Raw genomic sequence first — 72,089 nt, 5'->3', positions numbered from 1 at the left:
GGGCGGACTGCATAACTGCTCTATATTTTAAAAATTGTTTGTGTACTGTAATGCTTTTAAGAAATGATAAATATTTCGAAATAAAGCTTTTCCAACACCTCGAGGGTTTTTCAGAGGTGATAAAAAAAAAAAACCTGTAAGTACTCTGTGAGAATCCATGTAACAAAATACTTCCCTTTAGACTATACCAAAGTGTAATTACAATTCATTCTTAAATTTGTGTTAGCTTTAACATATGCCTTAAACAATACATGCCTGTTTCCGGTCCAGGGAAGATATGGCTTGGCAGTTCGGGCTGGACTGTTCCCATTGGGCACAGGTCCGAAACTGATTTGCATAAGTCTGGGTTCAAACTGGAATGGCATAGTGAGCAAACAAATGATGGATTTAGGCCCAGATCTTTGTACTGGGGTGAATGTATGACATTGTTCTGCATTCTGTCCATAAACTGTTCTTTTTGCATTTGTCACCCCGAGTGGGACGGGTATGCCCAGACGTGGGTCCTGTGCTCTCCATGCCACCGAAGTCAAGCTATCCTGACTAATAAGGGGTGAAACCCCAAAACCAGTCCTAGGATGCTTGTTTCCAGTCCAGGGAGGACCTGGCCTGGCAGTTCAGGCCAGACTGTTCCCATTGGGCACAGGTCCAAAACTGATTTGCATATGTCTGGGTTCAAACTGGAATGGCATGGTGGCCAAACAACCTATGGATTTAGGCCCAGATATTTGTACTGGGGAGAATGTATAACATTGTTCGGCATCCTGTCAATCAATTGCTGTTTTTTCATTTTACACAATACATATGTCAGACCTCCTTGCTAGATGTGCAGCATAGGTCAATACCCCTGAGTATAGTGCCTGCAGTCTCTCAGGAACATAAAGGGTCAGATGGACAAACATTAGGAATACTGAATTCCTAATTGCAAATCTCTCCAATTAGGGAATAAGTATTTCTAATGTATAAAACTAATTGAGTTTCATTTAGGGATTCTTTGTGGGTCGTAAACCGACCTAGCATGTCAATATTAAAGAGGTAGTTCACAGTTTGCGACCCATTAGGAATCACAGCCATCACAGGGATGGTGGCATGTTGAAGTCAGGAGACCACCATGTCCGAGATTGCTTTGCAATTGTTATAGGTCTCGCCTAGGCAGCACTTGCGCTGGCTCTTCGAGACATGCTGTATTCAGGTATGGACATTAAGCTCCTCCCATTTCCGCCCCAGCCTTTACAATTGGATCCTCTTTTCTCTTCTGTAAATGATGGCTTTTGATTTGTGAAGAGGCTTAATAGTCCCTCCTTAGCACCTCCCTCTCTTCTGTTGTTACCTCCCATTAAGACAGCCCCTCTTGCCCCTCTTGCATGTGTCCTTACATGCTTTCATTAGCAGTTAGGGAGCACTATTTACTTAATTCATGTCTTGCTGAAGCAGTCACGACTGAGCACATGGCAATGGCACCACTGCTTATTTGTATTTGCAGCAATCCATGCACGCTTACACTTTAACGGTGGCTACTCCCCAGACAACTCTCGCAGGATGCTGGCTTTGACAATTTCAGACGCTTCTTGTTGTATTTGCTTTGCGCTTTGCGCGCTTTCACTTTAAGAATGGGTGCCACCACACTGTACTACGGGACGCTGGCTTTGGCAATGGCGCCCACTTCCTGTTGTTAAAGCTTGCAGGCACGACAGCTTGGACCCATGAAAGCAAGGCACTTCCCTGCCCATATGTTTTTTAATTTTTTTTTATTTTGTATATGCGGTGGCTTTTCTTTTGACCCGGGGTGACACGCTATCCGGCTTCCTGGATCGGAATGAATTCTCTTTTGCTATGGCTGAGATGCACTTGCCCTGTCAAGCATCTCTGTTCAATCTGTACTGGGTGCCACGCCACAGGCTTTCAGCTGGCTCTTCTATGTGGTAGTTAAAGTTTTACAGCAGAGCATTATGCTACCATGCACAAAGTAAACAAAATAGTTTTATCCGTCCACCTTCCCCTGCGTCGCTCCCCTGCTCGAACATGGATACAAAGGGGCTCGGGCTGCCAGACTGTGTAGTTAGAGGTAAGGGTGGTGGCAGCAGCTCTTTTTCTCGTCCCCTTGCTCCCCCAGGCATGTAAATGTTACTAATTTCTAAGCTTTTAAAGAATGCATGGGTGTGGTGCAGTGTTTTCTTTGTTTCAACCCAGGGCATACTTTGTGCGTGGTGCTTTGTGTGACGTGCTTCTGTTTGTTATTCTTCATCTCCATCCTACATTCACTCTCCTCCTCTTCTTTCATTATCTTCTACATACACATCCCCAGCCTCCTCATACATCCATAACATTCTCTCCCCTTCTGTCTCTTTCTCACATATTATTTATACCATGTTGTCTACAGTTCATTCACCATTTCATACACAAGTTACCTATCCCTCTCATTTTTACGTTGTATCTATTTTATCCAGCTCTCATCCCCATCTATTTACCATACCACATATTCTCTCCACAGAAATACACTACATACCACAGAATTCAATCACATACAAATCCACAACTAAAAATTTGAATGAAAACCCACAAAAAACCCCTACAAACAACATACATCCAATTCACTGTAGACAACTAAAAATGAGTAAATAAAATCATTATCAATGCCAAAAGCTCAAACTTTCACAAATGTGAGACCGATTGCATTGCAAATACTTGTTTTTTAAGGCAGCCCGTTTTCCTTAATGGAAAGAAGGATGCTCTCTCATCAGCTGGGCTTTCGGGCAAGTAGATAGCCGCTCTGCTCCCAACCACCGTATGTTTGCTTAAGGCAACGTTGGTATATTTATACCTAAAAGGTGCTGGGTTTGACATAAGGTTGGACATAAGACGTCACTAAGAACTAACAGTTCTTTCTGGACTCCAGGAGTTCTTGTGCAAAACAAAAGCAGGGGGAATTCCCGGGCTGCTGGAGGCTTGGTTTGTTTAAAGAACACGATAGTTCACACCCGGCCGGACTGCTCTCGGAAATGCTGGCAGTTAAGAGAGGGCATGCCTTCGTCATCCAATACCTCAAATGTTTCGGAAGTGCCTTTTTTAGAAAGCGGTTTACAAGAAACCGAAGACTCAGGAGGGGAAAAAGAAGGACCACACACAAGAAGTGTGACCTCCAAGGAGAAAGAGAAAGTGATCACCAAGGAGAAGGAAAAGAAAAAACAAATGACCAGAATCAACTAGTCATTAATATTTCAAACTACAGGCTAAAAGAGGAAGAACTGAAATTACTCCAAAAAGGAACATCTTTTGTTCCCACGACCAGGACCAACCCTTTAGAACTGTGGATTAGTTTTTTTAAACTAATGCGTAAATTAAGACTGCGACATTTCTTCAATAGCACGTCTACAAATCCTATGACACAAGAACCAGACCAACTCAGAGGTTTAAGACCAAGAAGTACCTTTATTGCACCGACAAGCCATAAGACACTTGATCTTTTTGAAACACTGGTCAGACAGGACTTGCTGAAAATCAATTGCCAAACAAAACGTCAAAATAATGTTACCATGAAGGATCTCGGTATTCTCAAAAGGCTATCAACAAATAAAGACATTGTTTGCACCAAAGCCGATAAGGGGGGTGGACTAGTTGTCATGAACTCCACCATGTACAAACAAAAAGTACAAGAACATATCAGCGATAACAATACTTATGCACTTCTCAAGTGCAATCTTACCTACGAGTATTCAATGATACTTACAGACCTTATCAATAAAGCCAAGGACGAGGGTACAATCAATGAAAGAACGAGCAGATTTCTAAAAACTACAAGTCCTGCATTTTACATGATGCCAAAAGTTCATAAAAACGTATTTGACCCTCCACTACGTCCAATTGTATCAACAAGAAACAGCTTGCACGAACCAATCGGCCAGTTCATTGACCGGCTAATGCAACCCACGGTACAAAATATGGTCACATATATCCGTGACACCACGGATTTTTTATGAAAGTTGAATGCTCTAGAATTGAATGATCAAGAACAACTGACACTATGCACCGCAGATGTTAAGTCTTTATGTACGTCGATCCCGCATGGATTGGGGATTGAAGCTATGGAAGAGGCTATACTTACCACCGACTATGATCCAAAACTACAAGCTTTCCTCATGGAATTGACCATCTTTACGCTGTACCATAGTTACTTCAAACATGACAACACCTGGTATCAACAATTGATTGGGACAAGCATGGGCAATAGCGCAGCACCGGTATATGCGAATCTATTCATGAAATCATATGAAACGCAACATATTCTAAATGACTCATGCTGGACAGAGAACTTGAAGATGTTCGTACGTTACATAGATGACATTTTTATCCTATGGAAGAACTCGACTGAGACATTAGAACAGGCACTAATGGAACTGAACAAAAAAGAAGAAAGGATACAATTCACGTGGGAAATCTCCACAGAGTCTATCACCTTCTTAGATGTACGAGTGAATCTAGTTGAAAGGCAAAATTGAAACTGAAATGTTCCGAAAAGACACTGACAGGAATAATACCCTTCATTACCATAGTTTCCACCAAGAATCTTTAAAAAGACATCTACCATTATCTCAGATGATGCGGGCAAAACGTATTACATCAAACCCAGTAAAAGCAAAGATCACCATCAAAGAGATGGGTAAAAGATTTCACACAAGGGGATATCCAGAGACTTTAATCAATGAAGCAGAACGAAAAGTAGAAAACCTCCGTAGAACAGATCTATTGACGGTCAGTCAGAAACCTCAGCTGGACAGAATGATAGTAGTGTCTAAATACTCCACTGTGAGTTTCAACTTCAAAATAATCATTAAGAACCACTGGAAGATACTCAAAGCAGAACGGGATTTTAAACAGGCTTTTGGTAATCCTCCGATCTTTTCTTTTACCAGAAATAGAAATTTTGGAGAAATGTTGAAACCCATCACAACAGATTCCAAACTTTATCGTGGAACCCGCCCCTGTCTGCAATGTGGCAATTGCAACAACATTATGAGAGGAAACCAAATTGTACATCCAATGAAGGGCCACAAAATCAAATTGAAAGTCAACGCGACCTGTGACACGTCTAACTTGATATACATGTTGAAATGCCCTTGTGGCAAAGTATACGTCGGCAAGACCGAACGTAAAATAAAAATCAGACTCAACGAACATAAGTCGAACATAAGAACAAAAAACTTGAAATCAACAGTAGCGACTCATTTTTCGGAAGCTAACCACAACATCTCTCAACTCCAGTATGTGGTCCTTGAAAATATCGAAAAGATAGAAGGCAGAGATAACAACCTCTTTCTTCTTCAAAGAGAGAATCAGTGGATTTATTTATTGAACTCCAGTAAGCCGAACGGTCTCAATGACCGCATCGAATTTGCATGCTATCTATAACATTGACTCATACTCATCAATCTTCATAACCTTATTTCTTTTTGTTGGAATTTAATGGTGACTGATCTGTATTTCCCATTACATTTTATTAATCATATGTTTGTCCTATAATTTAGTATATAGTGTACTTTAATGCATACCCTCAGCTGTCTTTCACCTTTGCAAGATAACCCACACACACGTTTATTATGTTTTTGCGAAGCTTACCACTGATTGGGGGATTCCAGATCACATGATCGGAACTTCGCCCAATCACGTTGCGTTTTTCTTTAAACAGAAAGCTCACAGATGTCTTATACCCGATGTGAATGGCAAACACCTTTCAAACAGCTTCGCGTTAGACGCGTTTGAGAATTCGCTCGATACATACAGGAGACGCTAATGCGTACATGAAGTAAGTTAACAGAATCAGTGTAGTTAAATCCTTGGTTAAAAACGTTCGGTTCACAGAGCATATTCATGTATCTTCCTGTTTAAACTCTAGTGCCTTTCATGAAGTTCGAGTGAGATAGAATACGAACAACACGTGAGTTCATAATGGTTCTGTTGAAGTTTTTGCATGCTCGCACACTGGGGGAGAGCACTGCGTTTATGGGCACAGTGTGGATTTTTTCGATAGACATGATATGAAATGTAAATGTTTTGAGAAATGCTTGATATCTACAGTGTTTTGAATAGCATTTTTTGTCTTGCTTCTAGTCGTTGTCCCAGAAGAAGGGCAAGTAGCCCGAAATGCATCGGACTTGAAATTGTGTTGTTTTTGACCTTGAAAGTTACCTAATGAACTGTACAACTGAATGAGAAATACTTCATAAGTTGAACCTATGAACATAAAATATGATTTCATCTAATCAAAACGTTGAATGAACTTTTCTTTGAATTAATTTGAATTAACCTGAGAGTGGAGCGCCAGGGGATGCTTCTAATTTTCATTGGTAGCACAAGCTCACGGCAGTTAAGAATAGGCAGCCTTTGGGCAGATCTGGAGCAGCGCTTTAACAGCGGGCTAAGCCAGAATAGTTCAGGAGGTGAACCAGGATGGCTTCCGGATGGTCCGTAGGTCGGTCTGTGGTTTGAAAACCTGTGTGGCTATCTCTAGGTAGTCTGAGGATATGACTACTTGACTTTGGGTTTCTTTTTGTTCTCCATAAGCAGGAGTCGATGGGCTCTGCTTTTTGTTTGGTGAAGACATGTCGCTTTGAACAGTTTTTTTCCATCTTTTATGTTGTCACGAGATTGTTGTATGTTCATTGTATGTGAACAGTTGAAGTTGCTAGGACATGGCCATTTGTATAAGAGTGTTGTAATTAACTATCTTTTCATTCCAAATAGAGAAATTAGACTCTAAAAAGAATGCCGTGCTTCAGTAAGCTCTGTTTCGGCTGTATTTGCAGGGAAGGCACGAGATTGGATGAGAGTCAGCCAGCCCCTCCCGAAGGGAGCCCTAGTCATGATATGTTTTGTAAGCATGGGATAACCCCGCTCCTGTTTAATACCTTATGGCACAAATATACGAAGGACAATGTAGAACTACAATTGCCATTGACAGGGTCTTTTGATGAGAAAAAGCTTCAGTATTTACAAGATCGTATCTTTTCTAAACGAAGCAGACAATCCATGTTTGACATCCTTAATATGTGACAGAAAGAGGCAAAGCGCAGGCGCATCAGGGCAGAAAAATTAGTTAAGATAAAAGCTGGACAGACTGTCACCCAGAAAGCTGTTGCTTACGATAAAAATCAGACTGAGCAGAATATTGATTGTTTAAATAGACAATTTAGGTTACAGACAGACAAGAGTTATGTTACTCGAAATGAAGCCCAAGACGTAATAGAGGATTTATTGGATGTTCGACCTATCCCACCGTATGCGCCGCAGCGCGTGTATCCCGCTGTTCCCCTCGAGGTGCCCACTGCACCCCTTGCACCAGCCCCTGTCGTAGCCTTATCTCTAGCTACTGCTGGTACTTCAAGGGCCACACCTACCTCACGAAGAGATACAGCCACCCAGATTCCCGGTATACAGCAACCCATAGGAAGTTCTCGTGTAATTTTAGCGTCCCCGAGTCCTATATGGACTTCTCAGTTGGCTGGTGCAACACCTGAGGTAAGGGAACAGACTCCGTTAGGGAACGCAAGTGGACTAAACGCTAGGTGACTGTTCACTAGGGCAGCAGTCGGATATAGCGAAAAAGAAGCAATAACAGAGCAGGCAGTCAAGTGGATGCGGAACAATATGTACACTGTTACTGACTTATGGAGCACCATAAGGGATCTTGAACCCGTCATGCAACAGCATGTATTAGATCAAATGTCCCTTTACCTTATTGAAATTTGGGAACAGTGTTTTCGAGATGGGTTGGCACCTCAGATATTGTATGACATTATGGATCGAACTCATAAGTTTGATCTAAGCCCAGAGGAGGTATACAGGAATGTAGAGACGTTGGTGAAATACCGAAGGAGAATATTTTTTAAATGCCCCAATTGGGATTCTCAACATCCCATGAGAGAAGTGCATCTCATTTTTCATCCAGAAATACCCGAGCTACGTAATGACCAGAATGCAGTAGCGAGAAATAGAGTAGAGGCCCGGTTTCAGGAGCAATGGGTATACACTCCATGGAAGAGAAGTGAAGTTTTGGCCCTAAAATCACAGCTCCCCGATCCCCGTAAGAATCCCACCGCCTATTATAAAGAATTGACAGAAGCTGCGACTTCAGCAGTAATGACTTTAGCAGATGTTGAATTGTTTTTCGGGCTGTTGGTTCCTGTGGATATATGGCGACAGGTACACGACACTGATCAGGTGGCAGAATTGGGAGGAACATGGGAACAGTTGAAAGAGTGGGATAAGGACCGCAAGCCAGGGGACAAGCCGAAGAATGAAATTATTACCCTCCCTGCCAAAATTATTGCTTACATGCATTCCTTGATTCCCCCTCGCAAGGTTGATTGGGACAAATTGACAGCCTGTAAGCAAACGAAAGACGAAAGTGTTTCGGATTTCTTCACCAGATTTGAGGGCACATTCATTGATTTTAGCGGTCAAGACCTTGCCACTGAGGGTGGGATCCGGTTATTTGTAAATCGTTTTGTGACCAACTAATTACCAGAAATCTCTGCCAGGCTGCAAGCCGCCGAGAGCACTTAGACTACATCTACCCCTTCAGTTATATTAAGTATGGCCCTATACTATGAACATTGGGAAAACGAGAGTAAAGACAAAATAGAAAAGAAGGCTAAGGATCTCAAGACTCGGGTGTTATTACAGCAAGTCGTCCGAGGACGAGGAGGAGGAAGAGGCGGCAGAAGGCCCGTGTCCAGATGGGTGGGGACAGGAAGGGGTGGAGGGCCAGCCCCGTCTTTGGGAATTAATCAATGCGCATACTGTAAACAGGAAGGACATTGGAAGGCCCAGTGCCCGTTGTTGTTAGCACAGAACGGAGCTGTCCAAGGGCGGGGACGTGGTCGAGGTGGTCCGGACCGAAGTGATATGCATAGAGAGGAAGCGGCGCAGGGACATTCTGAGCGAAACCATTTTGACAATACGCAAGGTAGGCAGTACTTATACGAAGACTACGAGTTTAGGGACCAAGATGGGTACGCCTATACATAGGACAGAGTGGGGGCCAAGTGTCTATACCCGTCAATCAACAAGGACCTTATGTAAAGGGGAAATTGATGGGGACTTCTGAAAATTTTCTGATTGACACAGGAGCAATGAACAGTTCTGTTGCTTGATCATTGGTCCCAGGGGCTGCTCTGTCCGGGCAAAATAATGTTTCTGTTGGATTTTCAGGAGTTCCAGTGGTAAGCCCCATCTCCAGGCCACTCCCATTCACTATCGGTCCAGTTACCATTGACTCCCCCTTTTTCTTGACCTCGCATTGTGGCGAAAATTTACTGGGTCTGGATATGTTAAAGAAATTGAATGCAAAAATTCACTGCTCTCCGGACGGTGTTTATTTGACAATACAACCCCCCAATCTAGATACAAAACAGTATTTTGCTAAAAATTAACCCCTTCCCCCTGAATTGACCACTGTACCCCCTACGCTGTGGGCTACGGGGGATGCAGATGTCGGTAGTTTAGACATCCCACCTGTACATGTGACATTGAAACCTGGTGTAAAGTTACCACGGATATCTCAATATAAGATTTTGCCCGCTGGTGAGCAAGCCTTACATTCCATTATACAGGATTTGGTTGATAAAGGTGTAGTAGAGGAAACAGCTGCTAATATTTGTAATAGTCCCATTCTCCCGATTTTGAAGAAGGCTCACGACACTGGGAATTCAGAAAACATCGATACCTATCGTTTTGTGATTGACCTACGAGAGGTTAATAAATTGTAGTACTGCAGTATCCAGTGGTGTCTGATATAACTACCATACTTACCATGATTCCCCCAGCCGCAAAGTATTTTTCTGTGATTGACCTCAAGAATGCTTTCTTTAGCATTCCAATTCACCTCAATGAGGTCGACGGTTGCTCGCTTTCAGTGTTAACACAAGGATTTAGTGGTAAGCAAAGACCTTGTGCTTACTTTTCGGCCACATTGGATAATGTTGCCAGAGCGCTTCCAAGCTGTCTGAGGCCACTGCGGCTGTTGCGGTGGCCATCCGACAGTCGGAGGGGCTCCTTCTAAATTCTACCCTAACGGTATTGGTACCTAATGCTGTGGATGCCTTGTTAAATAAAACGAAAACACAGCATCTTACGAGTGCACGCCTTACTGGTTATGAATTAACTCTGTTTGCCCGGCATATCATGATTAAAGGATGTGCTACTTTGAATCCTGCCACATTGCTACCTCTCCCTTCAGATGAAACTAAAAACGATGTGCATGATTGTATATTTCGGACAGAAGAAGAAACTAAGGGAAGAGTTGACCTCACAGACATTCCTCTATGTAAATGTAAATGTAAATGTAGTTGAGCTTATATAGCGCACAGCTACCCGCAGTGGGTTTCCCGGCGCTTGCTTAAGGAACCCTTCCTGGTATTCCCCTGTGAGATAGCAGGGTATCCACAAGGTGAAAGTCAGGCATCCCGCCGCGAGGGGCCGTTGTGGAGATTAAGCAAGCTATTGCCCAGAGTCGCAGAGTGTGAACCCGTGAGTCGAGGAGGCACCGGGGCGAGAATTATCGAGTCCGTGGAATTTTTTAGCCCAAGACCCCGCCAAGGCGGGAAATTGAACCCTGGTCCAGGACCGATCTCAGCTTCCGGGTCTGCTGCCTCTAACCCCTGAGCCACTATGTGGACGGTTCTTGTTTCAAACTAGAAGATAGTACCACAACAGCTGAGTATGCAATCACAACGCTAAAAACAGTAGTTGAGTCTTCTCAAGTGCCCTATCGATCAGCCCAGGCTGCTGAACTAGTGGCATTATTACGAGCTTGCAAATTGAGCGAGGGGATGGAGGTTAACATTTATACTGACAGCCAATATGCCTTTGGCGTGGCCCATAGTTTCGGGCGGCTGTGGAAGGAGAGGGGTTTCCTTACCTCTCATGGTCAGAAAATACAGAATGGTCCCCTAGTGTTTCGATTGCTCACTGCTTTGACATTACCCAAAAAGAGTAGCAATAATAAAATGCAGTGCGCATAAGGCAATAGTGGATGATATTGGGGAAGGGAATGCCTTTGCTGACCAAATCGCTAAACAAACAGCCCCGTTCAAGTTCACCTCTATGTTTGTAACTTCCTCTGCAAGGTGGGTGGAAGAATCTGATTTGTTTAACAATACCATAGAAAGTGTGCAAGAAATACAGAAAGAAGCTACCCCGGTTGAGTTGGCTCGATGGGAACTGGAGATAGGGAGGTTGGATGAAAATAACTGCTGGGTTGATTTGACTGAAAGACAACGATGGTTATTGCCCAATGCCCTGGTACAGGCTGTTGTAACTATGGCTCATGGCCCAGTTCATATTGGGACAAAAGGCATTTGTGCCCAATTGGACCCGGTATGGAATAACCCTAATATTCAGAAAACGGCTGTCCATTTAGTCCAATATTGTATGATTTGTTTGCAACTCAACCCGGGACAAGGGGAACCTGTTCTGAGCGGGAACTTTGCACCCCCGACTTTATCTTTTGAAGTGATCCAGATGGATTATATCCATATGGAACGAGTCAACAACTTGAAATACGTCCTAGTGGTGGTTTGTGCCTTCAGCAAATGGGTTGAGGCCTACCCGACAAAAGAAAACACTGCTTTGGCAACAGCAAAGGCTCTTCTCAAGGAGTTTTTCTCCAGATTTGGGGTACCCCGTTTGATCTGGTCAGACAACGGGTGACACTTTAATGGGGCCCTGGTAAAGCATATCTGTAACAGACTGCAAGTAAGACAGAAATTCCATGCAGCTCGACATCCCCAGTCAGCGGGATTGGTTGAGAAATATAACGGAATCTTAAAACTAAAAATGGCAAAAATTCAAGAGAGTACTAGTCTAAAATGGCCTGACACCCTGCCCCTGGCCCTGATGTAATTACGAGTTACCCCTCTGTCCTGTTCTGGCCTGTCGCCCTATGAAGTGGTTTTTGGACGACCGGCTAATGTGTGGGGGGTGCCTAGACCGAAATCATTTAGAGATGTTGAATATCCCATGTTGATGGACTATCTGTACACTCTGACTAAAGATCTCCGTTCTATTCATCAGCAGGTAGCATCAGTGTTGCAGCCCCTGCCAGAGGGCCCCGGACATCGTTTGGAGCCTGGCCAATGGGTGCTAGTCAAGAAGTTTCAGCGAGACACCAGCCTGGCTCCGAGATGGTCTGAGCCACGTCAGATTCTCCTGGCGACACGGACGGCAGTGAAGGTGGAAGGAAAGAGACACTGGATTCATGTGTCCCACCTGAAGAAACTGCCCCTTCCACTTCCTTATGATCGGCAGCATCCGGATGGAATTCTGACGCAGGAAAGTGAGAGAGCCACCAGATTTGTTCCTTTTTTCGATGCCTTTGAAGTTGAGCAGAGGCTAGAAGAAGGAGTGACGGGATCGGGTGAGGCAGCACCAGTGGAATCCGCGATTGCCCCTGATCCTGTCATTGTCACTTCGTGCAAAGTCAGTAGTGGCTCTGATGAAGGAAACACACCTTCTCCTGTGTTATTTGCTGATCAGGAAGTCCCAGGTCATGTCCGTTACAACCTGCGGCCAAGAAAACATTACGGTACCTCAGATGAAACGGTTAGGAGATAAGGAAAGATTTGAGTAAATAGGGTTTGATAGAATTCTTCTCTGAGGTACTGAGCGAGACACTGGACTGAACCCGTTGAGAGCTGGAACTTTGATATTTGCTCTGTTCAGAAAGAAAGACTTTTGCACCCAGGGCCCAGGTTGTATTTTTGCTTTCCCTCTGCATCAAGAATTGCCACACCATTCAATTGTTTCCTTTGAAATTAACGATAGGAGTCTCTCTGTGAGGCTCTAGACGGACACAGGGAAGAAGAACCCTCTGGCAGGAAGGTCTGCTTTGGCCCAGTGTAGTTAAAGACTTTTAGCTAGGAATGTACCCTTTTGGTCGTATTGTGCCTGAAGAAGAACACCCTATTGCTCTGCGTCATTTACCATTTTATGTACCCATGTTTTCTGCTTGGACCATGCGTGTGAAAATAGCATTTGTAATAACGATAGCAGTTATATTAGTAATCTTTATGCGTGTGTTCATATATTTAGAATACCAGTATCCGATGCAGACAATGATGAAAACCACTGTTGCCCGTTCAGAACATTTGTTGTTTTCGTTAGCTCCCCATAAGGAAAGACATCGTCAGACATACGCTAATAATGTATTGGTAGAAATGCTCCATCAAACTCATAGTACCACTAATGTTACAGACTGTTGGGTTTGTGGCCTTTTGCCATCAGTCATGCACAAACATGACTTGTTCCTCTCTTTGTCCTTGTCCTATTTAGGTAGTTGTGAAGCATGGTTTCAGATGCTATCAGCTATGTATACTCATTACGTGGAAAACCCAAAACATTATACAGAAAAGGATTATGACATGATTCTAGCATACATCGAGACACATCAGGGTTTTGATCCGACAGGAAATAATGGGGAGGGTCCCTTAGATCCGAACGCCTGTATGAACTTGTACACTACTCATGAAAACAGTACTTGGTCAAAAAATGAACTTTTGGATTTTGCTAACTTCAATCACACTCAGTATTTTCAGCAGTTTATTACCAGAAATGTTACTAGCGATCGAATTATGCCTGTGCCCATTCTGAATGCTTCCTCTGCTTTCTGTGTACAGGGTATGGGACATGTACAGGTCGGAAATAGTCTATGTAACTATACTTATAGAATGAAGATTTTCAGCAGCCCGCCGTTATTGACCCCTCCAAATGTTTACTTTGTATGTGGAGAAAATGCCTATACTTGGTTGCCTCGAGGATGGGCAGGTAGATGTTATTTGTCTTTCTTGTACCCCCCAGTGTATATAGCCCCTTCCAACTACCACAAGACTCACCAATTATATGATTCTGACACAGTTCCTAGTATGAGCAGGAGGCAACTTAAGATGTCCGAAGTTGATCAGACTGATACTTCATTGCAACAGTTTTATGATGTAGCCAAGAGACTATTTCCAATCTGGGGTCCGATATTCACTAGTAGAGAAGTTTGACGATTGTCCAGGGTGGTGGAGAGAGTCATCAACATAACTACAGATATTATGACCAATATAACAGAAGAACTTCAGGCCACAAGACTTGTTTCGCTTCAAAACCAAATGGTTTTGGACGTTATCTTGGCTGATCGCGGAGGAGCATGCCGCGTGATCGGCAGTTCCTGCTGCGTTTATATTCCAGACTCCGCCCCCACAGTTCATTTAGCAATCCAGAAGTTACATCGCTTAGCTTCAGAGATACATACAGATAATGGGTCCTGGTCACTTTCTAGTTGGTTCTGGGGACTGTTGACAACCTGGGGATGGAAAGTATTAATGATAGTGGCCGGAGCTGCAGGCATCTCATTTACTTGCTGTCTTTGTATGCAATGCCGTTCTGCCTGGTGCTCTTATTGTGCCACTAAACTTACGGCTCTGATACTCCCTCACCTGTCTCTCCCAAAACTCAGATGATTCAACAGGAGATTCGTGAGCTGATGGCCATTGATGAAGAGGTTTTTCAGGATTAGTATCTGATTAGTTAGCTACACCATGCTAAAAGGGTGGTTTGAGGAACTGAAGTCTAAATTAGTCCTTATGACATTTCGTAGGGACACGGTCACCTTAGAAGATTAGCGTGATGTATCTATTTAATTCAGTATAAGCACTAACACACTGATAGGTCTCACATAATTCGATATTTAGTTTCTACTGCTCTTGCTGTTTGAGTTTCTGCCTTTTTACGAGCATTATAACTTAACCCGACCAGCGCCATTTTGTGGCCTAGCCTGACTCTAGCACTAGCATAACCCATTACGCGTTAGTTAGTAAGGTTTGCTCTTTCAAGCAATAGCATCTCAGCCGTAACAAACTGCTGCTTCTGCATGTTAGGCCTGTTAAGGATATAGGTGGGGGTAGGTCGGATAAGCACATTCCAGGAGACGCTGTGAGAGCCCTCCTGAATGATAGGCAGAAGGGAGTCACCCCCATCGACCTTGCTATAACGAGCTGAGCCAAACAAGCTGCCTTTGTTTGCCATATATGGTTCTTCCTTGTCTGCAACCTGTACCAACTTGTATTTTTCCTTCTTGGGTAACGGTTTCGAAATGTAACAGTATATATGTGCCCTCTTGATAAGCCCAGCTACAGCCTTTACCATCACAGACGCACATTTGCTCTTTCGCGAAATATATCCCCAGATGAAGGCATAATGGAAATGCCGAAATGCATTGGGATGGTATGAGTGCAAAATGTTAATGGAACAGGAACAGCAGCAAACGCTTGTGAACATAACAAGCTATGAACACATGTGAATAAAACATTCAGACTACAACTTTTGGAGTAGAGTCATAATCTTTTTGTGAAACCTTGATTCAAGGACTTTTTGGATCCTAGAGGACATCTCTCAGTGTTGAGAGTGCAGCCCTTACTTCAGTACATTACGCCTCCAGACAGAAGGCGATACTCTGGAGATCCATACAACCTTAAAAACTTTTTTAAAAAAACGCTGTGCGCCCGGCAAATAACCCTTCTCTTGATAATGTGCCAGCAGTCTTCTCGGCGGACCTCCAGGGGTTAGGTCGCGGGAAGCTCCTCTGGCAGAGTCTTTGTATAATGAATGATCAAACCTTCTTCACTGTCAACTGACTGGTTATTGGTAATTGGTATTGGGGGCTATCAGTAAGTATAGCTCTATATGGTATTATTTATTTTCGGTACATCACCACCTCAAAAGTTTGGGATTTTTACCCTTCATTTGTTCAAGTTATAGGAGAGGTTTGTGGTCTGTCTGAACAATGAAGTGAGTGCCAAACAGGTATGGCGTTAGCTTCTTCAATGCCCAGACCACAGCAAACGCTTCCTTCTTAATGGATGACCAACGTTTCTTCCTGGAGGGCAACCTTCTGCTGATGAAAGCTACTGGTTGATCCTGGACCTCTGCATTGAGTTGAGATAACACAGCCCCTACCCCTATCTCAGATGCATCTGTCTAGACAATGAAAGTTTTAGAGTAGTCAGGACTTTGAAGGATGGGAGTAGTGCACTTGGCCTGCTTCAGGTCATCAAATGCCTTCTGACAGCTTACTGTCCACTGAACTTTCTTTGGCATTTTCCTTGATGTAAGATCATTTGAGGGAGTCACAATGGACCCATATCTCTTGACAAATCTTCTGTAGTACCCAGTCAGGCCCAAGAAAGCCCTTGGCCTGAGTCTGGGCAGTGGAAACAACCCAGCCCAAAATGGTCTGGAGTTTCCTCTCCAATGGTTAAACTTGACCTCCACCTACTATGTGACCCAAGTACACAACCTTGCTCTACCCTATGTGGCATTTAGTGGCCTTGATAGTGAGGCCTGCCTATTGCAGGAACTCCAGAACATTTCTGAGGTGGACCAGATGATCCTCCCAGGTGGGGCTAAAGACAGCAATATCATCTAGATGTGCTGAACTAAAGGCTTCCCTACCTGTCAAGACTTTGTTCAACAGCCTCTGAAATGTGGCAGGTGCATTCTTCAGACCAAAGGGCATCACAATAAATTAATAATGCCCACTAGGGGTTGATAATGGTGTTTTTGGCTAGGCATCCTCAGTTAGTCTGATTTGCCAATAGCCAGCTGACACGTCAAATGTGCTACAAAATGTGGGTGAGGCCAAAGTATCTACAAACTCATCTGCCCTGGGAATTGGATGAGCATAATTCCTAGTGACTGCATTGAGGCCGCTGTAGTCTACACACAACCTCATTTCATTTTTTCCACCCTGGGTGTCAGGTTTTGGCACAAGGACTCCTGGACTAGCCAAAGGGCTATCTTAAGGCTCAATGACCCCCAATTCTGGAATCTTTTGGACCTCTGTCCTTATGCAGTCTCTGACATGATCAGGCTGTTTGTAGAGTTTACTCTTAACAGGCTCTGTCACCTGTGTCCACCTCATGAGTCACCAGGTGGTTTTACTCTGTGTCAGGGAAACATATGTCTATACTGTTGAAGGACTTCCTTACAATCATTTTGCTGTTGGTCCGTGAGGTTACCACCTAAGGCTACTCCATCTACTGATCCATCTTCAGGGTTCTGAGAGAGGGTCACTCTCTTCCCCCTGTCCCTCATCAGTTGCCATGATCAAGCCCATGTCAGCCAAGCAAGACCCCAGTATATCTGATTTCTCCCTAAACTGTTATGTTATCTACGGTGCACAGACATAATATCGACTCCAAAATATCGACTGGAAAGAATATCGAGTTTTAAATATCGTTTGGAGAAAATATCGACTAGACAGAATATCGACAGTCAAAATATCGTTTTTAAGGTAAGTGAAGTAATATCGACTGTAAATAATATAGACAGTGAAAATATCCAAGTATATAATCTAGATAGTAAAAAATATAGTTTTTTCAATAATATTTAATTATTTATAGTGTTTTTATGTTATAATATATGTGAAAAGTGTCATTTTTTTTAATAATTATTTTTAATTAATAATTTTTTTTAATTATTGTGTAATTTTATTCTGTAGCGGGTTGTGGGTTTATAGGGGAATAGGGTGGGAAGTAATTTAATTATAATAAATTAAATATGTAAATTTATTAATTGGTAGTAATAATTAATTAATTGGTAATTAAATAATATATGTTAATTATTTACAATTTAATTGGTAATTAATTTAATTTAATTGATTAATTGCTAATTATGTTAAATTAAAGGGGTATTTTTAGGGTTCAGGGTCAGTTTTCAGTTTTTGGGCAAAGGGGTATTTTTAGGGTTCAGGGTCAGTTTTCAGTTTTTGGGTAAAGGGGTATTTTTAGAGTTCAGGGTCAGTTTTCAGTTTTTGGGCAAAGGGGTATTTTTAGGGTTCAGGGTCAGTTTTCAGTTTTTGGGTAAAGGGGTATTTTTAGGGTTCAGGGTCAGTTTTCAGTTTTTGGGTAAAGGGGTATTTTTAGGGTTCAGGGTCAGTTTTCAGTTTTTGGGTAAAGGGGTATTTTTAGGGTTCAGGGTCAGTTTTCAGTTTTTGGGTAAAGGGGTATTTTTAGGGTTCAGGGTCAGTTTTTGGGTAAAGGGGTATTTTTAGGGTTCAGGGTCAGTTTTCAGTTTTTGGGCAAAGGGGTATTTTTAGGGTTCAGGGTCAGTTTTCAGTTTTTGGGTAAAGGGGTATTTTTAGGGTTCAGGGTCAGTTTTCAGTTTTTGGGTAAAGGGGTATTTTTAGGGTTCAGGGTCAGTTTGGGGTACATATACAATATTGCCTAATATTTAATTAAATTTTGTTACTATATATATATGTTTTAAGAAATATGATGAAAAAAAAATATTTTTTTACTTTCATTAATTATTTAATTATTAAAAGTTATTTTAAGTATTGTTAATTATATTTTAGTAATTAATTTTTTATATTAATGTAATTAAACATTGTTTTTAGTAAAGTCGATATTTTTAACAACGATATTTTTGTAAACGATATTTTGTACTCGATATTTTTGTACTTACCTGTTTGTAGATAGAAACTCGATATTTTGTACTCGATATTTTCTCAACGATATTTTGGGTAGTCGATATTCTTTCAGTCGATATTCTTTCAGTGATCCGTTATCTACTTAGGTACACTCCAGATTGGATACAGGGATACCCTTGTCAGTCCCTCGTATATGGTACCCAAGTACCCAGGGCATAGGTACCCCAGAGGTCTCCCATGGGCTAAAGCATCCATGAGAAGCTTTGTAAAACGGACCTACAGTCATGCCATTGCTTTATCGCTGCTTCATTGCTGCCTTGCACAGCTCTGTAAAACAATGCTGCCAAAGCTCCTTCAAGATGCCGAATTGCAGCCTGAGGGTGCCCTCGACCCCCTCTGGATCTTGCTTTGCCGAACCTGCACAGAGTGAGCTGAGTGCGACCTATCCTCTGTCCTGGCTAGTGGTGACAGTAAGCAGGCCAGAAGCAGAGAAGCAGAGTGACCCTGCGCTCGTCAGTTGGGCTGTTTTACTGCTTTACTGCTTTCCCGATTTACTGTGAAAATTGCAGATTTTTTGGGGGAGCAACGCTGGAATATGGAGTAAGGAGCCTGAAGTCTGGTGCAGTCTGGTGCAGTTCCACCGGTCCACGTCCGTGAAGCCCGTATAACTACTGAGCCGCTACAGTTTGGCCTGAACCTGAACCGACTCCCACTCCCTGACCATTCTCCTGGTTTCTCTTCTCCCCTAGGCCCCACAGGCACCAGGATCACGTTGAACATCGAGAGTGCGGGAGCGCCCAGGTGACCATGGAGGCGGCCTTGCCAGGTCCATGCGCGGCCTGCGATCTGCCTGGCGGGCCCCACTTGTGTTGCACGCTGAAGGAGAAGAGTGAAAAGTATTGCCTAAGCCTGATAAAGAAATAGTTTGGACCCTGAATCAGCCCAAGATTTTAGTGAAGCGAACAGTGAGGAAAAGGTCTAAACGACAGCAATAGCAGGGGGTGCTCTGAAGCTGGAAGCTGCCTTGTGAACATAATAGCCCCTTGCCTCACCATTACCCATGGTGGGACCAGAGCTTTACTCTTCTAGTAATACAAAGTAGCCAGTTCAAAGGCCTTCATAGTGCTATTGTCCCCTACCACTCCTTATACACTGAGTGACGACTATCCGAAGGTGAGAAACACACATATCGTTGCAACTGAGGGATGAAAGAAAGACTTTTGAAAGTAAGCCAAAATAAAACCAGGTTACTTTCTGCCCACTCCCTCACCGCTCGTCCACCTGCCCATTTTTTGGCAGCGCCATCTGACTGCTGTTCTACTGCCCCGGAACCCCAGAGCTGCTTTTATCTTGTTGATTAGATACTCAGGCTTTCTACGTATCAAGAAGTGTAGCATGGGCTGAGCAGCAGACAGGCTGCTCCTGGCGGGCTCTGATCTACCACATATCTACTTGATGTTATCAACTTTGCTACCTGTTATCCTTACGAATAAACCATATTGAAATACAACCTTCCTGAGTGGACCTTCTTCAGTACAGGCTGTTTAAAAATTAATAAAAGAAGTAGATGAGTGTGATCTCGGAGAAGTTAATATGATTGACAAATGGAACTTCATAATTACATCTTTGGTGCAGATGTTTGCCGTTAAACAACATAAGAAACAAAATAAGCTACACAAATCTACAAACCAATGGTTTTGCCCCAAGCTTTTTAGGTTAACAAGTTCCTTAATAGAGCTGAGCGGGATGTGTATGTCCATAGATTTCAACATTCCTACTCTGTGTATAAAGAAAACATGAAGGAGCTTAGAAAAGTATAAAATTGTGAAGTTTGGAAGGCTAAACTTAATTATCAGGCAGGATTTTGGAATAGTCTATTATGCGCCTCCAAAGAGAATGATGCAAAAAGTTTCTGGACAATAATTATTAGGCTTGAAAGGCGGGCAATAGGGCATTTTGTGTAAAAGTCTCAAAGACTTATTGGGTAACTTTCATCGCAAAATTGTATGGTACGGTGAGTCAAGAGGCAAATCAACAAGATATGTGTAGTGGTTACATTGAAAAGAGTTTATCAATAATCAATATAGAGAGTGACATGTGCAAGGGGATGACTGCTCCTGTTAAAATTAGTGATTCAAGCCTTGATATGAATAATATTCTGGAAAGTGTAAGTAGTAATCAATTAGTTATTCTGTTACGTGGGCTTCGCACAAATGAAGCAAAAGGCCCTAATGGGATGGCTAATGCCTAAGGCTACTCCATCTACTGATCCATCATCAGGGTTCTGAGAGAGGAGACAAGGGAGAGGGTCACACTGTGGTAAATAAATAAATAATACCCTATTTTTGACTAGACATATATCATAACAGATAGCTCAATAAATAAGAGTCAAGATTCGAGGTAGTAGGAGTTTTTGCAGGTTTAATACAGCATAAGGACAGGAACAGGACAACCTGCATAGGAATAGGATGGCAGGGCCCAGCAGCTGCTGGGGCTCGGTCTGGGATGAGCGCGCTGCCTTTTAATAACAATACATGAGCATATATACATAACGCAAACACATAGCATTACATTGCAGTAGGTGTAGCAGTGGGTGGAGCAGAAGGCGTGACGCGTAGCAGTCGCGAAAGATAAGAGTAAAAAGAGGTGTAACTGGGCGTATACATAGACATGTGGTGCAGACGTAACAGAATATGTCATGATTGGGGCGGAAACATTGGAGGGGGCTACCTAAGGAGCCGGGACCTCTAACCTGGTGGTGCGCGCAAACTGGCAATGACGTGTTACGAGGAGAAGCTGGGGGCTATGAACTCTGTGCTAGGAGCAGAGACTAAAGTCTGGAGGGTCGGAGCGACATGTACCTAAACCCTATCTAGTATCTGATGTTTAGGGAACATGTTGATATAAATAAACTAGAAGTCATGAGGGGAAAAGCTAACAGACTCTGAGACTGGGCTATGCATTATTCTTCATGTAGTGCGTGATGAAGAATATTAAATGACCATTAAATACAGTATTTCTCTTAACATGGAGCCGCATAGGCTAGACAATGACGGAAACTATTGATGTAGTTCAGTAGCTTAGGAATGCAGAGAAGGAGGACTAAACTGATAGCTGGAATCATAACATAGTCTTGGCAGACTCAGAGGCAGAGCCAAGCTGCACCGGGCACTGCGAGGCAGGAAGTAAGTGAAGGGTCGAGGATACAGGTGGGGGCTGGATCGCTCCTCAGCGAGGCTTCAGGAGACAGGAGCTGAATCTGGTGTCCAGGCCCTTTTGAGGCCTAGAAACGGGGACTTTATAATAGAATAACGTGCACACTGAGAAACGTGGCATCGTAGCTTTACATAGGCCTGATATTCGTAGTATTCACGAGGACTGGAAACTGGCATACTAGAGGAGGACACAACTGTAATTGCGTCTTGAATCGGACATGGGGAATAACATACGCATATTGATCATGCACACATAACATATGATGGATGACACGTAGGGACACAGAACATGGCAAAATTTACTTTTCCACATTCCCTCCTTGTCACTACGTTTCCATCAGGAAACATCAATATTCATGATACCATCTATCATTTCATACAGTACCATTTGTTCATCTCGAATTGTCTTGGAACGGGATTTAGAACGGGGCTTGGGACTAGGAATACAAGAGGTAGCACACATGCCGCAAATCGCAGGGCCACATTGTATACAGAGGCAGCAGCTGAATATGATCGCTACTGCGATACCTAGAAAGGACAGGACTTTCCATCCCCATGCAGAAATTAGATTCCAGAACCAACCGGACCATGTCCAGGTGCCTGGATCTTGGTGTAATAGATGGGCAATTTTATGAAGTCTGGTTATAGCTGAATAAACAGACGGCGCGTTATTTGGAATGAAAATGCAACAACTGGATCCGATGACTCTACAGGCCCCGCCCCTATCGGCCAGTATGACGTCAAGGACGAGACGATTCTGGAGCACAACAATTCTCATAAAGGATTGCTCTTCGGTTAAGTTACCTAGAGCGGAGGCAGTCTCATCTACTACAGCTTCAAGGGTTCTTGTTAACCTACGGATTAGCTTACTATTTACAACTGTACCTAAATAAGGGAAAACACCTTTATCAATATCAATGAATTGCTCTGCAGCAGTTTCAGTATAGTCGACAATCGGGAGGTTTCTCTTGTGTCTAGTATGTACTAGGAAGGAATTCCTATGGTAGTCAGGTGGGGCTAGGAAAACAGGTGGCAGTAGGAAGGCAATGTAACAGGTTCCCTCCCAATCGAGGGGCAGACGAACATATGCGGTTTGACCACAAACAAAATAAGAATGACGTGAAGCTTTGAAAATAGATTTCCCACTGTCACTATACTTGACAATAGTAGTACAATCACTATGTCCTACATGTACGGAACCATAATTACGGACACATAATTCGCCTTTGACTGGTAATACTGAAATAGCAGGTGAGTCTGGAGTAGTATCAGACTGAACATTCAGGACCATGAAATTCGAAGAATAGTTACCTAAATTATACACTTCATTTTCTAGATCTAAACCTGTTCTGTGGGGGAAACCTTGCTTGTCTGGGAAACATGTGCTGTTAAGAAAAGACATATCTGTTAAGGATAACGTTAACGTGGACCATGCTCCACACGAACCATTATGTGAAAAAGGATAAGGAAAAAGTGGCAGAACTCCCTTTGACGTCTGGAAAGGGGGGAGTCGACCACACACCCAACAATTAGTGGCATTGCTGGTTTGATGTGAATAATGCAACATGCGGATAAATGTATTGTTACGCATAGCGAGGCGGTATGAATATTCGTGAGGAGGCAGATCACTAAACGTGTGCTCTACTGTAACATTAGAAGGCTTATTTACATGAGGAACTGGAAAACACAGGAAAAATGCGTAACTAGTGCAGGAAATCAAAAGGCTGAGAAATAATATGAAACTTAGAAAAACGATACATCGGATTGAGTTTTGACTGACTCTCTCACTATGGGGGTCTATTTTATACATGTCAGAAACAGTCTAACCGTTTCACCTAGGGGAGGACTTATACAATCAAACTGACTGACTTATTTTACTAGACCTTAATTTCTGTTTATACTCCTGTTGCGGAGTTTTCTCTAACAGGGGAGGGGTTGTAGCAATGTCATTTGCGGGACAGTCCTTAGAAACAATGTTTTGACAAGTCTTGATATCCTGGGAAATGTTCTTAGAGACCGGCTTTAATCCGTAGAATTTCTTGACGTGCGAAAGGTGCACCCAGCCGCGGCGTCCTTCCAATTTCACAGCTGTACGGGTGGTGAGGAGGACCTGACGGGGCTCCTTCCAACGTGGCTCCAGCGGACTTGATCTGTCGAAGTTACGTACGAGGACCATCGAACCTGGAACGATTTCATGCGGTGCCACCTCGGTATTGTCTGGAAATGTGGCGGCAACCTGTGAACGACATGAGTTGAGGGCAGACATCAAGGAAGCTAGGTAATCTGTCAGCATCAGTAATACTTCGGGGTCTAGGAGTACCCCACATGTTAGGGGGGCGGCCGAATACGACCTCATACGGGGACAGACCTGATCTGGAATGTGCGACCATGCGCATATAAAACAAAGCGACTGGCAGAGCTACTAGCCAGTCCACACCCTTATCTTTACATATTTTGGCAATTCGAATTTTCAGAGTCTGATTATGTCTCTCGACTAGACCGGCTGCTTCAGGATGGCGTACACAATGAAACTTCCACTGGTACCCTAACAACAGGGAAACGTGCTTCATCAACTCAGATGAGAATGGCTGACCGTTATCAGAATATACGACTCTAGGGAGTCCATATCGAGGGAAAAACTCACGAACCAACTGCTTGGCAGTGGTCGCGGCTGTGTAATCTGGGACTGGATATGCTTCTGTCCATCTGGACAAAGCGCATACAACTACAAGAACATACTTGAAACCTCGACATCGCTCCATCTGAATATAATCCATCTGGAGGACCTCAAAAGGGTGGTCAGGAGGCTGGAAACCACCTTGTTCCACCGGGACACTTTTACCTGGATTAAACTGACAACATATCATACAGGTACGGACTTTCTGCTTGGCTGCAGCTCGTAAATGCTTGTTGAACCAAATGTTCTGGATACTGTCTAACATAGCTTTTTCTCCTAAATGTGCTGGACTATGTGCGGTATTAATGATGACTTGAACCATAGAGTCGGGGAGAAACCATGTGGCTCTACCCTTTGTTAACCATCCTTGATCTGTCTGGACCCCTCCTTGTTCGGACCATTTCTTGATTTCTTCAGGAGTAGCATGTAACTGGATATCTATGACATCTTGAGTAGGGTCCTTAACTGTCATACATGTAGTCGGACCTGGAGTATGTGTCATGTTAACTGGAATGTCTGGAGTCTGTGCTGTAAGCTTGGCTGTGCGATCTGCTAGATCATTACCTTGGGAAATAATGTCAGTGACTTTCGTATGTGCTTTGCATTTCATGATAGCAATAGATGTCGGTAAATGTACTGCATCTAACAGAGCTTGGATAAGGAAACCATGCTGAATCTTGGTTCCATGAGAAGTCATGAAACCTCTCTCCTGCCAGAGCACTCCAAAGTCGTGTACAACTCCAAATGCGTAACGTGAATCTGTGTAAACATTAACTTTCAGGTTCTTGGCGTGTATACAGGCTTGTGTCAGAGCAACTAGCTCTGCTGCTTGAGCGGACAGGGGATCAATACGGTGTGTTTCAATAACTTCGATGTCAGTAGTCACTGCATACGCGGCGACTAGTTCTCCTGTACTAGTTCTCATACATGAACCATCCACATAAAGTGTCAGGTCGGGATCTAGTAACGGAATGTCTGTCAGGTCTTGTCTTGGCTTTGTCGTAATGTTGACTACTTCCACACAGTCGTGTGCGGCAGGATTTGAACTAACTGATGGTAACAGTGTAGCAGGATTCAGGATGTTGCAGCGTCTAATATCTATGTGTGGCTGGAACAGTGTCAATTCATAACCTGTTAAACGTGCAATTGTCAAGTGCTGTGTTTGTGTTCGGTTTAAAAGAACTTCCACGGAGTGTGGGACTTGTACTGTCAAGGTATGTCCTAAAACTATGGAATCACTTTGTCTGATAGCTAGTGCTGTGGCTGCAACTGACTTGAGGCACGCAGGCAGAGCCTGGGCGACTGGATCTAGTGTGCTCGAAAAATAAGCACAAGGCTTGTATTGTCCTGCTTGATCTTGTGTAAGAACAGATAATGCTGTACCTTCGCGTTCAGTAACGAAAAGTGTAAAAGGCTTACTGTAGTTCGGTGTAGCTAGAACTGGAGCTTGGCATAAAGCTTTCTTTAACTCGTTGAAACTAAGTGTATGTTCAGATGTCCAAGGGAGAACAGTCGATACGGCTGCCTCCTGTGTCGTTAACTGTATCAGTGGCTTGGCTAGAAATGCATACTGAGGAATCCATTGTCTGCAATAAGAAGTAAGGCCGATAAAGGCACGTACCTCCTTCTGGGTCCTGGGCTGAGGAAGACTCGCTATTAACTGGATACGGTCTGGTGTCAACTGCCTACCCCTCTTGGACAGTAAGTGTCCTAAGTAGACCACTTGCTGGACACAGAATTGAAGCTTCGAAGGGGACACCTTGTGCCCCATCTCGGCTAGGAAATACAGAACCGTCAGGGATGCTCGCTCGCAAGCACGTTCAGAACGGGCTGTGATCAGTAGATCATCGACATACTGGAGCAGGGCAGTGTCAGTTGGCATGTGAATATTATCTAGTTGTCTCTTAAGTGCTTGACTGTAAATACTAGGACTTTCTGTGAAACCTTGAGGAGCGCGTGTGAACATATAGCTCCTTCCATTTAAACAAAATCCGAAAAGAAACTGGCTGTCTGGATGAATTGGAACACTAAAAAATGCGTTCTTAAGGTCTATGACAGTGAAGAACGTGGCTTCGGAATCAATGGCTGTCAATAGGGAAGAGATGTCTGGGACAACTGGGTACTGAGGAATAATACATTTATTAAGCTCTCGTAGGTCGATCACTAATCGATATACTGGGGGTGCATTTGGATCAGTACGTTTCATGACTGGAATGATCGGAGAGTTACATACATTGGAGTCAGTTTCTACAACTACTCCTTGAGCCATGAGCTCGTCAATAATTTTGGATAAGGCTGCTACAGCCTCAGGTGGCAATCTATACTGCCTGATTCGTGGTAACACTACACCTGGTTTGAGAGTCACACGATGGGGTGTGATTTGCATATAACCTACATCAGTTGGACCTTGCGCCCATAAATGCTGCGGAACATTAGACAGTCTGGAATCAAAATCTCGTAATACATAGTGACCCTTAAAGTCACGTAGGAACAAACGTATTCCCTCTGGGGAACAACATATAACTGCACCTAACGCTTTCAATGTCTTAATGCCTAACAGATTTTCTGGACATGATTTAGTAAGTAACAGATCAGTAGTGCGGGACAATGGACCTACTTCTAGAGTAACTGGCTTTGAAATCTCATTTACGATAGGCTTTCCTGAAAATCCAAGGAAAACATTTCTTGAGCCTGAGAGCGGAGCCCCTGGAACTTCGGCATGACTAATTGTGGTCCTACTTGCCCCTGTATCAATCAAAAACTTTCTGTCTTTCCCTAATACTTGACTGTGAACATAGGGACCTTCTTGATCTACAGGTATCTCGATGAGAGGCAAGCCTACCTCCCTCTCTAGGCTGTTTCATGAATACTGCTGATACTCTGGATACTCAGACTGTGCATACTGGTACATCTGCGATGTAACATGCTGTGTTGCAGCAATAGGCTGCGGTACTGTAACTGTCTGTTGTGCATTCTGTGGCTGAGGAATCTGTGAAACTTGCTCTTGTCTAGGCGGACGTGGTCTTTCTTTAGTCTTACCAGTAGCTATGTTATGTTTCAGAACTGCACACTCATTTATAAAATGACCTGGCTGTTTACAATAATTGCAGTTCCCTTTAACGGGAGCTGCAGGATGACTGGCTTGATTCGGACGCCTCTTCTGACTGTCTTGAGAAACAGATTGCGCAACTAGTACTTTCATTTTCGTGTCTTTCATACGTTTTCTCTCGTGTTCTTGCTGTTCCCTGATTCTATTCTGGTGGTACTGGAGCATCTGGAGCATCTGGGACGGAGTATTTGCTTGCCAGGTACTTTCAACTTTCAGAACTCGGTTTTTAATTGGTGGACTTGAATTCTCAACTAATTTGGTAACGAAAAGGTGAGGGTATGACTCACTACTTGTCTTGAGACCACTGTTGATACTAAAGCACTTTTCAAACCTAGAATAAAAATCACTAATATCTTCATCTTGTTTCTGTTTACAGGCTGAGATTGCATCCCAGTCTTCTTTTCTCGTTGTTAATAATCTGGGTAAAACTTGAATTAATAATTCTGGTAATTCTTTACATTTCTCTCCAAGACCAGTACCTGGTACACGTATCTTATCTTCTGCTTCTAGGACTGCCCAATCTATCTTTTTCTCTCCCACCTCCCATTCTTTTTCTTTTAGCTTTTCATACACCCCTGCGGGCAGCAGAACCTTTAACATTTTAATGATATCTGGGTAAGTGTATTCTCCCATACGGAGCATGTCTTTTAATTCTCTATGGAACCCTGCTGGATCTTTGTCATGACAGGGAATTAATTTCTTCATTTCGAGGAGTTCCATCTTTGTGATCGGAGTGTATACAAACACTCGCTGCATTTCGCCACCCGCTCCTCTGACTGGGTGGACTTCTCGTAACGGATTCTGTCTGTCTATGTAGAATGATTTACTTTCTGGGGGTGAGACATGAACAAAATGCGGGTTTAAGAATGTTCTATATTTGTGGCGTTGTTCTAGAATGACACTAATTAAATCGGTACCTAGACCTCTCCATCTGTACTGGAGTAACTCGTTCAGGATATCATGTAACGGGCCTGGATCAGAATGTTGACCCTCATACAGAGTAATGAGGTGCTGAATCATATACATACCCACCAGTCGCTGCTCGGCTGGGGGCATTTTCAGAAACACTTGTGCCACTATTTCGTCTGGAAAAGTGGTAGAATCAGTAATCCATCGGACTGCTGATCGGGCTAGTTCTTGTTCATGCATAGTACTTAACTCACTATAACCGATTCGTGATTTCAGAATGTGATCGGTAGCTTGGAACACTTGTTCTAGGGAACCTTGTTCTGGTGCTGAATGATGGGAAATTGGCTTGTGTTCTAGACGTAAATGGCGATCTGGAAATCTAGGTTTTCCTACATACGCTATTCTGGCAGTATTCTCGTCGTCTTCCTCTTCAGGATCAGAGGTACTTTCTTTCTCGCTTACTTGTGCTGCTTTACGCTGTTCGTGTATCTTTATTATCTCTCTACGGATTTTCTTGTACATACTTTCCATGGCACCAATGGTATTGTGCTTTCCTTCGGCTATATTATCACTCCACTTTGTTAGAGTTTTCATTTCTTCCGGGTCTTTAGACGGGTAATCCTGTTCTCTTATTAGACAGTTAATTAAAAACTTTAATATCATACGCTGGATCTCAGCTTTCCTTTGAGACATGGCATCACTAATACTTTGTGGGTCATCCCCTGTACGGATGAAACGATATATCCTGTCTAGATCTTCTTTCATATTCGGCAGGGTGACTAGATACTCGGTCACTCTCCTTACGCGTACGGAATATAAAACCATATTAAACTCGCCTGGAACTGGGTCATAGACACATTCGCCAAGGGTTTGCCTGATCTCTGCAACAGACTTATTACTTTTAGGAGTACGCTGTGATGCTTGAGCATGTAATTCGAGTGCTGATAAACGCTTGTATGGCGGCGGGGTTTGAGGAAGACCTCCTCCTGCGGCCCCTAAACTAGAATCATCAACTGATGCTTTTCGTCCTGGCAGGGTCGGTAATTGTAACGTGGGCTGGACTTGTATGGCGGGCTGACCCGGGGGGGCTGTTAAGGGCACCCCGGTGTCTGGAGGAGCAGGAATTACCTGATTTACAGGGACTGGCGGAGCGCGGACAGGATTTGCATATTCAGGGACTGTGTCGTCCAGATAGGACGAAATAAAAATATCAGCTGCGGTCGGTTTGTGACGTAGCTTAGTCGGAACTAACGGTGGCGGGAAATTACTGGATGCCTCCGGGGTCGCTTTTGGCAAGCCCTCGGCAAGAAGAGGATACATACCCTTAATGAGGGCATTCCTCTGTCTGTCTGATTGCTCCGTTCTGACTCGTTCACCTATCTCGATTAATTCTTTTTCTTGGGCTCGTTCTAAGGATTCTCTACTTAATTCTGACTTTCTGATTTCTTTTTCGGTTCTTTTATGAGCTTCTTTGCGCCATAGCTCGATGGCATCTTTCTGTGATTGTCTGGCTTTCTTTTTCCATAATGCCTCCTCTACTCTCATGATGCACTCGGCATCCCATGTACCCGATACGGGCCATCTATACTTTTCTTCTAACTGTTTGGTATATTCTACCCATAAATCTAGATACAATATGGCGCTTATGCCATGTTTCTGATACATAAAGTGACCTGGACTGTCCCTAGGCGGGACGGGAACTGCTGCTTCCAGCAGACCCTTTCTAGTTTTTAACTGACGTAATTTGGAAAATATGGGCATGACTGAACTGTAATCTAGACACAATACAATACACAATAAACACGATACTTATTTCCCATTCATACCACGACATTGGAATACATAAAAAACATTTAAAACAACAGTTCAAACAGAATACTACCTGGAAATACTTGAAATTACTCGAGAACAGAACTGACTAGAACAGAAACTAGATGCACTGCTGAAACAGTACGAAACTCACCGGTCTCTTAAAGAGACACGTCAGGACCCGCATCCACCGAAGTGGACACTTCGTTTGTGGGACTGTGTACCACCAACCCACAGACCAGAGTCAATTAAATTGACCCTGTCTAGATACCACCCCAGTAACGGTACTCACCGGGCAGCAAGAACGGAAGGCCTCGGACTGGACTGGACTGCTACGACGACAAACTTCGGACTTCGGACTTCAGTTACGGGTGGACCTCCGGATACCTCGGACCTTGGACTCTTGGCTTGGGCTCTGGTCGGGACTCGCCGCGTTCCTCCACCGTCTCGTCTGGATGCTGGACCGCCTCCTCCGTCTCCTCCGTGGGCCTGAGGGATACTTGAACAGAAATATCTGCCACTGCGCAGAAGAGTTCCGTCACGACTGCAGAGGGTCAGGGGGTCGGCGTGGCTTCACCGACGCGTGGGGAAAGGGCAAGTCCCTATTCGGGCGCCATTATGTGGTAAATAAATAAATAATACCCTATTTTTGACTAGACATATATCATAACAGATAGCTCAATAAATAAGAGTCAAGATTCGAGGTAGTAGGAGTTTTTGCAGGTTTAATACAGCATAAGGACAGGAACAGGACAACCTGCATAGGAATAGGATGGCAGGGCCCAGCAGCTGCTGGGGCTCGGTCTGGGATGAGCGCGCTGCCTTTTAATAACAATACATGAGCATATATACATAACGCAAACACATAGCATTACATTGCAGTAGGTGTAGCAGTGGGTGGAGCAGAAGGCGTGACGCGTAGCAGTCGCGAAAGATAAGAGTAAAAAGAGGTGTAACTGGGCGTATACATAGACATGTGGTGCAGACGTAACAGAATATGTCATGATTGGGGCGGAAACATTGGAGGGGGCTACCTAAGGAGCCGGGACCTCTAACCTGGTGGTGCGCGCAAACTGGCAATGACGTGTTACGAGGAGAAGCTGGGGGCTATGAACTCTGTGCTAGGAGCAGAGACTAAAGTCTGGAGGGTCGGAGCGACATGTACCTAAACCCTATCTAGTATCTGATGTTTAGGGAACATGTTGATATAAATAAACTAGAAGTCATGAGGGGAAAAGCTAACAGACTCTGAGACTGGGCTATGCATTATTCTTCATGTAGTGCGTGATGAAGAATATTAAATGACCATTAAATACAGTATTTCTCTTAACATGGAGCCGCATAGGCTAGACAATGACGGAAACTATTGATGTAGTTCAGTAGCTTAGGAATGCAGAGAAGGAGGACTAAACTGATAGCTGGAATCATAACATAGTCTTGGCAGACTCAGAGGCAGAGCCAAGCTGCACCGGGCACTGCGAGGCAGGAAGTAAGTGAAGGGTCGAGGATACAGGTGGGGGCTGGATCGCTCCTCAGCGAGGCTTCAGGAGACAGGAGCTGAATCTGGTGTCCAGGCCCTTTTGAGGCCTAGAAACGGGGACTTTATAATAGAATAACGTGCACACTGAGAAACGTGGCATCGTAGCTTTACATAGGCCTGATATTCGTAGTATTCACGAGGACTGGAAACTGGCATACTAGAGGAGGACACAACTGTAATTGCGTCTTGAATCGGACATGGGGAATAACATACGCATATTGATCATGCACACATAACATATGATGGATGACACGTAGGGACACAGAACATGGCAAAATTTACTTTTCCACAACACTCTTTCTCCTGTCCCTCATCAGTTGCCATGATCAAGCCCATGTCAGCCAAGCAAGACCCTCGTATATCTGATTTCTCCCTAAACTGTTATGCTATGTACTTAAGTACACTCCAGATTGGATACTGGGGTGCCCTTGTCAGTCCCTTGTATACACACATATCCTTGCAACTGAGGGATGAAAGAAAGACTGTTCAAAGTAAGCCAAAATAAAACCAGATGACTTTCCGCCCACTCCCTTTCCACTCATCTACCTGCCCATTTTTTTGCACCGCTGTTTGATTTCTCTTTGACTGTGCCAGAACCCCGGAGCTGCAGTTATCTTGTTGATTAGATACTGTTAGAAACGGGACCCCTGGCTGGCCAAGGCTTGCGCCAAGGTCAGTCAGGGATCACCATTTCCAAGGTCAGGGCAAGGGAGTCACACACCAAGACAACCCCCGCTCACCCTCTAGGTAACGTGACGCGAGCAGCAAGGCTAATCCCGGAGGCGATGTGTAAAGCGTTTGCGCGCGCACCCCAGCGACAACAACCAAAGGCCCACCACAAAGGAAACTCCACACAAGGTTATATCAAAAATAGCCTTTGTATTATAATAATAAAAACACATTAGATAACACACACACTTTACAATGTGCCAACAGGCACGGGCAAGATTTACAAGGGATTATGTACAGGACAGGGCCACCTGGACCACTGTCAGGGGTATGCACTTTTCAGAAATAGCACTTGTAGGTGTAACACTTTAGCACATAAACATAATGAATGTAGCACACAAATTAGCTATATGTAGCATACAACCAGTAACTACTGGTAAAGGGAAAATACCTCCTACGCCACCCTAAACACTGTAGGGAAATCACGCAGGGAACTAGGACCTTATCATCAGGACCTATGGAAGGAAAACCTATCACCTAAGCAAGTCACATTTAGCAAAGGGAAGGAAACCTAAAATAATCACCTAGGCAAGTAACATTTAGCAAAGGCAATAAAACATCAACATTCCTCTAAGCAGGTCACTTTTAGCAAAGGGAAATAAAAGCACAAGGCATTACCTAAGCAGGTCACTTTTAGCAAAGGTAATGACACAAACAATCCTCTAAGCAGGTCACTTTTAGCAAAGGGGATAAAAACATAAAGAATTACCTAAGCAGGTCACTTTTAGCAAAGGTAAAAACAAACATTCCTCTAAGCAGGTCACTTTTAGCAAAGGGGAATAAAAGAACAAAGAATCACCTAAGCAGGTCACTTTTAGCAAAGGTAATAACAAACAATTGCACATGAAACATTAAAACACATTCAGAGGTGCAGGTAGAACATTTGCGCAGAAATCAAATAAGCAAGTAACTCATAAATTGCGCAGGGTGCAGGTAGCACAACACTAGAATGGTCCCTCAGGCCAACTGGACTCGCAAGGGCTGAAATGCCCTGAGTCTCAATGTCAGGGGGTCTGCGCAGGCCGCACAGAACACAAAGCCTAAACGTAGCAACTGTCCACTAAGTGCTGGACAGTTGTAAATAGGGCTGGGCAACGTTGGAGCCACATGGGCTCGAAGAACAGATGAGCCCCTGAGCCTCTCTGGCTCGCAAAACAAATGTGGGCTGGGATTTAAGAGCTTCAGCGCTCTCAATCAATTAAGATGGCCCCAGAGCCTCTCGGGGCTCAAAGATCAATAAAATGCCCCCTCGAGCCTCGGGGCTCGTGAATATACTTAGGGCGGGAGCCTCTCGTGGTTCTAAACAAATAGATTGCCCCCAGGAGCCTCGGGGCTCCTAATTACCAATGCAGGCTGTTGGAGTCCCTCACGGGGGACTCGGGAGCAATGGCCAATGTCCCACGAGCCTCTCTGGGCTCGAAACCACTAGGCGCCCTTCGAGCCTCTCGGGGCTCGCTCACAACCAGGGGGGACTCGTGGGAGCGGCCCGCTGCCAACCGGGGCCGCTCTCAATCAAGACGGAGGACCCTGTCCCCGCACTCACCGGTACTTCGCTGGTGCTGCGGGGGCAAACACTGCCGGCTCCTCTCGCGCTGTCGTGTTTTGGCAGCTCCTGAGTTAGCGTTTAGCACAGCTACACGGTCTTTTCTGTTAACTTGACCAAAACGAACGGGGGCCATTTTTCAACCGTCTGACTTCCGTTTCCTATGAACACGCTGCCTCGTGGTCAGTGTGCCCTTTCGTCCTTTCTCGATACCCATGGTCACTATTCTGCTCGGCAACAGGCTATTTTTAGTACTGGTCAAGCGCACATGCGCACTATGCATCAACTGGTCACTCTTTAGGAATGTTCACACTAACTGACCAGTGCCGTTGAACTCCTCCCACGTGCTGGCTGTGTTCCAAAAATGACCTTATATGTACCTAAAATGTGTAACTTGTAACCGCCTATCTTTTTATTGCTATTAAACTATATAAAAGAGGTCGCGCACCGATGTTCGGTGTGCTACTTCTTACATTGCCGAAGGGTGCTGTAGGAATGTACCACCACCCCATGGGGTCTTAATAAACTTGTCTTTTACCTTTTCCAGTGTCCGTGCCAACTTCTATACTAAGGCGTTCGAGAGTTTAGCAGAGTATGTAGGCCTGATTTGAACCCGACACCACAATTGGCGACCACGAAGGGACTCATCGGTGACTCGGATGCCCGAAGGAGAGGTCGTGACGAAGGTCAGGAAACTCGCCATGGACGCGTACGCTGCCACTGAGTGACCCGAGTCTTGGCACCCACGGTGTGTTTTCCCTTCCTTCCGATCTGACCTCCCAGGTGGCGCCGGTCCTCGACTGAGATTCTGATCTTGGATTGTCGTGATGTGCCGTTTTGGCTGATTTGACCACAGAACTTGGCAGTTGGACTTTGGACGGTTGAAAATATTTGGTAAGCTTTTGAGCGGTGAGGTAGTCTACTGACACTTACTGTGGCTTTTTGAAACTTTGAATTTGAATTTGAATTTGTTAGCTAACGTTTTGAATCTTTGAATTTGAATATGTGAAGTGCACCTCACATAGGCAGGCATGTAGGGATATTTCTCTGATTTATTTGATTTGAACGGTACACCGCGTTAGGTGACATTTTTGTAGTATCACATTTTCGTGGTACTTTTTGGAACATGCCTGTTTTTAGCACACTCCGTAGGATGTGCTGTTCTGAAAATGGTACCAATTATCGATTAAGTGAAAAGCAGCCGGCTCCCCCAGAGCGGACTCCAAATCGTGAAATGTATGTCAAATTCGGTATTCCACCTATAATGTATAGTACATTATGGCATAAGTATACTAAGACTGATCGTGAATTACAGTGGCCGCTATATGGGTCGTTTGACCTTCGAAAGGTACAGTATGTAGAGCAGTGTTTGTTTCAGCGAAGGTCTAGACAAGATATGTTTGATTGTGTGCGTATGTGGGAGAAAGAGGTGCGTGAACGAGCGAAGCGTGAGGAAGCCTTGGCGGAGAAAGTGCAGCGGAAGGCTGCACATGACAAAGCTTTACAGCTACAGGAGAAGGAATTACAGGAAAAGAAAGTGAGGGAGAGACGAGAACGCAATTTACAGGTTAATGGTCAATTCCCTATCAGGCGTCCTCTTTATCCAGTCCTTACTAATGAAACAGATGATTTTTCATTACTAGATCGTTGTCCGCCTCCGTACGTCGTACCTACGGCTCCGAACGAGGACTCGGACGAGGATAGTGATCGAACACAGCGTACCAGGTTACATGCGGAACGAGCTGCGGAATTACGTTCATTTGCACGAAAACTAAATATTAATACTGTTACTGTTTCTGACGTTACTGAACAAATGGAACAGTGGCCTGATAAGGAACGACTGTATTTTTTAGATCATTTTGGAGATGAAGTTGTTGAGCGGTATAGAAAATATTCTCTCGAGTTAGAACCAAAGGAGATATCCAAGGATCGTGAGAATTTTCGTAAAGGTCTTTTTGTTCTTTCAGATGCGGACGACTTCTTCAAGCGTTTGATTGAACTGCGTAATGAGGCGACACGACTACGGGAGTTGGAAAAGTCGAAGAATTCGTCTACGTCCGGAGCGACAGGGATATCCAAAGAATGCCCTATCTTTGAAACAGATAAGATCGCTGCGATTAATGTTAGACCTATGCGAGAAGCTGCGCCTTTATATGTCCCTCATAAAGGGGATGGCACAGATGATGATAAAAGATCCAAAGACGCGAAAGGGTATTTTGTATATAATTGGGTTTATACGCCTTGGAATAGAGCAGATGTCATGGCGCTTAAGAATGCTTTACCTGATCCCCGTAAAAACCCTGCGGCTTTTTATGAAAATGTTGAAAGTGCAATTTCTTCATGTATCATGACGTTAGTTGATATTGATCTATTTTTCGGGTTAATATTGCCCCCTGATATGTGGAGAGCGATTCGTAGGTTTGATGACCTCACGACTCTCGGGGCCACTTGGAAAGATCTTGTTCAGGCTGATTTAGATAGAGAACCAGCATGTAAGCCGTGTCAATTAATATTAGACCTTCCAGGGGCCATACTAACAAAACTAAAGACTCTTGCTCCCGCTAAAAAGATTGATTGGACTATATTAGCCTCTTGTAAGCAGAAAGCGGATGAATCAGTTTCCGATTTTTTCTCTCGCTTCGAGGAAGCGTTCCATGATTACAGTGGTCAATTATTGACAGAAGATACTGGCAGGCATTTATTCGTTGATAAGTATGTGGCTAATCTCCTACCGGAGATTGCGAAACGATTGAAAGCGAGTGAAAGTTCATGGACCACAGCAACCCCTGCTTCTTTATTGACTATGGCTCAATATTATGAAAGACAGGAATTAGAGGCAAAAGAAAGTAGTGAAAAGAAAGCAAAGGATTTGAAGACGAAGGTAATGTTAGCCCAGGTTCAGGCTACGAGAGGAAATAACAGAGGAGGGCGAGGATCATACAGTAATGCTCCTCCCCCTCGTTCTGACATTTCTGTGAATCAATGTGCATACTGCAAACAGTTTGGGCATTGGATTGCAGACTGTCCGGTGTTTCGAGAGCAGCGTAATTTGAGGGGACGAGGAAGTGGAAGGTCTAGGAATTATTATGGAGGGTCAAGAGGAGGTTATGGCACGAATGATCGAGGAGGCTATGGTACGAATGATCGTGGAGGATATGGAGCAAGGGGTCGTGGTCAGTCTGATTATAATACGTTTGATAACCGCAATCAATATCAGATAAATGAGGGTGGTCCTGCTGAACCACGGGATGAGCATTATGCATAGGATTGCGTAGGATGGGGTGTGGAATCGGTTGAGGTACCAGTTGATCAAAGGGGTCCATACATAGAAGCACATGTTCTGGGTTCCACTGATCAATTTCTGGTCGATACAGGAGCTACTCGTAGCGCTTTGTCCAAATACTTGGTTCCAAGGGCTCCCCTGTCTGGCGAGGTAATTACAGCAATAGGGTTCGATGGAACACCTACTTCTAGCCCATTGTCTCAACCAGTTGCATTTCATGTTGATAAATTTGCTGCCCCATGTCCCTTTTTGTTGTCTCCAAATACACCAGATAATATTATTGGACTCGATATGTTAAAACACTTTCGAGCTACTATTCGCTGTGCCCCAGAAGGAGTGCGAGTTGTGTTGAATGAGAATTACCCAGACTTTGAGCGAGTGTGTTTTCTCCATGAATCTGAAGTATTGGCCTCCTTACCAAACACGTTGTGGGCCACTTCTGACACGGATGTGGGGCAGATGTTAATCCCTCCAGTACGTATTACTGTAAAGGAGGGAGTATCTCTACCACGTGTCCCACAATATAAGATTTCCAGAGAAGGAGAACTTGCTTTGATGCACATTGTGAACGATTTGATTTTGGCAGGAGTAGTTGAGGAAGTCCCCTACAATGTTTGCAATAGCCCAATTTTACCGATTCTTAAAAGAGATACAGATGCTAAGGTTTACCGTTTCATTATTGATTTGAGGGAAATAAACAAGATAGTAGTGCCTCAGTACCCGGTGGTGTCTGACATCACCACGTTGCTTACGTTGGTTCCATCGACGGCAACTACTTTTACAGTTATCGATTTGAAGAATGCCTTCTTTTCGATCCCTGTACATCCTGACAGTCGATATCTATTCGGCTTTACATTAAATAATAAATCGTACAGATTCTGTCGAATTCCTCAAGGCTATACTGAAAGTCCTAGCATTTATAGTCAGGCATTAAAAAGACAGCTTGATTCCTTTGACTTACAAGAGGGAGTGGTTCTCATTCAATATGTAGACGATATCTTACTTGCTGCAGACACGCCAGAACAATGTGAGAAGAGTACCTTTTCTTTGCTTTCCTTCCTGGCCAAACATAATCATAAAGTTTCGAAGAAAAAGCTACAATATTGTAGACCAAAGGTGACCTACCTCGGTCATCTTTTGTCTAAGGAGGGCCGTGCATTGACACCAGATCGAATTCAAGCAATCCTAGATACTCCAGTCCCTCGCACTCAGAAGGATGTTCGCGCCTTTATAGGTTTGACGTCTTTTTGTAGGCAATGGATATTGGGTTTTTCACATATCGTTAAACCATTGTTGGCATTGTTGTCTAAAGATACACCGATTCCCATTGAACGGACGGATGAATGTCAGAATGCTTTTGAGCAATTGAGACAAGCTCTTTGTTCTGCACCAGTGTTGGGTACACCTGATTACACGAAGATCTTTACATTATATGTACACGAGAAGGATGGGTGCGCATTGTCAATGTTAGTGCAGACACACGGAGACAAACAGAGGCCTTGTGCATACTTCTCGGCGGTACTCTACCCTGTGGCTCGAGGATTGCCTGGATGTTTTCGAGCAGTTGCAGCAACAGCAGTTGCGATACGACAAAGTGAGGGAATAGTTTTGTCACACAAATTGTTGGTGCTAGTTCCCCATGCGGTAGATGCGTTACTGAATCAAACAAAAACGCAGCATCTAACCAGTGCCCGTTTGACAGGATATGAGCTAACATTGTTGGCGCCGCACATCACACTAAAGCGATGTGCGACACTAAATCCTGCTACTTTACTGCCGGATCCTGTTGCTGAGACCCAGAAGGAAGAACAACATGATTGTGTTTTTCTGACTGAGGAACAGACAAAGGGTCGTATCGATTTACAGGATACGCCATTTCCAGATGTAGATGGGGAACTGTGGGTTGATGGATCGTGTGTGAGGTTACCAGATGGTACGACTTCTGCAGCTTATGCGATCACGACACTTAAGACCGTGGTAGAAGCAGCACGAATACCCCAGAAATCGGCTCAAGCAGCTGAATTGATAGCCTTAACGAAAGCATGTGAGTTAAGTGCTGAGCTATGTGTGAACATTTACACGGATAGTCGTTACGCTTTTGGAGTAGTGCATGATTTTGGCCTACTTTGGAAGGAACGAGGATTCCTGACTTCACACGGAGTACACATCATGCATGGAGAGTTGGTACGCGATCTCCTGAATGCACTGTTATGCCCAAAGAAAGTTGCAATAGTCAAGTGTAGTGCACACAAAAAGGTGACGGACAAAATAGGGCAAGGCAATGCTTTCGCAGACCGCATTGCGAGAGAGACCGCTATGCTGCAAAATAATTTCCCCATGTATGTGGTGAAGTCACAAGCTGAGCGGTGGCATGATGCTAGAGAAGAAATACTAGATATACAGAAGTCAGCATCTGAGGCAGAACGTATGAAATGGGCCACTGAAGGAGTATTGGATGATGAGGGTTGCTGGCGTAGTAAAGATATGGAGAGATGGAAACTACCCATGGCCTATTTACAAACAATGGTGCAAATGACACACGGGCTGGCACACATTGGAGCTCTCGCAATTACTAAATTGCTTACACGAGTTTGGGAAAATGCTGACATTGCTAGCACGGCTAAGAGAGTAGTGCAGACCTGTCTGATATGTTTGCAGCACAATCCTGGACAAGGGACTCATACTCCTAAAGGAGGGTTTGTTCCACCTACTGCACCATTCGAAGTACTACAAATGGATTACATCCAGCTGGAACGCTGTAATAATCTCAAGTATGTCCTAGTAGTGGTGTGTGCCTTCAGCAAATGGATTGAGGCTTACCCTACGAAAGACAATACAGCATTGACAACAGCTAAGGTGTTACTCAAGGAGTACTTCCCGCGCTACGGTGTTTGTAAACTTATGTGGAGTGATAATGGCCCTCATTTCATTGGAAAAGTAGTGGAATACGTCCTGAAAGGATTGGGAATCAAGCAACGATTCCATGCTGTCTTTCATCCGCAATCAGCAGGGTTAGTAGAACGATACAATGCAACTCTGAAGCTGAAGCTAGCAAAGATAGTGGCATCTACATCTCTGAAATGGCCGGACGCTTTGCCTCTGGCATTACTGTCCATTCGGTCAGTGCCACATTCTCGATCTGGCCTCACACCCTACGAAGTGGTGTTTGGAAGGCCTATGAATATTTGGGGAGTTCCAAAACCTCGTTTGATACATGATATGCCTTGTATAATGATGAACGATTATCTGGCACGATTAACAAATGATTTGCTTTCTATCCATCAACAGGTTCGAGAGGCGCTCCCTGATAACTCCACTGGTGAGGCTCACGATCTCCGCCCTGGGGACCACGTAATGGTCAAAGTATTTGAACGATCCAGCAGTTTGGAACCGAGATGGCATGGCCCTGAGCAAGTGCTGCTGGCTACGCGAACTGCTGTGAGAGTCACTAACAAGAAGCGGTGGATACATTCAACGCACTGCCGACGTGTCTCTCCGGATCTGGTGAGCCCTGTGGTGCTATCCGACTACAGAAAGATTTTGGATACAGAAAAGAGCCCAGCTGTCACGCCTGATGAATTGGAGGGAGCCTTCCCGGACCACGTTGTTTCTGATAAAGTGAAGTACAATCTACGCCCCAGGAAATAAGATTCCTTTTGTGTTTTTGAAACTGGTTGGTAACCGCTCTGAGGTTTGTGAAACGGAAGCCGGGAATATCAAGGGGGGGGGATCAGTTCTGCCCAGTGTAGCGACACCCGTCTTGAATCCCGGAGAACAAATCAACGGCAGCCTCGGTTCAGAACCATCGTTTTTATTTTTCCCGCTTAGTGTTGTTTTCTTGAAGAGTATTGTTTTGTGAACTATGGCATCTCCTTCGACACGAAGAGGGAGAATTCTTGGTGTTGTTTTGTTTGTCTTGACCGTAGTGGTGATCGCAGTATTAGCTTGGACTATAGAACTGTTGTTTCCTGCACGAGAACATTTGCTGCCCACCACTCCAAGTCCATCTGAACATTTTCATTTCACTCTGCCTTTTCACGAAGAAAGACATAGGCAGACTTATTTGAATAACAGCTTTATTAAGATTTTGCATCATACTCATAACATGACCAATACGTCCAATTGTTGGGTATGTGGAATGTTGCCCGGACATCAGAAGAAGGGAGGAACACCACTCATTCCTCTCCCGTTTTCTCATAATGGTTCTTGTCATGCTTGGTACACTCTTCTTTTTACTCTGCGATGGCCAACGAAAGGTGGACTACTTTTTCGGTTGAATAAAATATGTTATAACGACAAAGACGGCTATCCACACGCTGAAGGAACTAAGTTTGAATGGGAAGAGTACCGTCCGGACAATGTTTCTACACCTCGTGTATATACGAATCAAAGACTTATAAATGTGACGAGCTCGCATATGATAACAGTCATTGATACAAAAGCAGATTTGTGTATTAGAAATAAAGGTACAATCCCTGTAGGCCGCAGTGAATGTAATATTACACTTACCTTTGATACACCAATTGGAATTGCATTTGTAGCTTCACATAACACGTATTTCATTTGTGGAAATAAGGGATACCATCGTCTACCATTGGGATGGTTGGGAACGTGTTATATAGCTTTTGTATTACCACCTGTATTTATTGCTCCTCCCATGTACCACAATGATTACGTTCTGTACCATGATTTCATACTAAACAGGGTCAAACGAACAGTAGATCTTGATGAAATAGACCAGACTGATACCACTTTACAACAATATGTAGATTTCAATTTGGGGTTATTCTCATTCGTAGGAGCTGCACTGAATAGCAGGAAGATAAGGCGGCTTACGCGTGTGGTGGAAGCAGTCGCTAACGAAACTGCCTCCGCTTTAGGGAATATTACTGAGGAATTACAAATTACCAGAATTGTGGCGCTCCAGAATCGAATGGTTCTAGATGTGATACTAGCTGATAGAGGTGGAGCATGCCGCGTCATCGGAAGTAGTTGTTGCGTGTACGTACCAGATAACTCACCTTCTGTATATGATTCGATTACAAAATTACATAAGATAGCTGCTGAGATCCACCCAGAAAATGGAACATGGACCTTTTCTGGTTGGTTCTGGACCCTGCTTAGTACTTGGGGTTGGAAATTATTAACGATTCTCTGTGTTTTTATTGGAGTACTATTTTTCCTTTGTCTATGTATTCAATGTGGCCCTACATTATGTTCTGTATGTATCACAGCCTGTATTCCGTCCAAACGAGCTATTGATAAGCAAGAGAAACTGATCAATGATGAAGTATTGAAAATAATGGCTATTAACATTGAGGATGAACATTCTGACTACGTCCACTATGAGGTAGCTTTTGCTAAACGCTAAAAGGGCCGTCTGTCGTGTTTTGGCAGCTCCTGAGTTAGCGTTTAGCACAGCTACACGGTCTTTTCTGTTAACTTGACCAAAACGAACGGGGGCCATTTTTCAACCGTCTGACTTCCGTTTCCTATGAACACGCTGCCTCGTGGTCAGTGTGCCCTTTCGTCCTTTCTCGATACCCATGGTCACTATTCTGCTCGGCAACAGGCTATTTTTAGTACTGGTCAAGCGCACATGCGCACTATGCATCAACTGGTCACTCTTTAGGAATGTTCACACTAACTGACCAGTGCCGTTGAACTCCTCCCACGTGCTGGCTGTGTTCCAAAAATGACCTTATATGTACCTAAAATGTGTAACTTGTAACCGCCTATCTTTTTATTGCTATTAAACTATATAAAAGAGGTCGCGCACCGATGTTCGGTGTGCTACTTCTTACATTGCCGAAGGGTGCTGTAGGAATGTACCACCACCCCATGGGGTCTTAATAAACTTGTCTTTTACCTTTTCCAGTGTCCGTGCCAACTTCTATACTAAGGCGTTCGAGAGTTTAGCAGAGTATGTAGGCCTGATTTGAACCCGACACCACAGCGCTGCTCTTCTCTTTCTCCCGGGGCTCCTCTCTCCACTCGGGGAGCCTCGGGGACACGGCCGGCTGCTTCCTTTCGCGCTGCTCGGCTGCGGGGCGGGACTTCCGGTTGGCCTCGAGGGGCCGCGCTGTGATTGGCCGGTCGGCCAGATACTTCCGGGTCGCCGCGGGCAGCGCGGCGGCTCGTACCAGGCAGGCAGGCGGGCTCTCAGCATCCGAGGAGTGGGCTCCCTCGTGATGATTTAAATATCCACAGACGGGACATTGCCGGGTGGGCACCGGCTTCCAGATTAAAGATAAAGCGAGGTGGGCACTCGCTAGGCAGACAAAGCGCTCCAAAGCGCTAGAATCAAAATACAGCGCACCCAGCGCTAAGGGGTAAAATAAAGCGCTCTTCAGCGCTAGGAGTAAAAGGAAAAGCGCTCCACAGCGCTAGTGGGCAAATAAGCGCTCCCAAGCGCTAAGAGCAAAGCAAAGGCTCCAGCAGGGTCTGGAGGCAGGCAGGGGGGCAAGGCAGGGCCAGAGCCAGCACACTGGGTCTCCAGGCAGGGAGACAAGCCAAGTGGCGGTCCTCCTGGCCCCAGCAGCAGCAACAGCCCCCTCTGGCAAGGATCCACAAGTAGAACAATTTCTGTGGGGACAAAGCCCCATTTTTATACTATAAATTCCTTTGTCTTCAGGGTGCAGGGTGGGGGGAAACCAGTTGCAGCTGGCTTGGGAGTACCCTTGATGGCCCAACCACCCCTTTCATTCACTGGGGAGGCTTGGGTCGTTAGACAAACCACAGGGGGGCGGAGCCAGCATTGTGTGGGGAAAACCCCAGCCCATCCAGGACACAGGTATACTCCTCCCACACATCCCTCATGCTGATCTCACACTCACCACCGGGCAAACCCATCCAGACTTCCTGGAGCCTGGCATGCCAGCCAGCTCCAGCCAATCACCCTCCAGTATCCTCACTGCACACATACATCAATATCCAGAAGTAGCACTTCCCTTCTAGACACATACAAGCCGCACATACCATTGCGCAGCATTCATTCTCACGAGTTCATACATACTAAACTCGAGCCTGCACTCCCCACACATCAGGAACTAACATGGACACACACATTCCCCATGCATTCCTATGGGAGGGCAGGTCAGCCATACTACACGCACGCACTTTACTCTGGGACACAGGGAAAAAATGCGCCAAGACCCAAAAATCACTAACACTGGGTCACAAATAAAAGCAAAAAGATTAGGGGTGAACCTGCCCTAAGGCCCAAGTCCAACAGATACTCAGACTTTCTACAACCACATCATGAGGTCAGGTCACACAAGGGGGAAGTGCAACTTTCACTTCAGTCCAAAAAAGGAGAAAAACATCCAGGAATGTGAAAACTTGCTTCTATAAAGACTTTGAGAACTTACAGGTCACAGATGGTCCTTTACAAAGTCTGGTTGGAGTATTGAGTGTTGTGGGAGTAGTTTGCAATCAATCACCCATAGGGCGGCCGGTGTAGCCCATTCTGCCCAGTCAAGTATAATGGACTTCTTTAAACCAAAATATGTTGCTCTGTTTGAAGGCAAAAATGAAGCCGAACTTCCTCTTTCTATGCCTGAATTGGAAAATATGTGTGCATGTGTGTATTTATTGTGCATACACTTTGCGATGATGCCATACTCCAATGCAACAAAACTGAGAGGCACAGGAAGACTGTCAGCAAGCTTTACATCATTAAAATCAAATGCATCCACGGCTTTAAATTGCGACAAACTGAGAGTCGTTGGAGAACAGTCTGCTGGTGGTTTGCCTTTAGTGTTTAATGCACCTAAGGCAACAAATTCACCTGGTGCGGTAGTAGTTATAGCTCAAATTCATAATAACCCCAAAGTTTGGCAGGTAAATGTGTTGGCTTCTCAATCCAATCTGAAATGTAGTCTGAATTGTGTGCAACATGCGGGAGATATTCCTTCAGATATATCCAAGTGTAACAATCTCTCAGATGTTAGTACTGATTCTTTTATTTGTGTGGGTGAATTGTATATACATCCTGTAACTCAAAGCCTCTCCAAACCTGATGTATCTAATATAGGGGTTGTGAGGAAATGTGAGAATCTAGATTTGTCCATGTTGGAGTTATCTATTAATAAGCAAACATGGAGTCCATTTGGCTCAGGGATCTGTGATGGGGATCAAGTTATAGGTGCCCATTCCCCTTTAATCTCCTTAAAGAGTAATGCCATAAATATTCAACCTGGTACACAGACCACGGAGCACATGGAAAATTAATTGAACTCTGCAGATCTGTAGTTCTTGGAAAAATATGACGGTCCGGCTTTAATGTATGACCATTCTACTATCCATAAAAATGCAGATAATAACGGTGAACAGCAAAATGTACTAAATACAATGAACGCTATTACAACTGTGCTTGAGTTCCACTCTAACAAACTTCCGACAAGACGGTGGTCCTCATCCTCGGCCCACTCCTTCCGCATGGGACGACTCCTGCTGACCAGCCACGTTGGGGGCTGCCCCGACACCCACCAACCACACACGCAACCTGGGGTTCATCCTGGACTCAATGCTCTCCATGACCCAACAAGTCAACGCTGTCCCCTCCTCCTGCTTCAAAACCCTCCACATGCTAACGCAAGCTCAATACTTTACACATAGGGACAGATAAATTAGAATCTGTAACTACATTCCCTTATCTTGGTTTGACTTTCGCTGCGAACGGCTCATGGAGTGGGCATACAGCCCACGCCATGGGCAAGTTCTCGAAAGCCAACAATTCCATTTTGAGTTTGCCCCGACCAAAGAAAATAGGTGCCACTAGAGCCATTTTAAAAATGTTTAAGCTACAGTGCTTACCAGTAGCCACATACGGGGCTGAGGTTTGGGGATTGAGAAAAAGCCCAAGCATCCAGCGAGAAGAAGGTCGATTTTGTAGGAAAATACTGGGTGCCCCAATCTCATCCTCTGAATTGATTTGTCATGAGGAACTTAATCTCCCCTACGTATGCGACTTTATTAGATCTAGACCAGTTCTTTTCTGGATTAGGATCTGGAGGAACAATTCAGCCGCCTTAACGCAAAACATCATAAAAGATTGTCTTAAATGCGACCACGGCATGTTGATCCCCTGGCTCGCGGGAGTCCTAAAAACACTGAGCAACGTGAACAGGGAAGATCTTTTCTCCGATCCAAGTAAGATTGAACCTAAAGACAAAATTGAGGTAAAAAATGCACTGTACGCACTTTATAATTCAGAACGAATGAAAAGGGAAATTTCCAAATCAACTGTTGTGACTTTCTTGAGGAATGACCTAAGTAGGAGAAACCTCGCACAATACCTCACTCTACCCATGACCAACTGGGAGAGTTCACTGTTGTTTCGGCTGAGGGCGGGCTCAATAAAATTTTTGCTGGGCTTTCCCCTGGGCTACCAGCACACAACAGATCATAATCCATGCCCGTGAGACGGTATTAGTAAACAGAATGATTTGCACTTTCTATTTTTCTGTAAATTTTACTCAAAATATATTAACTGTTTTTTAACTCCGTATTTTAGGAAATACAGACCCCTCTCGTTAGGGGAGTCCTATTCAATGTTACTTTCCCTGGACACAGTGAATTAATTTACCGCACTAGCACTTTTTTGAGACATATAACATACGTACGCAAAACGATGGAAAACCCCTGAAAATAGTCTTATGAGAACTGTGTAGATTTTAATAATTCATGAATTTTTGTAAACTTGTATTTGTTGTTTAATTTTATTGTTTTTATTGTGGTACTTTTATGAATTTTATGAAATTCGAATAAAGGTCTTTTGAACTTTGAACTGGAGTTGGGAATAGTTTTTCTGATAAAATCTCCGTTTCACAGGAAGCCTCGGGAACTAGTGCATCCGGTATAGTTATGAATCAGAAACAACTCCTGATAGATATAAATAGTGATATTATTAGGGAACCAGAAGAATCAGGTGGGGCCCTGGAGATCTGCTTAGTTTTGGTCACACAAAACGATGAAGGTCATGTCTCTCAAAGAAAAAAAGAAATTAAGCCAACTCAGTGTGTTAATTCTCCAAGTTCAAGCTCTGGAGCTAATTTCAGTGATTGTTCACTATTATCTAAGAGGGCACTTAAGAGGTTAAAGAAAGCCCAAAATAAGGCTAAGAAGTCAGCTGCTGTGGCGGTTACAGCAATAAACTTAAAGGACTGTTATCCCATTTTTAATTGTGTCAATAACAAATGCCCAATTCAGGACCCTGCCCATAATGGCTTGGAACCTCTTATTAGCCAATCCGGCCCAGTGAAAGACTCCAAACATGAGGTACAAACCTCTATAAATGGTTGTAAAGAAGAAGCCTCACCTGCCATGGGCGTAAAGAATCATGAAACAGGTGGGAACAAGAAGCGAAAGGGGTCTATATATGTTAATAAATATCAGGAAATTCTGCCCACCCCTCAAGATCAGGTAATTCATCCTCAGAATTGCTTAAGAATGGAAAAAATGATAAGCCCATTGGCACCAAAGTCTGAGGGGCATATTATCAAGATGTGCGTTAAAAAATGCACATCGCACATTTCCCTATTGCCGGCTATCGCCGGATTTTATCGCCGTGATAGCGCGTTATTATCATTGCGCAACACGAAGGCGATATTAAATCCGGCGATAGTCGGCAATAGGGAACATTAGCGCGTGAAAACAAGCATTGTTGTCACGCTCTAATGTGTGCCTTGATAATATGGGGGGGTGGATTCAGCTTTATGATCCACACCCCGATGTAATCAATGCCTAACACCTGGTCAGAGCAGGCGTTGGGAGACCTGCGATAAACGAGTTTATCGCAGGTCTCCTTCTCCCAACGCCTGCCTTGATAATAGGGTGTTAACACCTCCAACCACATTCTACATGTGGTTGGACGTGGGAACGCCCACCCTGCATCCCATTAGCGTTATCTATCGCCCCCAGCGCGAGAGCGATAGATGACATCAAGAATACGTCTCTAACTCCGGTTTGAGACGTTTTGAGAACAGTGCGATAATAAAAAAATTGCGTTAGCAACTTTAAAAAGTCGCTAACGCTTTTATCGGGGGTTTGATAATATGCCCCTAACATCGTTAAAAGTATCCTCAAATATCCCCTTAAATAAAGACAGCAAGTCAGCCCCATCAAGCATCCAAGGCAATATACAGGATAATATTATAAATAATCGGTGAACAAAACTGATACTACATCCTTTGTATGAATCCTGGGGTATTCATGATAGCCTCAATCAGGGCTTAATATTGAAAACACTATCAACTATCCCGGGTTTAGCATGTATCAAAACCTCGGCTTTAGTGTTGGTGCAGTTCAAACAAGTACAACTACTCACGTCCTGTGAGTCTAGTATTACAGCTTGAACCACTAATGAAATGGTGAATAAAAGTTTAGAATCAACAAACAAATAAACAAACAAATAAAATGGGCCGTGCAAAGTGTGGGTTCTCATGCTATATAGCGAGTGACTTAAACATACTAGTGGAAGTGGTCGATCTTGACCCAGAATGGCTCCAGTCTAGTTTTATATAATATTGAGTTTAGGAATCAAAATTAATGTATACTAAACTGCTAAGAAAAATAAAATCACGCAGCTGTGTGTTCTACGAGATATTCCTGGTTCATTAATTATCCAGCATTCGAAAGCTGGCCTTATAGTTTCCAGCGATTTAAATCTACATCTGATTCCGATTCAGTTACCAAAAGGTAAGATTAAAGGAATTGCAAAAGAATGCTATGATATAATGTCCCCGACGGGGTTTAGTTTGTTAAAAGAAAAATCTAGGCTCACCCCATCATTCAAAAATTCAAATCAAGGATCAATAATTGATTATACATTTATCTCAGATAATTTAAAAAGAAACGTGTCTGACTATGCAGTAATTCCCTGGCTTGAAAGTGATCATAATCCTCACACAGTGGCCCTTAATTCATTAGTAAATGCAACACTCGATATATGGAACTTCCCAATGTGGCCCACTCCTCATATAATCGAAAAAGCCTAGTTTGGCTCATGGATAAAGCAGAAGAAATTATAAAGGCTGTTTAAAAATTATTAAAAGAAGTAGATGAGTGTGATCTGGGGGACGTTAATATGATTGACAAATGGAACTTCATAATTACATCTTTGGTAGAGATGTTTGCCGTTAAACAACATAAGAAACAAAATAAGCTACAAAATCTACAAACAAATGGTTTTGCCCCAAGCTATTTAGGTTAACAAGGGCTAGATGTAGGTAAATCTAATTTACCGATTCTAAAATACAGAATTTTACCGATCCGGTATTTTAGAATCAGTAAATTAGATGCAGATAATAATTCGGTATTTTTTACCGAATCGGTATTTGCCATTGATTCCTATCGGCCTGTAGGCCCATAGGAATGAATGTCAATTACCGAATCGGTAATTACCGATTCGGTAAATACCGAAAAATTCAAGGGTGGCAGGGTGGCACTTTGACACCCTGTTGCACCCCTGATTAGTGCTTGTGTGCCATGTGGCACACATACATGCCCTAAGGGCATGCATGTGTGCCACATTGCACATGTGTAAATGCACATATTTGCATTTACATAGGAATTCGTTATTTACCACCAACTAATAGTTGGTAGTAAATAACAAATCCTTAAAGCCCTGTAGCACTGTTTACAGTGCTACCTACATCTCAAAACACAGATTCGGTAATTTTACCGATTCGGTAATTTTACCGATTCCGTAAAATTACCGATTCGGTAAAATTACCGAATTTGTCTTTTTTAATGCCCTACATCTCAGTATCCAAATACCAGTCGGTAACGGCCGAAAAACAGTATTTTCGGCTGTTACCGACCGGTATTTGGATACCTACATCTGGCCCCAAGTTCCTTAATAGAGCTGAGGAGGATGTGTATGTCCAAACATTTCAACATTTCTACTCTGTTTATAAATAAAATATGAAGGAGCTTAGAAAAGTATACAAATGTGAAGTTTGGAAGGCTGAACTTAATTATCAGGCAGGACTTTGGAATAGTCGATTATGCGCCTTCAAACAGAATGATGCAAAAAGTTTCTGGACAATCATTAATAAGCTTTAAAGGGGGGCAATAGGGAATTTTGTGTAAATGTCTCTGAGACTTACTGGGAAACTTTCATCGCAAAATTATATGGTACGGTGAGTCAAGAGGCAAATCAACGAGATATGTGTAGTGGTCACATTGAAAAGAGTTTATCAATAATCAATATAGAGAGTGACATATGCAAGGGGGTGACTGCTCCTGCTAAAATTATTGATTCAAGCCTTGTAATGAATAATATTTTAGAAAGTGTAAGTAGTAACCAATTAGTTATTTTGTTACGTGGACTTAGCAAACATGAAGCAAAAGGCCCCAATGGGATGCCTAATGCCTTGTTTTGTGCAAATGTTAACATGGGGTCGACATTCTGTCCAATTTGTTTAAAGATATATTGACATTTGAGACCGTGTGTGCATCATGGCCGGGCAGTATCTTGCAACCTAATTATAAAAGTGGTACGGTTGACAATCCTGCTAATTATCGTTTAATCTCGTTAACGGATGTTGATGCAAAGGTTTTTGCTTCAAGTATATCAATAGAATTGGAAAAATGGGCTGAACAAGAAAACATCATTCCAAAATAATCAAACTGGATTTGGGAAGGGCTAATCTACCATAGCAAACCTATTGGCACTAACTCTACATGCCAAGAAAGCGGCCTCAAAAAACTTCATTTATTTATAGCCTTTATCGATTTAAAGGCAATTTTTGACTCAGTGCCACAGAATCTGTTATGGAAAAAGTTACTAGGCTGGGGAATCCCAGGTAAATTGTTGAGGGACATTGTTCTTTTGTATACAAATACCTGGGTCCAAGTTAAGTTGGGTGATGGTAGATCATTACCAAAGACAATTAGTCTTTAAGCTGGCATAAAGCAGGGGTGTGTTCTTGCTCAGTATTAAGACTCTGTATATGCCCATTTGCCAAGGTTAGGGGAAGTGCAAATTATCTACCTCCAATATGCAGATGATACTATCCTTCTGAGCCACACACCTATTGGTCTCCAATGACTTATAAATGCTTTTGATGTCTATAGTGACATAAATGGCCTTGAATTAAATCTTAAAAACATTTAACCTTTTTAAGTTGAGCATTCATGTTGGGTTAAAGCCACCCCCAGCTTTTGATTTGTTTGTTTGAGTGTCCTTCAACAATCCTTGCTTGCCAATGGTCTGTCCTGCCTCTCTGTCCCTCCTTTCTCTCTTCCGTTCCTCCATGCAGCAGGGACTAAGTACTGTCTCATTACACTACAGCTATTTATCTCTTTTCTCTGGGGGCCTACTTTTTTCCTGGTTTCCTGCTCTGTTTCTGTTTGCCTGTGTGTAGTTTCAGCTCTATAGCTGATTACAATTAAATATACATTTCCTCCCTCCCACCTCCTTCTAATTTCGCAGTTGTTGTTGGGGGGTACGTCTTTCGCCACGCCTCCTTCTTCGTTGGTTTTATTTTTTAGGCTTTCAACAATTTTCGAGGTCGATCATCATTTGGGCTTTTTTTAGTAGGACGTTAGTTGGTTTGGGGCTTTATTAAGGAAGATTGGGCTTGTTACACAATGTAACTCCTGTGGAGTATTGCCTCAGGAACAAGCAGCCATGCACATGCTGCTTGTTATCTTTTGTTTAATTTAAATTAGCTTGTCTCATCTTTTTTTGTTTGTTTGATTTAAATTAGTAGACTTCAGCTGGGCAGGGGGGATTAAATGATTTGCTCAGATTCACAGAATGTTGACCCAAGGTGCGAGACGCGAACCCGGACACCCGCTCCTGAGCGGGCCATTCTGATTGCTGTGCCACCCACTGGTTTGCTATATAGCACAAGCACTTTTTCGAATGCACGTGTTTTGTTGTTTCTTTTTATGTGTCCTCATTCTTCCAACTCTCTTGCTAGGATTCCACTTATCTCTCTGGAGCCTAGGGGGAAAAAGAAAACATAGGAAGAGTAGTACCCCACAAGAATACTGCTGTTTCCACTTCCATCTCCTTCACATACCAGGGCCCCGAAAGAATGCAGGAGAGGCCAGCACCGACAGCATATTTGGCTTAATCATTGGACCCACTTTTCTTCTCTCTCAAATCTACCAATAATGTCCATATTTTATCTTTACTCATTTGATCGCAGGCCATGTGGGACCCACTTGTATAAATAATATTTTTAAGACATTCTATAAAAGATGGAGTCCTTTCCGATTTCCATAGCCTACAGATCTCGCAGCTCGCCAACGCTATCACATAAAATATAAACTTGGAACTAACTGTGTTAATCTGGTCTTCTTCATGAATAAGTCCAAATAATATAAGGAGAGGACTTACTTTGATCTGTTTACCAAGTATTTCCCCAAGAAAATCACAAACCAAAGTCCAATAGGACATCATTTTTGGAACACTGCATACACGTGCAGATCATCCGCCGCTGTGAGCATACACCTTGGGCAGTTGTAAGTTTTGCCTGTAACCTTTGACAACTTTGCTGGAGACCAATACATTCTGTGGGTAGTAAATAGATGGTTATGCTTAAGCGATGCAGGTTTTACCACTGTTCGTACCATACAAAATGAATCAAATTACATTTGCTTCAAATCTTCAGCGCCAAACTCTTTACCCCATAAGTTTGTAATTTCAGTTTCAATCTTATCATCTGTCTCTAGGAAGGCCCAATATCAAAAGGAGATTTCCTTTTTCCAATGATCAATCCTTGTTGGAGTTTGTCCTTTATACAGGGTCATCCCTGCCTTCCTCCTATATTTTTTCTGACCTGTTGTTGGCTGTTTTATGACTCTGGGCACTTTACCACTGCTGATCAGTGCTAAAGTGCATATGCTCTCCCTATTGTAAATTAATGTATAGATTAGTGATTCCATGATTGGCTGGTTTGGTTTACCTGTCAGACCCTAGTACAGTGCACCAGGAGTGCCAAGGGCTGGTAATCCAAATGCTGCTAGTAGGCTTGCAGCACTGGTGGGGCCACCCACAGAAGCAGCCTGTAAAAATGGGTCTAAGGCCTGCCATTGCAGAGCCTGTGTGCAGTCTGGTACTGCCATGCTGACTGGGCAAGTGCACCCACTTGCCGGTCCCTAAACCTTCCCTTTTCTTCACATCAGACACCCCAATGGGAGGCCCAAGGGCAAGGTGCATTGTAAGTACAAGGTAGGACAAGCCCTTGTGTGTGTGGCATGTCCTAATAGTGATTTACAGCCATTTTCATTTTTTTCACTATTGCAAGGCTATCTGTTCCCCATAGGCCAGAAAGGGCAGTTAGATTATTACATATTATAATCCTAACTGACCCAGGGAACCTGGAAGAAATTCGAGTTTAGTATGCCTGAACTCAGAATGATGAAATACATCTTTTAGTGAAGTTGGATTTAATATTCTGTGTTTGAAAATACCACCTTTAGAAGGTAGATATTTTCTTGTCTAACTATCCAGGCCTGCCTCTGCTTGGTTGTGTATTCCATGTCTGGAGTTTGAGTAACAGGACTGGTGGATTCCAGTAGACAGGGTGAGTCCGCCCAGTGGTGAATAGAGAAATCTGCATCTAGATGGGAGGGATGAGTTGCAACTGGGACCTGAATAGGACTGTGCCTGCCCCCCACAGTGCTGGCTCCACCCCCTGTGGTGTGTCTGATGTCTCTGCCCTGCACTGTGAAAGGAGAGAAGAAATCATGTCAACAGAGTGCTCCAGGGCTGTGTCTTCCCTCCACAATGCTGGCTCCACCTCCTGTGGGGCGTCTAATGTTTCTGCCCTGCACTGTGAAAGGAAAGAAGGAGTCATGTCAGCAGAGTGCTCCAGAACTGGTTTGGACTGGGCAAAGGCTCCTCTGCCCTCAGAGGACAAAGTATTTTGGGGTATAAATATTGGGACCCTGATCCCAAGAAATGAGATCACTTTTGGACTACAAGAAGAAACCTTTTCAGAGGAGAGGAACCTGAAGAAACTGAGGAGAGACTATCCCTAAGCTGAAGTGCTGATTGGGGGATTGGCCTGCAGTGGTTGCCTGACTGCCAAAGAAAGGAGAAAGGACTTTGTGTGCACTTTATTCGACTTGTGAAGGATCTCCAAGGTTTTGGAAGAGAGCTTGCCCCCTGACCGACGTCTTAAGACTAGTAGACTTCACCAACCTTGTGGATTGCTGCTGGAAACGCTGTTTCAGTGGCTACAGAGGCAGGGAGCTGTGACCGACTCTCACGACCAGCCCGGTGTCCTGTAGACACCGCATCGAACAACGTCCACATCTTGCCACGTAAGCTCTGAGCTCAACAACTCCGTCCTGACGCCGTCACCAAACTGTTGCCTGCACCGTAACCTGTGGACACCGCGACGTGCAATGCCTTGCTACACCGACTCGTACTGGTCTGTCCGACGCGGTCACTGTTGCTGATTTCGAGTCCTGTGAACGCATCGGAGTTGGGAAACGCCTCGCATGCTTCGCGATGCACCGCCCGTCTCGTACCGCTGTCCGGAATGATCGACGCCAGCTCCTGAACTCTGTTGCCTCACCGCAAGCTGCAAGCCCCACAACGAAGCACCATTTTGCCCTGCAACGTACGCTTTGGACCCACCAACTCCATCAACGGGCCGCTGCCTGCACCGCATTGAGGGACAACGCGTCCTGCAACGCGACAAACGCCAAACTCGGCCCGCACGCCCGTGCCGGGCGCATCAAATAAAGGTACTGTGACCGAGTGTGTCTACCCTTGAGTGGGCCCGTATCAACGCGGTCCACTGGAATTGTTAGACTCTGTGTTATTTTCATCAATGCTGTAGCCGGACAGGGCTACCGACTAACATATAACTCTGATTTAAGCATTTTTGACAAGAAAACTTGCTTTTTACTACTGTGGATTATTCTTATCATTTTTGGTTTTGTGGTAAATCTATATAAAAGATACTTATTTTTATAAATATACAAAATTGCAAGAGCTGGGTCTATATGTGTGTGTGTGTGTGATTGTGTGTGTGTGTGTGTGATTGTGTGTATGTTTGTGGGTGTGTGTGTGTGTGTGTGTGCGGGTGTGTGTGCGTGTGTATGTGCGCGTGTGTGTGTTTGGGCTCTGTGGCTTCGTGATTTCTAGTTGCTTTGAGCATTTCCTTTCTTCATTATCTAGCATTTTCTTCATATAGTCTAATGCTTAAAATTTCCATTTCACTGGATGCTCCTTGCTAGGCCGAGGCAAGCTTTAGGCCAGCTGTCAAAGATGGATAATACTCATTCGAGTAAAGCCTTGGTGAGGTTCTGCCATTTTAGCCTCATAAAATCGAGGCACTGGTTTTATGATTAAATGACTAAGGGCAGTGACGGGTCCGTCTTGTTGACAGTCTGTCTTACCCTTCTAAAGGTATGTAAATTTGATCCTGGGCAGCGCATTCACTGCTCTGTGAGGCATGCTGCTCCTGGGTATGGGCTTTACGCACCGCCATGTTTTGAAATTGGCTTCCTATTGGCTTCCTCTTACTGTTGTTTATAAATGGTCACTAGTGATTGGTCAATAGGCTTAGTTGTCCCTCCTCTTGGCCTTCCGTATCCTCCCAAGAGGACTGCCCTTGTTACATCTGTTTTTACACATTACCTTATTTCCCAAACTTCAATCGCACTCTTTTTTAGGTTGGCCTGCCTCTGCTCTTGTTCTTGCCATGAAACCTTCATGGCTGCTTCATTTTTAGGCACCCTTTGTGCCACTCTTACTCTCCTTGTGCCCTTCCCTACACCACCTCACCCCTCCCTAAACAATGCATGTCCACTCCCATCACTTAACATTATTCTTAAAATGCTTCTTTCCTTTATGTTGACTAGAAACTTAAATGACTCCCAACATCTACTTGTTTAGGAAATGTTAAGACTTTTAAACATTTCTTTTTATATCCCATTGCTGCTTATAAGGCAGGAAAATCCATAGCATACGTTTGTTCACTAGCCCCATGGCCCTCCCCTAACCGCTTCTGGAGACAGGAGACTGCTACATATCTCCGCGACGGCTTCGCCTCCCCAGCTGACAGCCGCTGACAGGAGGTCATCACCGTTGCCTCAAAAAATTCTTTCAAAAGGAAGTGCCTTAAAAAATGAGGTTTTACATTTTATTTTTAAAGGAGGGATACTCATAAAAGCTTTGTGGATGCTTCTTTTTTGGGCGCAATCTGTCCCACTCTCAATCTCCCCATGCCCATGGCCTTCCCCTCACCCCACCCACAACAGTACATGCCTGCCCCAACACTTACATATGGGGGTGCTTCTTTAGGACGCACCATTGTGGGCCACCAGGGGGTGGCATTCAGAGTTCATTAACATACTGGCAGAAATATGGATGCTTACAAGTACAGACACTGTCAAACACATTACTATCGCAAAGCAAATAGCTCCAACTCTAAAGAAATTCGAGACCTATTGCATTGTAAATGCTTGTATTCTATGGGGCTTGATTTTGAAGCTGGTGCCAGCCTCATAGATCTCATTAGAAGCAAGGGGGCCCTGAGTTACCAGCAGGATTGTTTTTGTGCAGAGAGGAGTACTTCTTGCAAAAACAATCCTTAAAGGCATTTTCTTTTTCTATCTGTGATGCGAAATGCATCAGACATAGAAAATGGACGTAACAGGAGAAATAATGATATTTCTCTGCGTTAAACCTGGGTCTGGGAGACGATCTATTTTGACGGAATCCCAGAATTACTAACCTTAGCAGATCTGGGATTGTGTAAAAACCCATGTGTGATGCATGGGAACGCCAAGCTCCACCCTTGGAACACCTCCCTGATGCAAGGTGGCGCAAGCTCGCACTCGCTCTGCTGGCCCAATTTAGATCTTTGTGGATGGGTTACTCTGTCACAACCGTTTCGTATATCTGGTCCGCCGAAATATAAATCCAAGAGGATGTAATAGGATTTATATTTCGGCAGATGGGATATCCATCACCGTTGTGATGGAGTACCCCCTCTGCCAAGATCTAATTCAGGCTCTAAAAGCAGAGGGCACAAACTACCACAAACTACCAGACCTCAAATTAGGTCAGGAGTGGCAGGATCCAGCAGTAGGGTGCCGGATCCAGATGTGCAGGCGAAGAGGACTTTGCTAGCAAGGAAAGAGACACAAGTATGTCTGACAGTACAATCCTCATTACATATTTCAATATTGCGTCATTATATGTTATTATTGGGGTAATTAAATACTGTAACATTATTTCAGGGGGCAGAAGAGTGATTCACATAAACATGTATTAAATCTGCTGTGACATGAATTATAGCTTTAATCAATGAACATTTACAAATGTGAAGGGGAACAAATTACACAATCAGCTAAACCCAACGCTACAAACAAGATGGGTACATATAGATAATGTCAAATGGAGCATCAAAAATGTACTCTGGCCCATAATGAGGTGTATCTTTCTTGGAAACTTTAGAGGTCCTATTAGAAACTAAAGAAGACAAGGGGACAAGGGGAGAGGTGGAAGACGTGTGGATGGAGTTAGAATTGAGCTCTTTGCTGAAGGACTGGGGCAACAATGTCAGTCTCAGCTGGAGTTAGTCGTTAGCGAGCAAGAGATAAAATAGAGAAAGAGTTTCTCGGTTTTGAGGAAACTTTATTCATCAAGTAATCTCATTTGTTGATCTGGGAGATCTTGTTTATTTTACAAATTGACTTGAATCATATGCAGGAAATGAAGATAACAAGGTAGGTTCTTTCAGCATGGAAGTTATATGGTCCAGTTTGTGGAAGGATTAGTCTTTTGAACAGGAGATACTATAGTTACTGAGCAGAATTAGTCTTAGGATCAGAAGGCGACTGACTCGTCTTCGGTGAAATTGCTCCCCCACCCTCGTAGCTCCACCATTAACTCTCATTAAGTGAGGTGCCCCTGCCCCTGCACTCTCGAGTGTTGGTGATCGAGGCCCTCCTCCACCCGCAGGTTTCCCTGCGCCTCATCCCTGGTGGTCCTGTGGACCTTCATCTCCTTCCTCTCGCTCCACTTTTCACTCGTTTTTCTACCCTCTTTTATTTTTTACTTTTCTACACTTTTCTGCATCTCTGCTCGTTTCTGCTTTATTACTGCTTATTTTCCCTTTTCCTTTATTCCTTATTTCCTCCCTTTATCTTTCCGTGCCGCTGCTGCCCTGCGGCCCCTCCCTCCAGCACAACCAGTGCGACCAGCCCAATCCATCCCCTGTCCAGCCCTCTCCGACCCCTACTTAATGGCGGCCGCAGCGGGGACAGGCGAGCAAGGCCACTGACTCATTGTCAGTGAAATTGCTCCCCCATCCTCGCAACTCCACCATTCAGTGAGGCCTGCCCAAGCACTCTCGAGTGTTGGTGATTGAGGCCCTCATCCACCCGCAGGTTTCCCTGCTCTCCATCCCTAGTGGTCCAGTGGACCTCTGTCTCCTTCCTTTCGCCCCGCTTTTTCACTCGATTTCTCTCGTTTTTGTACCCTCTTTTGTTTTTCACCATTCTGCTCTTTTCAGCATCTCTGCTTTTTTCTACTTCATTTCTCCTTATTTTCCCTTTTCCTTTATTTCTTATTTCCTCCCTTTACATTTCCCTGCTGCTGCTGACCCCGCAACCCCTCCACCCAGCACGGCTAACACGACCGGCCCAATCCTGCTTCCTTCCCCGCTCCCACCTCCCAGCTGTCCAGCCCTCTCCGGTCCCTTCTTAATGGCGCTTGCTGTGTGGCCGCACAGCGGGCGCACCGTTGGCGCACCAAAGGCAAGCCCATCTGTGCCCATCCCAACCTGACCTCAAACCAACCGCGACCAGCGCCAGGAACCCTGGACCTCAGCACTGCCAACGCTACAACCCAGCAGGACTCCACGCACTCAACCTAGGCCGCAACAACAACTGCAAGCTAGCGTCATCAACTGACATCCACAGACCCTTCAGCTGTCACTGCTGCCAGCACACCTACAGCACTGCCAGGAAATTAGACCCAGCACAACAGCAAGAACACACCCGAACCGAAGACCTTGCAATGCATCCTCATCAATGTCCAATCCCTCCACAAATGCGCCCCTGAAATCTGGGACCTCGACTGCACCACCCCGAACGTAGCATTCCTCACTGAAACCTTGATCAACACCACCTCGGGACCGGACATCGCCATTCCCGTAGGATACAAGATCTCCAGGAACGACCCCCCCACCCGCCTGGGAAGAGGAATTACCATCGTCCACAAATCCACCCTCCGCCTGAGCACACTCCCCGACAAGCTCACAGACATGATGGAACACCTTCACTTCAAGATACTGACCAGCCCCACCACCACCCTCCGAGGAACTCTTATCTACCAACCCCCTGGACCCCGCGGACCGTTCACCAACTCCATCACAGACATCATCTCCCCGCATGCCTTCGCATCCACCAACTACACCCTGCTGAGAGACCTCAACTTCCACCTCAACAACCAACTGGACCCCAGGCTGTGCAATACCGGTAACTCGGGTAGCTGCTTGATGCTGTGCATTACAGTGAATGAGGTGGGTTCTCTATGGCTAAGTCCATCGGGGCAAAAAATACTGTTGGAGCGACATCCTGCAGTAACTGGCACCAACGGGTGAGTGGCATTGCACTATGGTGATAAGTTTACGGTATGATTGTGACACAACCAAATTTAGGATTTCTCCCATAGATAATGGTTTCATGATTTAAAAAAAACAAAAAGACATATCATGAATTTACTATATCTTGTGAGCAGTGTGGATACTTTAAAGACACAACACAGACTTTCAGTTTTTTGTGTGAATAGTCCGTTCTTTTGGTATGATAAGCTGCCACGAGAGAAACATGGATGTGGTGCAATCGCATGCACAGGGTTTCTTCAGGGTCTACTGGGAAGGATCCTTCTTTTTTAAAATAGCAACTGCGTCTTTCCCATTGATTTGTATTGAGCCCGCGGTCATGTTCCCACTCTGCACACAGCCTCAGTGGGGTTCCTGGTCACTTACCTTTGGTGGTTCCTTGGGTCCCCGGCACTGCTAAGTCTTCTTGGTATAGTCTTGTCTTGAGTCGGGGTCCGCATACCACTGTTTTAGTACATGGTTTGGTCTTCCCCTGGCGACCACTGTGTATTTGTACTACTTATCTGTTTTCTATTGAAAAGTATTGCGTGTATTGTGTATATCACCGGGTAGGAGATATCAAAATGTGTTAGTGAGTATCTCATGATAAATACATATTTCTATAGATATACTGTGTCGTTCTTTTTCACGTAATCTATACCAATACGACTATGCTCTGGTAAAACAAGCGGCTATACACTCCTTCTGGACTAAGCCTGAAGGCTGCTCTCCCCAGCTACCAATTGGAGAGGTTTCTAAGGTTGTCTAAGACCACTAAAATCACCACAAGGGCTGTCTGGATTGGTGCAGTGTTCCTACTTATATAGGTGTGCACAATATACCAAGTCAGCTTCTCACAGGTGGCTTTCAGAGTCCATGCACGAGGCAAGCCATGAATATGTAATTAAGCCTGTGTGGGTAACTACGCTCCGCCAGCAGAGTTTACGTAGTTTTGCCTACTCCGTGTTCCGTTCCGTTCCAGGAGGAGGCAGCCACGGGGTAAGAGCATTTTAATTACTTTTAATTACCTTGGGAGGGCGCGGAACGAAGTTCAAGGAGTTGCTTTCCGCTACGCCTACTCAGCCCAGGGCCATACATAATTTGTGGAAAACTATCATGTAAAGGTATAAAAGAGCCTCTTTCAGTTTCTAAAAAGTGTATTTCTTTTACATGTGGAAAGTGTTTCAACTTGGTACACCAGAAGTGATATTTTTTTTAACATGCATTTAGAAACATTAATGTATCTCCACCCCTGCCCTGGTGACAATGAATGAATGAATGAATGAATGAATGAAGTGGGATTTACACATGCGCAACTTAGCCCCATGGGCGTCAAGGCGCCGAACATTAATCTAGCTGAGTCGAAGGATGTAAGGAGCTTACTGATATGCATTAACAAAGAACCAAGTTTTCAGAGCCTTCCTAAAAAGATCCAATGAGGGTTGTGACTTAATCTCAAAGGGAAGTGAGTTCCATACTTGGGGTGCCAAGATGGAAAAGGCCTTGCTCCCCCATCTAACCCTCATGGAACGAGGAACTACCAGATGATTAAGCTCCGAGGAGCGTAGGCACCTACTCAGAACATATCGAGTAAGCCGAGATCCCAGAGCATCAGCAGGACCGGCCGTAAGAGCACGATATGTAAGGCACAGAAGTTTAAAGGATACTCTCGAGATGATAGGGAGCCAATGAAGACTCTTCCTTGCCATGGTCACAGACGACATCCAGGGCAAGGCCAGAACAAACCGTGCCGCCGCATTCTGTACGACCTGTAAGCGCTGTAGGAGGCCCTTATTGGCTCCGGCATACAGGGAGTTACAGTAGTCGAGCCTTGAGCCAACTAGGGCAACCACAACCTGCTTGCGTGCCTGTAAGGGGAGATAGTGAAGGATCCTCTTCAGAGTCCTAATAACACCCCAACAGGTGGCCACAGTTTTGTTAACCTGGGCCTCCATGGAAAGCCGGGTATCAAAAATGACCCCAAGGTTCCTCGCCGATTGAGTGGGAATAGGGCAGTTGCCTAAAGATGGAGGCCACCAGGCACCAGACCATATGTCCTGGTCTTTACCAAAGACCAGGACCTCTGTTTTGTCACCGTTCAACTTTAGAGAGTTGAAAATCATCCACTCTGCAACAAGTTGCATACAGGACCTAAAGTTAGAAGCGGTGACAGTCACAGAGTGGGTCAGGGAGACCATGATCTGCGTGTCGTCAGCGTACGATACTACCTCCATCCCCTGAGATCTTACAAGTCTAGCAAGGGGGGCCACGTAGATATTAAACAGGGTTGGACTCAGTGCCGACCCCTGTGGCACCCCACATTGCAAGAACTTGGCAGGGGAAAGGAGGTCACCCAGCATCACACGCTGCTCTCTTTGTTGTAAGAAAGAGCTCAGGATACTGAGGGCAGGTCCTGTTACTCCTGCCTCCCTTAACCTGGATGTTAATGTAATGGGAGACAGGGTGTCGAAAGCTGCTGTTAGATCTAACAGTACTAGCACGGTGGTATGGCCCAAGTCTACTTTCCTACGTATGTTGTCCGTAACCATAGTCAAGGCAGACTCCGTGCTATGCAGCTTTCTAAAACCATGCTGAGACCCATCCAAGAATCCCGAGCCATCCAGAAAGCGAGAGAGATGTCGATTTAGGTGGGCTTCTAGCATCTTAGCAGGGGCCGGCAGGAGAGATATGGGTCTAAAATTCTGTAGCATTCCTGGGTCCAGAGTAGGCTTCTTAAGCAAGGGTTTTACTATGGCTTTCTTCCAGGCTGCAGGGAAAATACCATGTTCCATCGCATTATTCATGATTTTCAACATGGGAGGAAGAATAGTATCCCTGCAAGCCTTAAGCACTTTCAGAGGGACCGGATCTAAGGGAGAGGCAGATTTAATTCCATCCAGCAGGCAGTTCAGTCCTTCCAGAGAAAGCGCCGGAAAGTGATTAAGTACCAGGGGAGGGTTATCTACCCCAGCTTCAAGATGTCTAACTCGAGCGGAGTCCTCTTCACTCAGGAAACTCCTCTGAGTTTGCAGTGCCAAATAGATATCGTCTATTTTTTTTTAAAAAGAAGTCTGAGATGTTATTGCAGAGCTCCTGTGAGACTACCACGGGGTCAGGGGCCTGAAGAGAGCAGAGAGAGCTCACAATCTTAAAGAGCTCTTTGGAAGAAGTAGGAGAACGAATTAGGTTGGTGAAATAGTCCTGTTTCTCCTTTATGACTCTGCTTTTATACTCTCGTATCAGGCGCCTGTATACTTCCTGATCAGTTGAGTGCCAGGATTTACGCCAACACCTTTCCTTCCTTCTACATTTCTGTCTAAGGAGCCTCAGAGTTTCCGTAAACCAGGGGGCTGTGGGTTTTTGTCGCGCAACATATTTAAGTGAGGCAGGGGCTAGCTCATCCGCCGCTGTGGAGAGAGAGTCAGCCAGTTCTTGTGCTGCATCATCTACTTTCAACTGAGATGTCCTATTTACAGTCGGAACAAAAGGTACAAGTCCCTCGTTCGTAATATTTCTAAAATTTCTCTTAAGACATTTCTTAGTGATAACCAGGTTACCTTCCATATTGGGCATATTTAGATATAGTGGTACTGCCAGATGATCAGACCATACTATCGGCACAGGAATGCCGACCGTTAGCCTGGGGTCATTAGAGAACACACCATCAAGGGTGTGACCCGCCTTATGCGTCGGGAAAGACACCCTTTGGACCAGCTCACCTGCGTCCAGGGCATTAACCAAAGAGCATGTCTCCAAGGATGACCGATCGTCTAAATGGAAGTTCATATCACCAAGGACTGTAAAGGAAGATCTCCCAAGGTATGGTTCCATAATTCTGAATAGTTCAGGGCAGAAATGAGCCCTGGGTCCAGGTGGTCTATACACCAAGATTCCGGTAAAAGAGATCGAAGAGGCACATATAATGCAAAAGTATAAAGCCTCAAAGGGATCCGAGGGAACTGACAGAGGTTTAATAGTACAGGAGAGGGTGGTTTTATAAAGGACTGCTAATCCCCCCCCCTGCGTTGCACTCTATCTAACCTATGAAGAGTATATCCTTCCGGTATGGCCAGAAGAAGATCATGACCTGAATACTCAGAAGCCCAAGTCTCGGTCACGAAGACCCAGTCCGGTTGCCTGTCACTAACAAAATCATGGAACTCTATATTGTGTTTGATGAGAGATCGTGCGTTAATCAGAAAGCCCTGCCTACGTTGAGAGGGTCTCCCTCCACAATGCTTCTAGTGAACTAAGAGACCAGCCAGTCATCATGTATACCACATATTTGACATTGATTTTTATTATATATGAAGCAACATTAATGTACAGCAAATCAAAATAGAGAGATTTTGTACAGCGCACATCCAAAGCTTACAAGTTTCAAGGTGCTCGCATGTGATAATGAAGGAAAAGGAGGCCCATTGAAATAAAATATGTGCCTAGGATCCCGCACGTTCCTCTAGGGGGAAACCCTGATTATTTCAAGGTATTCTGGTTTTAGATTGTGCAAAAGAGGAGCCAGATGGGTATCTCTTTCTCCTTTTTACATGAAAGTTTATTGTTTTGTTTTTATTCTTGCCGCACAAGGTTGGACCATTGGTGGCACACATAGGAAATGAAAGCTCGGCTCGTTTTGGGCTTGAGTGTTCAAAAGGACTTCGAGCTGAGCCAGATTTGGCTTCTCGCTTGAGTCCTTAGTGGCTTGTCCACCTCTACTATTGGTCTGTGGATATGTGATGTCAGTTCATAAGTCTGCAGCTTTCTGCTTCAGTTGACAGCACTGCTGCCCTGTGCATAATGTCTCATGAGTACACAGTGCTGCAGCTGACGTGGTCTGGACTGCAGCACAACTACTCCAGGCATAGGACCCTTAAATTGACCATGCTGCAGCTTGCAAGTCAGACTGAAGGATACAACCCTGGTCAGGCTTTATGTAAATAGGGCTGCAGTATGGTACCTTATGCAAACAGGTTTACAACTTCACAAAGCTACAGTTTCATAGCTTGGACAGTAGTTATGTTGCCTAGTGCAGTTGATCAATGTGTTGTGTAACCGCACAACCTTATTTTTGACTAAACGTTCATCAAATATAAATATAATTATTATGAGATTTAGGTTGCTCCCAGGGTGGCGTTTACCGTCGATAACGCCAAGGTTTAATCCAACACTGTGTGCTTCCAAGCGTGCTTAGTCGCAAATCCCTATTGAGGCACTCCTATAGGTCATTAAGCTCCAAAAAAGTTCATAAACACTTTACTTTCTTCAGTCAGTAATTTATTCATTCAATGCTTCATTTAAGTTCCTGCATATTATATGGCATATGCGTTTTTTTAAACAAAGCTTGCAGATTCATCAATTGAAATCTCCCAGTCTCCAATGCATTTCGAGCACCCCTGTGCTCTTCATCAGGGAGTCAAATTAGAAAGGTAAGTAGATAATATAATGCTTAATCCCATTATGTTGAAGCGTCACAATTTTATAACATATACATAGCAATATTTAAATCAAGATAGTCAGTGTGGTTAGTAAGCACACGTGATTCAAAAGTATCCAAAAATGTCAGTACTCACTTATAACAGCATAATCTAATACGAATGTTCCAATGAATTTGACAGTAAAACTGTAGAAGAAATTAAAAGAAACTCATCGTCGAAATTGGTATCATGCCTCAATGTTGGTAAAACTGTAATACAAGTAAGTGGACCATACAAAAGGGAGTGTCTATCGCGCTACCATTCCTAACTTGTTCGTGATGATATACGTTCAAACTAATAGCGTATCCAATAATGTTAAGAGAATATGTTCAAGTCAAGTCAAGTCAAGATTATGTTTATTATGACCATAGTCTTTAAACAAGAGCAAAAATCAGTATCACAAGTTTAAAATATTACCATAAAACTCCTAAAACAGTATAAGATTAGTCAAATGTCAAATAAAACTCTTACATGCCTATTTTACGTATGTCAATTTCACTAAAATTTGCATCTTGCGGTAAAAACTTATTCTTACATTTTAAACACATTTCTTTCCTTTAGTTCTTGTATCATTTCCTTCATATTAAAATTCATGCGGTACTACAGATTATTCCTGGCCTCTTAATGCACTTAACATCGCCTTTATATATTTCCCCAGGGCAATTGCAATGTCAATAGTTGGGATTTCAAGTAGTAAATTGTTGCCTGCGCCCTTGTCCTTACATCGTGTTTTATAAATACAGGTCGCAGCCACATTTTCCGCTGTTCTAAAAATGCCAGACAATCAAGTAGAATATGTACCAGGTCTCCTTTGCATCCTAAACTACACATGCAACACCCTGCCTGATCTAGCATTCTTGCTTTCAGGTTTTTATTCATTAGCCATGGGTGGATCCCTATCCTCAGTCTTAGTATCTCCTGCCTGTAGCCACGGTTGGGAAGAATGTTTAGGTAGGGAAACCAATTTTCATTTGACCAGGCATTCATCATGTGTGTTACTGATTTCTTCTTCGCTAGGTATCCCATATCAATGGTTCTGGATACTTCCTTCCCATTTAATTTCAATTCACTCTTAGTACACGATTCTTGGAGCGTTTCTTGGGACACCTCCACCTTTAACCTTTTGCAAATTTGCATCAGTCTTTCCCTACACGCTTTTGCCCATTTTAGGTCACTCTTTTGGATTTCTCTCCTACACCATTGAGCAACTTTTTGCCCTTCTGAATCTTCAAATCGGTTCCAGAGTCTAATTAGAGCCATTTGTGTTTGTATATCCCAAGCCTTTGTACCTATTTCAGTTCTTATGGCTTGAACCATAGACGATTGTGGGAGAGATAGAAGGCTTTTTAGACATTTCCCCTCCACCAAGTCCCAAGCTCCCTTACCGCTCAAATAAAGGATTTCTGCTCCATATAGGACTTGGGGGGATCATTGCCTCAAAAGCTCTTAACATAGGTCGATGTGACATTTCTCCGTAGTCCCTATTGAACATTTTTAATCCACAAATTGAAGCATGTGCTTTTGCTTTTTGTGAATCCAAATGGGTACACCAGTTCAATGTCCTATCAAACCATATACGTAGGTATCGGTATTCATTTACCGTCTCTAGTTTAAGGTCCCCTAGGTACCAGTTAAACCTGCTTATCTTTTTCCCGAAACATAGTATTTTTGTTTTGTCTAGGTTAACTGTTAGGAATTTTCTGACACAGTATACATTGAAAGCCTCAAGTTTTCTTTGGAGGCCTCTCTCGGTCTGGTCCACTATTACCAGGTCATCTGCATAGAGTAAACAGGGCACCTTGTTACCATCCATTCTCGGACTTGCACTACCCTCAACCTCTAAATAGGCCGGGAGATCTGACAGGAATATAGAGAATAGCTGTGGGGCCAGAACACAAACCTGTCTTAGACCATTATCAATGGGTATTTTTTTCGTCAGAGACCCCTCGGTGTCCTTGATGACTTGCGCCCAGTTTCCTCTATGTAATTCCTTTATTTTGGTCAAAAGGTCTTTGGGGATATTTGCCTTCGTTAAAGTTTCCCATAAACAGACCCGATCGACTGAGTCGAATGCGGCTCGGAAGTCGACGAAACAACAGCATAACTTGCCATTTTGTTCCGTCGACTTCTTCGCCATAGCCCATAGTGCAAAGCCATGATCAATCGTGGAGTGCCCCTCCCTAAATCCTCCTTGTTCTATGGGTACAATGTGGAACTCCTTGTCCCATGCTTTAAGTTGGTTCGATACAATTCTTGAGAAAACTTTCTCTCCTATGTCAAGGAGGTTAATCAATCGGTAATTTTGAGGTTCCTCCATATTCCCTTTTTTGTGGATTGGCCTAATTATTGCGCCCTTCCAGTTAGGTGGCATTCTGCCTTCCGTAAGAATTAAGTGAAACATCAGTGTAAAGAATCTTGCCCACCAATTTACTTCCGATTTTAATATTAATGCAGGGAGGTTGTCGGGTCCTGCCGCATGGGTTAGCTTCAGTTCTCTTATTGTATGCTCTACCTGTTTTTCTTTAAACTTAGCTTTGAGATCTTCTGAAATTTCTTGCCAATTTTCATTATCTTCAAGATCTCTGGGAGCTCTTAGCCTGTACAGTTTACTTATATACTCCTCCCATACTGCCTCGCTAACTACACATTTTAGTTCACCATCTATTGGGCCAGTTGCAGCCTTTACCAATTTCCAAAAATGTCTAAGGTTTTTCTCTTCAATTGCTTCTAACAGGTTCAGCCAACACTTCTCTTTATATGTCCTTTTCGCCTTGTCAGCCATTTTTTTAAATTCTCTTTTTAATTTGTTTATATGTACCTGTCTCTCATGTGTGAAGCTCTTTTTTTGCCTTCTTTGTGCTGCCCGTATCTCCCTTTTTTTAGATTGGCACTCAGTGGAGAACCATTTTACTCGGCTGGGCGGTTTTACACTAGACTGTTTATTCCTTTTTAATTCTATTCTTAGGCACTGAACCACTTCATCCAACTTTTCTATGAACCATTCCAAGTTTTTATTCTCTAAGTTTCCGGGCTCGATCTTAATTTGCATGGCCTTTAATTTTTCCTGATATTCCTCCGTCAGTCGTGTAGACACCTGTTTGGGATACTCGACCTCCTGGTGGATCACTTTGTCTCTAATCACTTTGCTTCCCCCAGATAATGTTAGGTGTAATAGGTTATGATCGCTGACCTCTTTTTGTTCTATCCTAAATTCTTGAATTAGGGGGAAATTCCAGGCTTGTAAAAACATATAGTCTATTGGGCAGTTCTGTGAGCCCAATTTAAAGGTCTTCCCTGCTGGGCAATCTGTCTTCAGTCTGCCATTCACACATTGGAATCCCCTACCTCCTAGGACATGTACTAGTTCAGTTTCCTGTTTTGAGATCTCTCCAGCTGGGAAGATAGCAGGGTTTATTCCATACACCTCTAACAGTTCTCTATTCCAGAGATCAGCCTTCTTAGGATCTAATTTATGGTTAAAATCCCCCATTATTATCTTTATGTCCAATGCATATTTTTCTAGTATGGTATCAACATCCTCCTTGAAATGTCTCAACTCCTTTTCATACTCTGCTTTGTTATCCCACTGCATGTATACATTTAACACAGTCAACATTTTGTACTTCATTTCCACTGCCAATAGTTCTATTCTGCATGCTTGGATCCATTTACACTTCGTTTTTATCGGTGTAGCTTCTCTCAGAACTTTTGTTGAAACCAATATCATCAGTCCCCCTGAAGGTCGGCCAAACCTTTTTTTCGTGGCTGGACGACTTAGCTGTAAATATCCTTCACAAATTGGGGTTTCGTCGCATGTCCAGGTCTCTTGTAGGCAGGCAATGTCCACATTTTTTACTATTTCCTTTATATGTTCTCGCTTTAGATCATTGCCTAGCCCATTCACATTCCAGGTTATGAGACCTAGACTTTGCGACACCCCCGCGTCCTACTCTACCTCGCTCAAGCCACCCTCTTTTATTTCTTCCTCCATATCGCTCTTATTATCATCTCCTGCAGGGCTACTACCAAGGGACCAGTTATCCCAGGAAGCCTCATTGCCTGTGTTGTCTATTACTATGTTCAGGCAACTACGATTTCCTTCATTTTCTCTGTATAGTTTCACTTGCCTCCTCCCGAGACCTGCATGATGTTTTAAGAATGTGTTATCAATGGTAACCATTACTACTCTCTCTGGTATTATCTTTATACCCTGTTGGTTTATCTCGCTTGTAGCTTTCAAGATTGCCTTTTTTACCAGGTCTGAGTGAAGTAACATTTTTGTTATTTCTTTCCCATTTCTGTTTTCTACAAACCCGATTTGCCGGAGATCGTTTGTACTGATCCCACTCAAGCTACTGCATTTAGCAAAAGCGGAGAGTATCTGTGCCCTGTTTAGGGGGTTCATTTGCCTTCCCAACTGTCCCTTTTTCCATATCAGGTCCAAGTATACCCATTTATTTTTATCTGTCATTTGTACTTCCTTAGGAGTTTCAATTTTTTTTGCTGTATAGCCTTTGTTCTTCCTATCACCCATCCTTTGCTTCCCTCGCCGGATGGTGCCTGTATCTGAGAGCTATCATGTCTACAGCCATTACTGGATTGTTCTGCGGCTATCCTTACTTTCTGCTTCCCAGTTTGCGATGTTCCTGATTTCTCTTTTATCACCTTGCTTCTCCCATTTTTACTTGGTACTGTCGGGGTCTTTGTTGTTTTAGGCTCCGATTGCAAGGGTCTATTCGGGACGTATAACGGGGCTAGAGGGTTTAGTCCTGGCTGTGCCTCCCCTTCTGTTTTCTTCCCTTTTCTCTTTGCTGTTGGATTTGTTACACACTTCTTTCCAACCCTATTCCTGGTTGTAGCCACTGCATACACCACTCTCCTTTTTATCAGCATTGGGCGTCTGGAGATATATACGTTATCCAATGCTTCGACAGAGACGTTTGTTGTGCATTGTTCTATGGGGTGAGGTGTCCCTGCAAGGTTTACAACGATTGCTTCTGCTGGTTCATTCTCTGCGTTTCCATCAGTCGGGGATATTGTACTTATTGGCCTTAGCATATTTGGCATTTGGTTTTTTATCTCAACTAGTTCCTCTTCAATCTTTTTTAAATACAGTTTCTGAGCTTTCATTACTCCATTATTTGCAAGTGTTACTTCTAAGATTCCTTGTAGTATCTTCTGTAACATCAATATTAAATCCACCAATGATGTTAGGGGCGTTACAGAAAGATCCGAATCCTGTGTAATACTTCTTTCTGGGTTTATATGCTGACTGGTTCTTATACTTTCTCGCTGTGGTTGGTGGTCAGGGGTCTTTTGGAGCTGCAGCGATTGGTCTGGTGCGCCCCCCCAGACATAGCTCTGGCTCTGACTTTCGTTTCCCCTCATTGCTTCATTTCCCAATGATTGTGACAAGAACATTTTTGGGGATGATGAAAGACGAGGCGCTGATATGTGGAGGTTTTGACTCAAGAGCGTTAAATTTATCAATATGGAGTCATCCCTTCCTTCTTCTCTGTCTGGAAATTCTTCTTCTGGGAGTTCTTCCATGGTTTTGCTTATCTGGCTCGTGACAGCTGCCCCTGTCATTTCTCCGCCCTTCAAGCCATCTACCTCCATGTCTCCCTCTTGCTCTAGGTTTATTACTGGCTCTGTAGTTTTGTAATGTTTCCCTACGAAATCCTTTATATATTTGGACGCTGACATATTGTCTTTCTGTTTGGAGGTTGTTGGGACACAACCCCTTTGAGCCTGTTGGGCATTTTTGGTTGCTCTTTTAACCTTTCTTTTCTTGCGTCGCCCCTTACTGTTGTCCATTATTGAAGCCTGGCTTTCTTGGCCCTCTTCCAGTGATATTGAGCCCTACAATTGTTTACTCTTCTCTGGCCCATCCTCTGAGCGCAATTTTTGCCCTCTTTTTGGTGCCATCTCTTTAATTATTACTTAGCCTGTAGTACTGCTGTTGTTAATTTCTCCGTTTTATTTAATATTACTTTAAGCTTATTTGAGAAATATACTTTAGACCTTTCACTTACCTCTGTTGTGCCTTTTAACCGCCTGCCTGCCTTGCCGCTCTTGTTATCTTCTCCTCTGGTGACTTCCCTGGCTTTTTCCCAATACTTGCACTCCTTGTGCTTTGTAGGTTCTGAAGGTTCTGTAGGCGGGACACTAGGCTCACACCTTCGGTTCTTGGCTCCTTGCTTATTTAGGTGCCACAAGTGTTTAAGCCTTTGGTCACTATTACTGGCTGTTACAGGCTGATCCAGATATCCAATAGTCCAGAATCCTATGAACTCAATGCAGCCTGCACCTCCTGCTCCTGGGCCACTGTTATTGTGCCACTGCTGCTTACTGGAAGCGCTGTACGGGGGCCCCCTCTTTCTTGCCTCCACGGGGGCGGGGGATTAGAAGGTTTTGTAGGCAGCTCGCTGATACCTTCAGTGCCGACAGCACACGGGCGTTGTTTTGCCGGTCTCTTTCCCCCTTCCTCCCTACGGGCTTGTGCCTGCCCTGCCTGACCCCACACCACGCGCTTCGCTTCCGCGTGGCGGGGGGGTGGAGCGGGTCTCTTGGGGTCCGCGGCGGATATCAATCGTCTCTTCTTTGCTCCGGGGTCCACGGCGGTGCACACGGCGTCCAGCACGGTGTTCCGTAGTCCTCCGTCAGCTCAGGCTCTGCGCGGCGCTCGGCGCTCGATTCTCCTGGTCTGGCTAGCGGCAAGGAAAGGCAAGACAAGACAACAACAAAAG

Source organism: Lissotriton helveticus, chromosome 7, assembly GCF_964261635.1.
Source record: "Lissotriton helveticus chromosome 7, aLisHel1.1, whole genome shotgun sequence".
Lineage (NCBI taxonomy): Eukaryota > Metazoa > Chordata > Amphibia > Caudata > Salamandridae > Lissotriton > Lissotriton helveticus.
The sequence above is the reverse complement of the archived record's forward strand: the minus strand, read 5'-3'. Positions refer to the sequence as shown.